Source organism: Dicentrarchus labrax, unplaced genomic scaffold (genome assembly GCF_905237075.1).
Source record: "Dicentrarchus labrax unplaced genomic scaffold, dlabrax2021, whole genome shotgun sequence".
NCBI classification, from domain to species: Eukaryota; Metazoa; Chordata; class Actinopteri; family Moronidae; genus Dicentrarchus; species Dicentrarchus labrax.
Window position 1 is genome coordinate 2,095,588 of NW_026136701.1, and position 68,492 is coordinate 2,164,079.

The 68,492-nt window shown below is 39.5% G+C and overlaps 1 pseudogene; it reads left to right on the forward strand.

The window, feature by feature from the left end:
• The first annotated feature begins 21,812 nt into the window (after nucleotides 1–21,812).
• On the forward strand, nucleotides 21,813–26,696 carry LOC127368354 (uncharacterized; annotated as a pseudogene).
• The last annotated feature ends 41,796 nt before the right edge of the window (nucleotides 26,697–68,492 follow it).

Here is a 68,492-nt window from a genome sequence, read left to right on the forward strand (position 1 = left end):
ATTCCAGCTAGTTAATCCTTATATTTTCATAAGAATATGTTTTAAATGCCTTAGCGGAACGAATGGCTGTTAATACTCAGGCCCTCAACAAGGTCTAGTCCTAGCATCAAGATATCTCTGCAGTTTGCTGCAGAGATAGCAGACTAGCTTTTTATAACCTGTAAAATGTCTGCCGATAGTGGCAGGGCGACTATATACCAATCTAGTTCTGACTGAATTCTGAATGTACATTGCAGTTTTGGCAGAGAAGGACTTATGATACTCATAAATAGAGCCACCATAGAAAGACAAGTACTGATATGACAGCCAAGGTATCAAGCTCCTCTCTACGTTGCACATAACTTCACATATGGAGTTTCTAAAGACTCCAAAAGCGACGCTGAGTTCTGACATCTGGATTACTGTCTTCAAAAACTATGGAAAATCTCCACAATCCACAAGTCTTTTGTCAGCAGATCAGAACCACATTACATAATAATAATATTAGTAATAATAATAATAATAATAATAATAACAACTGCCACAATCATTATAATTATTATCTTAATAACCATTATAATCACCATTACATCGCAATCATCATTATCATCATTACTACCATCAACGTCATTATCATTATTTATTTTATTTATTTGTTGTTTATTTCCTTCCCCATCTATTTCTCTATTACTTCCTTAAGCCTGTCAGTATAGATTTCTTCATATGAATGTATTATTTTATTAATTGTTGAGTGAGAAACAGATTACCTGTTAGAATTTGACTCCTGAGGAAGTCAGGAATTGCTACTGCAGGGGTGCAGGAACCGAGAGTCCATTGTTGGAGCTGGGACTACAATTCCCAGAATCCTGTGGGGTGTGACGTCAGCAGGCAGCAAACAGGTTGTGCGGTCTCACAGGTAGCAGAAGATGGCCCTGGTTGTTTATATTACGGGCCGAGGAAAACGCCTTGTTTCCAGGGAATTAATTGATGACACTCGGATTCCACATCAAAGAGACAGAATGATTTGATTTCTTCCCCGGAGTTCTTGTGCTTTCTTGTCTCGCAGGTTCTTATCGATCCTGGTGGAGCCTCCTGCCATGGTCCTGCTAGATTGCCATTGCCAATGCTGTTGTTGCTGTGCACCTGTCTGTCTGTTTGTCTCTCTCTCTGTCTGTCTGTCTGTCTGTCTCTCTCTCTCTCTCTCTCTCTCTCACCCCAACTGGTCGAGACAGACGACCAACCACCTAGAGCCGGAGGATCTGTCCTAGGTTTCTGCCTTTTAACAGGCAGTTTTTCCTTGCCCCCGTCGCCAAGTGCTTGCTCATGGTGGTACTGTTGGGTCTCTGTAAATAATGTTTTAAAGAGTTCGGTCTAGACCTGCTCTATTTGAAAAGTGTCCTGAGATAACTTCTGTTATGAATTGGCGCTATACAAATAAAATTGAATTGAATTGAAAATTGGATATTAATTTCCTAATTGTACCATGCAGTGGACCTGTGTGGAAACTTCAATATATTTGTCAACTCATTTATTCAGGTTTTTGCGGTTGTCATCCACAGTGGCGGGCTCAGGCCAAAATAATAAGGGCACCAGCATGCAGAAAGTTGTGATGCATTTATGGTGAAACAGCTGAGTCACACTGTAAACCCGGATAAGTTGAGTTAACTTAAAAAATTTGAGGAAACCGGTTGCCCTAAAAAAATTAAGTAATGTTTCATGAAAATTTTAAGTTCAATGCACTAACCTCCAAGTTGATTTAACTTAAAATCATTTGTAATATAAATGTATTTGCTCATTTATTCCACTTAAAATGTAAAGCTCAATGCACTTATCTCCAAGTAGATTTAACTTAAAATCATTTGTAATATTAATTTCATTGCTCATTTATTCCACTTAAAATTGAAGCCCAGTGCACTAACCTCCAAGTTGATTTCACTTGAAATCACTTGTAATGTTAATTTACCCATTACTCCACCTAGTATCTTAAGAGTAAAAACAAAATTACATTTCAATAAACTGTTTTAAACCAGAAATTCTAAATTAAGAAAATAAAAGCAAAACACAAAGTACTTTTTTGTTTTATTTTAACTTGGGGCACAGGAAACTTTTTAAACCATATTATTTGTTCTTGGTTGACCCTCGCGGTATATAACATATTTAAGAAGGGAAAGAAGACTGCCTCTTCCTTTACTTCTGCTGCTCTCTACATGCACAAATTGGAAAGTGGAACCACAACTTTAGCTTTGATGTGCACATCCCAGTGTCTCCTGCTCCCACTATGACAGGATTGCTGGAGGACTACAAGGACCCAAAGTCCTGCTAATAATAAAACCACAATAAAACCATAAAACATGCCTAGCAATACGGATGGAACCAAACTGCTAGATCAGTACAATACCATCATCTGATCATCATCAGAAAGACACAAAGACAGTGGATACTTAAAACATATCACAAACAGTGCAAAACAGTAAACATGGTATTTTAGACGTGAACAGCACCAAACACTGATATCTGGAACAGTGGTTTTTCAGAACACTGTTTTAGACAGAGAGTTGTTTTTAGCGTTTGGTTTTTGGTGCAGCTCACCTCTGCCCAGGTTGGCATCACCTGCTGAATGAACTGGAAGGTGTTTTATGCATTTAGGGTAATCTAAGTGCAAGGCATAAATCAGTCCAAAAGATCACAGAAGGCCTGTGGTGGTTGGCCAGCTCCTCCATGACCACAACCCTCCAACACGATGCCTGCTCCGGAGGATTTTCGTCAAAGCAGAGGATTCCCACGGCATCTGACTGTACAGTCCTTCTCACTGGTCCGACAGAAAGAAACAGACAAGGAAAATAAATATAACTTCTCAAACTAACAAACACAACAAAGTTGCCATTAGAATTAGTAAACACGGCTTCCTCCGCTCCACGTCCATCGCTTTTCTTCGCTTGGCAAGTAGCGGCGTCGCTACTGGCGCGGAGATGTGCCTCCATGTAGGGGGACCCGAGGTATTGTACACATAAATGCGAAATCTGAAGTAATAAAACGTAACGACTGTTTCTAGGGTGACTATATAGCACTAACAACATAGTTATATGTATTATTTTACATTTCTGTTAATAAATCACCATAAATATTACACACTGGACCTTTAATCACTAAAACAATGCCCTTCTCATTTAACAAATGTAGTTCTTACAGGGAAGGTTTGAAGAATTCAGAGGGATCATCCCCGAAGATGACTGGCAGCCCCGAAGATAAAGGCACCTTATGTCTGTTGGCTTCGTGGTCTGCAAGATAGTGGTCATAACTAAATCCTATAGTTATTAAATACATTCATTGACTTCCCACAGTTTGTAATTACTTTTAGGGCTTTCAAAGTAACATGTTAAATTAATTATAAAATAATGCAGATTAATAAGACTGTATCCATGAGGAGAATCAGGAAACTTCAGCTCACTCTACAGCACAGTAGGTGTGAAATATCAGTTGAAAATATTTATATTTTATATTTAACTGCTGTAAACTGCAATTTCCATTAGCTTCCGAGCAAGTCTCTAGCAAGTCTAAATATCCATATTACTGGTTAAAACAACGTTTTACTGCTCACAAACAGCCACTGCAGATAAATCTCTGGACTATGGAGAGAAAATGTCTTTAACTGGTTAAAATGTTGTTTTCTCTACTCTGGAGCTAAAATGTGACGAACGTTAGCATATAATCTTAGCTGGTTAAACAATATTTTTCCCCTCAACAACCAACTGACACACAGTGGCAACTCTAAAATCAATATTAAAACACAATGTGGTCGCTCCTCACCACATTCGTCCCTGTCTCAGCCACATCGACTCCATAGGCTAACCGGGGCCAACAGGTGAACACAATGCGGGAGACGTACGGAATGCTGCATTCAAGTGCTGCCAGAATAATCGGAAAATTAATTCGAACTTCAATTAATATAACCTATACATTTTGCTTAGATATAACGTGCAATAGAATATTAACGTTAATTGCTGTCCATGTGAGTGACTATAGCACAAACCCTGATAATAAGTCATATTTTTGTGGTTTCAGGGAATGTAGGTTACTCATGCGCAACAAGTCTGGGACAAATAAAGCTTTAAACCGTCTCGCACGTTTGATAACGTGAATCTCCACTGGTATGCTATCAATGTCTTTGTAACACTCTGAAAATATTAAAATACAACACATCTGTTTTGTAGCATCCATGTTGTTCCACATTATTTACAGAGTCGGAAAATTACTCCCAACCAGGAGTGCCGAAACTTCCAATATAAATGAATGCAGCACTTATCTCAGCTTCAATTTGTTGTGCGAATAAGGGCGTGGTTGCCAAACTTGTGATTCCGCCATTAACTTAAATTATTATTATATTGTTCAATTTGGTTATTCTATTAGTGAATATACTTCATTGTAGTATGATCAACTTAATGTATTGATTCATTGCTTGATTGTTTGATTAGATAGAAGCAGGCTCTATGATTAGAAACCTAGAAGGTACTTTACCATGTTTTGTCCACTGGAATGGCACCGTAGAGGCGCACTTTATTGTGTTTTTTCCACTGGAACACTACACTAGGGGGGCACTTTATTGTGTTTTGTCTACTGGAAGGTCACCCTAGGGGGCACTCTATTGTGTTTAGTCCAGTAAAAAGGGACCTTCATTGAGTTTTGTCCACTGGAATGGCCCTTTATGATGTTTTGTCCACATTGGTTGTATCATTTCTTGTGAACTAAAACTACATTTTTTAAAATTCACATTCAGTGACTCCTCATGCCTGGAACCTCAGTCCCTCACAGGAACACATTGCTTCTGTCAGCGCTCGCCCTTGGGCATTAGAAAAGGGTTTACACAAAGGTAATTTCTGTAGTTTCAGATGTGCCATTTGGACAGAGCAAATGCTTTTAAACTTTCTAGTACTCTGCCAAGGGCATAGAATACGCTTATGCTTGTGCCCTTGCATTCTAAGAGAAAAATGGTAGTGGCACTCATTTTTTAGTGTATTGCTAAATTCAACCCTGACTTTTACGCTTTTAAAAATGTAATCTTGAATCAAATGTCCTCAAATGGCTCTCTTGGTCAACAATTTAAAGACCCAACCCATGGGGGTTGAAGGACAGAAATTATTATTTTTGCAAACTTCTAAGCCAAGTTTCCAAACAATGGATCAGCTTCAGATTAATTATTTGACTCCATGAATCCATAGAAAGCTGCATAATTGGGTTTATGGCCCATCTGATCCGACAGCTTCTGGGGCAGGATAACTTCTCTACCCAGCCAGCTATTGAGAGGGCTCATTGTACTCAAACCATTCTATTCCTAGGCCCATACTTATAAAGCTGATGGCTTTTTTAGGATAAGGTAAAGATGCTTCGACTTGCTTGTGAAAATAAAGAGCTGATTTACAATGGGAACTGCATCTTCATTGACCCAGATTACAGTGCTTAAGTTCTCACTCAGTTTTCCATGCACACTGTGTGCCACAGTGTGTTGGCTGATGGTAAAGAGAAGCTATTCATTGACCACAAAGCAGATGAAGCTATCTTCACGTCTACAATGAACTCCTCCATGAACTCTCCAGCATAAGTTTCCCACAAGTTACTAGCTATAGTCAGCTATCCATTACAAAGTTCATGAAGACTTCTCATTATGGACCATCGCGACACACTTGTACAGTTGGTGACTTATTAAATTAACTGATGTAATCACATCTTACCTAACCTGCCTTCTTGACTGTTGAGTTAAACTCAGGAAAAAGAGCTTTCTGACGGACGGAAAGTGGCTGGATGAAATGGACCTAATTTTCACATTCAGTTACTGGCGCAGCAATTAAACCAGGGCACCGTCATTCATTCAGAAAATTAAAAACACCCGTGGGAAAAGTCGGTGTCTTGGCAAAACAAAGAGAAGGCTGCACATCACGGACATTAGACGCAAGACTCAGCTCAAGGATCGAATAAAGACGCCACTGGTATGAGAATTAATGAATGACTTGCCTGGCTAGTTTCACGTTGGGAGCTGCCCGGGCTGCTGTTATCTGGGCTGGGGTCTGTCTGTGCCTGATGTGTTTTTTTTAGCAAAAAATTTGGAAATATCTCCCTTCCTCTTCATTGCTATCTGTGTATTCTGCCTTCTCTGTTTGCGTTTAAAAATCTCGCTGTTTTCGACATGACGTTCAGTGACCTGTCAATCAACTAGGGTGGCACCCAGGGTGTCCAATCAGGTTAGAGGGGTGGCCAGTGCTACCCCGGCCACCCCTCTAGCTCCACCCCTGTCGCACAGACGTATGACGGGGCTAGTTGTAATGTGTGGCACAACATCCGGCCTACAGGCCAGATTAAAGGAAACATTCCCTCACGCGCACTTTGTGCACTGCTATGCCCACCAGTTAAACCTCATCATGCAAGAGGCCTGCTCATCTCACACCCGTCAGAATATTTTTTGCCAACATTCAATATCATTAGCTGGGTTTCAACAAGTAGAGAGCCGTTGCTGTGCAAATTTATAGCAAAATATGTAGAATTCAAATACTTTGCATGAAAATTTCTAGATTTGGACCTGAAGATTTCAAGGATGGTGTGATTTTCTAGGCTGTGTCGCTGTAACTCTGAGCCAAACAGCTGATAAGCCGCGTACTACAGTAGGGCTTATACATAGGAATTCTGAAGTTTTACAGTTTAGTGCCAAAGAAAAAAGCTTTCTGACATCAAAGGAAAGCCGTAAAACATATACTGAAACTGATATAGATTTTTTGAGGTGGGGCTATCGACATGCATAAAGATGGACGACATGACAGCTCTCTAATAGTGAAGCCAAAACATATGGCTCGCCCTCTGGTGGCTGACTGCAGTATAGGTCATAAAGCCCCCTGCCTCCATGTTAAGAGAGGGGACGTGGGCCAAACTAAAATATCAACATATACATCAAATACATTTTTCCCAAAGATAGTTTCTGTCATTTGAGGTAGTTCTTATCACACTGAATGTTCATGTGTTCATTTTTCTGATATGGTTCAGTTTTAATTAGAGGCTTGTTATTTGAAGCTATAAAAAGGGTGTTTTATCTCATGATTGACAGCTGATCCCCGCTTGTGACTGAGTCGGCCAGGCGTATGGGCGAGACCTCGATACCTCGGTGCCAACACCCATGACTGGCACTCCAGATGACGTCACCAGGCATCCCCAAGATGGGGATATTTTTGCTTCTTTTTGCTGTGCACTTGAAAAACATAAGCAACCTTGTTCAGATAATGCGATCTATGGTTTGTCCATGAAGCATAGAAATACGAAATGAAAGTGAAATTAGAACATTCATTTTGTCAGGGACCATTAAAGAGGCCACTGCAGCTCGTATTCCAACCACACTGACACAGGCCTTGTGTTTTAGAAAGAGAACATTTTGTTGAATAGTTTGGAAGAGAACACAGGACACAGTCATTTCATTCTGTTTCCTTGTGGTAAAGATCTGACCTGGCTGTCTAAACAAGGCTACAACCCCTCAGACTAAAAGTAAAAAATAAAATAGAACTTACATAGATGAACAAACAACCCTGAGACAGCAAACAGGTGACTCTGCACTACCTTAACTAAGCAGACAGTTCACTGCCATTTCCATCTGGATGATAAGTTGTGTCCCATATTTTGGCTTTGACAGTTCAATTTACCACCGTTTCTTTTCGAGATTATTCCCTCCTCTGTGCGATAGTCAAAACACTGCTCTCTGAATGATTGCCCTGTGAAAGCCTCAGTATAAATCTCCCCTAAAGAAGCCTCACTGAGCGATTCATTGTGCTGCTGATATGAGGTAGAAATGTACTGTCTCGGAGTGTGATGATGGATTTCTACAGCGAAAGGCTGTTATGGAGGAGGCTGCACTGTTATTGATTATCCATATCTCTGTGATGTTGGAAAGCTCACAGATTCAATAAAACACATGCGATGTTGCCAAATAGTATTCTAGTGGTTTGTTAGGACAAATAAATATTTAATAAGAGGTTAAATGACACTCACATGTACTTCCCAGATAATTTAAAGTAAGTTTTAACAGAAATGGTTCCAAGAAATTATTTGTCACACTTTTATGAAACAATAAAAAATGAAAAATAGAATAAGTCTAAAAAACCTTACCATCTGCACAAAGTAAGTAAGTAAAATGTATTTATATAGCGCTTTTTACAGACATAAGTCACAGTGCTCAGTCAATGTACAAAAAAACATAATAACAAAGGAAGGAATGCATCATATAATAAAGCAAAGAGAAATACAACACATTAGAAATACAAACACAAAACAAGCATAAAAAATATATACATATGTAAATATATATATAATAATAATAATACATTTAACTTATAGAGTGCTTTTCAAGAAACTCAAAGACACTTCACATGAGTTAAAAAGGAAAAGGAAAAAACAACACGCTAAGAAATTATAGCTACTGTATATCTACAACACTCAACAATGAATTAGTCATTAAAAGCAGTTCTGAAAAGGTGGGTTTTGATCAGTGATTTGAAGTTGGATGGATCAGTACAGTCTCAGATTTGTATATATATATATATATATAAACACACACACATAAAGCACAAAAACAATATACCATAAAACACAAAAAGCAGACGTGATGCATATATGTTACCCAAATGGCTGTCTAAACAAGTGTCTTCAGCTGCTTTTTGAAGGAAGCTGCAGAATCCACACACTGTTGGGATGGGGGCAGAGCATACCACAGTCTAGGTGCTACTGCCTCAAAAGCACCAAGGGTCTGAAGTTGGGTGCGTGGGACTGAAAGCAAATTCAGCACATTTGACATAAGGGGGTGGGTTGATGCATATGGTGGCAGTTGTTCAGCTACAAATAAAGGAGCCTGGTTGGAAAACACAGTCCTATAGGACATGTGTTGCGAGACAGAGCGAGGGAGAGGTTAAGATGGAGTAGAGGATATGGTCAGAGTGTGTGAACCTAGACTATTTGGATGTATACTATCAGGGCGAAAAAAGACTGGATGTTTCCAGAACAGGTTAAAGCCCCAAGTCAAGGAGTCGACAGGGACAGTGGTGGCGATGACAGGCTCTGGAGGAAGAGCGACATCTGCAGCAGCTGCAGCAAGACAGGGAGCAGTAGCATGAGGTACTCAGGCACAGGCGGTGTCAGCGAGTGCTGGACCGAATGTGATGGTGTCAATGAGCATTTCTGCTTTTTTGGATCTTGTACAGCATGGAGATTCGTCTTTCTACCTCAGCAATCTTGTGGGCCAGGCGGGCACAGTTGACATTGCCGTTGGGGAGGTGAGTGGAGCCATAGATTTTAGAGGCGGTAGAAACAGAAATAAGAGGAGGCCAGTACAGGGCTCAGAGTGCCTAGAGTTTTAAACGTTTAGCGGCCTGCGACCCTGACATAGGTCCACAAGTGGACCCGCTGCGGAAATTAGGCTTCAGTTTGTAGCTGGTAGCTTGTCTTGATCTGTTGACTGCAATCCATTGTTAGCTTCCAAAAGCTAAAAACAAGCCGGTAGTCTAATCCAGGTCAGGCCAGGAGGCTTAAAACTTGACATTTGAACATGTGATGGCAAAGGACTTAAAACACATGGGATCTAAAAGTGTATCTTGAAATGAGGCTTAAAACTAGATTTAAAAAAGCCAACCATTAACAAAGCTTCTGACAAGCACACACAACGCTGACGCATGCATCCTGAAGACAAAAAGGGATTTTTCATGCAGTTTTCCTGATTGCACTATTTAGCTTACCCATTGTCATGGGCATATAATGTTAATGTTTTAGGAGTTCGGTCTAGATCTGCTCTATTTGAAAAGTGTCCTGAGATAACTTCTGTTATGAATTGGTGCTATACAAATAAAATTGAATTGAATTGAATTGTATATAAATGGCAAAATTAAGGTTGCTAGAGCGAAAGATCATTGCAGGTTGCACTGGGATATTTCTGGTCTGTCCCTGCCTTTGTGTTCTATTGTAAAAGGGGGACCTATTTTTAAGAGTGGGCTGTGGCTCAGAGGTAGAGCGGGTCGTCCCCAAATCGGAAGGTTGTTGGTTCGATCCCACATGTTGAAGTATCCTTGAGCAAGATACTGAACCCCGAATGGCTCCACATGCTGTACGAATTAATTAGTTTCTGTTCAATGGACTTTGCCATTGCTGAGTCAATGTGGCACGTAGTGTAAAAGCGCTTTGACTGGTCGGAAGACTAGAAAGGCGCTATACAAGTACAGGTCCATTTACCATTTATATGTAAAATAGCACTGAATTGAGCCAGCTGTTTCTGATGGCAATGTTGTTGATTTGATGAACTGAAACGTTAGCATGAAATTTTAGGTGTGATAGAAGCTATGTCCCCCTCAGGATGAATTGTAATAACTCGATTACAGTACTTTGATTTACGACCACATATGTGCAAAACACATGACATTTTGGCAAAAGCAAAAGGATGTGTTCTATTCTTTAATAGGGGTGGGACAGGTAACCAGACCTACATTTGCGAACCCAAAACAGTTAAGTAATTTCTTTTAAAACCAAAAACTGTTTGAAGAAACTTCACCTAAAGTAAAATGTAAACGTTGTGTTGCTTGTTGAACTTTGTTTCTGGGGAAATGCACTAGAGTGGTTTAAGATATGACACAATACAATAAATACAAAAATATGTTTTCAATTAAAAAGAAAAATAAGTTATATGTACACTATATATACACACACATGTTTTATTATTTCTTATTCTTATTATAAATAAAGTACAAATCATAAATATATGCATTTTAATAGTAACAATATATATAATAACAATACTCATGTAGGAAATAATGTCAGTGCAGACACATATACACAAATTATAATGAAGGCCAACTGCCCAGAGTGTAAGTACTAAAGGGTGTGGGGTAGCCAGGCAGGGCTGGATTATAAATTGAGTGGTTGAGGAAGATGGGGAAATTTGACTTGGAAAGTTACAATTTGATTCAAACTTATTATTATTTTGCAAAGAAATGGAACATGTTCCGCAGATTGAAGACAATTATATAAAATTGTTGAAAAGATACATAGGCACATAGGCCTAATATAATAATATATCTAAATAAAAAATATGAAAAGTTTTTTTTCATTAATCATTAAATAATAGTTAAAAATGAGATCATTGAGAACATTTTAATAATAATCACTGGAAACACAATTATCTATCTCTGCCTCATTTCCTTTATTCATTGTTTATTAAATGCTGCTGCTGAAATTCCTTTTGGACAAGAAGTTTTTCTTAAAAAAAGAACTAAAGCGTTTAATTATCAGAATAGTTGACAGTTTATTTAATAGTTGTCAACAAATCAATTAATTCAAATCAATTCGCTTTAATTAGTACTTTAGTATACTGCCAAAGCATTAAGAAATTATAGAGTAAAAAGAAGAAGACCCCCCCCCGAAACACACAAACACATTTATTAGAAAATCAAACAGACAAACTGCAAGATGATATTTACTTGGATGATGTCCCAGTGACCTCAGAGTTATGGCATTAGTCCAGGAAGCAGAAACAAAAATGTCCTTTCAAGAGATGAAATTTGACAGCTGTCAGGATTGTTCTTGTTTTAACTTTTAACAGAGTCAAAAGCAGCTGGGATTCTAACCAAAAGACTTTCAATAAGTGTCATCATGGAAACTTTTTTGCTGCAAGTGAAGCTCTCTTCTAAAATCACTCTCTCCAAGCATTTACACAAATATGGATATGATGTTTTTTTATCCACTTCACAGACTAAATAATGACAGAAGCTGGCTGTCCGAGATGAATTGTAAGATTGTGCACATCAACAGGGTCATTAAGAACCCATTTCCACCTGGAATTATCTTGCAGTCTGTATCTTAGGATAATGACAACTGGGCTTAAACGTGGTATTAATGATCATCATCTTAAGTCTGTCTGTGCTGTGATCAGACCTCAGTATGTAAATGAAGAAGCAGAGCTGGAAGATTTGTTGACAAACATCATCAGAGAAGCAATTGGGGATACTTTTGCTAGAGCATGCAAGGCAAGAGTCACGACAACTTGGCTGTAGTCTTGCTAACACAGCTAACTTGCCTTACACTGAAAGAAGGCAATCTCAGAACCTGTCGGCTATCGTCTGAAGATGGACCAGCCAGTGTGGGCAACGGCCAGTGTTTTGGGCCTTCTGGTATTAACAACAATCAAATAAGTACAGCTGACAAGTAAAGTAGAAGTGGCATAAAACTGCAACACTCAAGTAAAGTACAAATTAGAGCTTTGATGATTTGTCAATTAATCAACTAGCTGTCAATTCAATTTCAATTTCAATTCAGTTCAATTCAATTTTATTTGTATAAATCCAATTTTAGCTCTTCTAATGTGATTAGTTTTTGGCTTTAGTCCTCTATGACAGTAAATTGAGTATCTTTGTACATTTGAGGATGCTCTTGGGCTTTGGGAAACAGTGACCAACATTTTCATCATTTTCTGATATTTTATGGACAAATCTGAGAATCGAGAAAATAAACAACAAATTAATTGATAATGAAAATAATCAATAGTTGCAGCCCTATTACAAATACCTCAGAATTGTACCATGCACTTCATTATATTCCACCACTGAGTTCTCATTGGTTTCTGGATCTCAGGGTGTATAATGAAGCTGCCATGTTAAGTTTGCTGTGCTCTAGACTTGATGGCGGCAGAATACACACACAATGCACAGAGTACAGGAGGTGGGGGTTCAGCACTTCCCAGCAGTGATGGTTTTGTAAATCTTGAGCAGAATTGTCAATCTGGCCAACGTCAAGATGGAAATTATGCCAGGTGTTAGATGTCCTCTGATGAAATATCTAGAGAGCACCTGTCCCGTGAGACTTTGCTCTAATAAACGTACAAAAATAGCATGCATTCTCTCCAAATTCAAAGCATTTATAAATATTTGTCTAAAACGTATGCATGGTCTCTAAGAAATGGTCCCGTGTTGCTTGTTAAAATGCCTAGTGAAACAATCCTGGCCTGGAATCAGTGAATGTTCACGAGGAAAAGAGAACAACGGAAACAGAGCAACAAAATCATTCCAGTACACGTGCAATTCAATAACCCCAGAACAGGAGTAAAGCTGCTGGCGTTAAAAAACGCCTGCATATCTTTACCTATACTGAAGCTATTGTTTTTGCACAGGAAACCATGCAAATTAATGTTTAGTATGATTTTAAAAAACACTTCACACCAACAAGGCAGACAAGACAGGCAGAGGGTTTTCTATTCTAGTATCTCCCATCGCTCCAATTATAAAGGGACTGTAGGGCACAAGATGCAGCCTTGCTGGATTTGATTTTCAGCTGAAGCAGGTGTGTGTGTAAGCAGGGATGAAGAGGTTATTTACCCACACAGACTTCTTTTAAAGGGTTTATTTTTGCATACATTTTATAATTGCCTTGACAAAGAAAGACCATATGTGCAGGTTGTAGTTACAGCTTACGTGACACAAAAACCAAGTCCCAGTTGAAGGCCCAAAAGCCTACAAATTACATATGTGAAGTTCATTTTTTTGTAATTTTTTCCAAGCCTATAACTAAAAATAACATTTAGGTGCTATTCTTGTTTTATGTACTTATTTTAGATTTGCACATCATTCATTTAAGTAATTTAAGCAAGCTGTATTGAATAAATTGCTAGTTTTATTTAAACCTTTTCTCACAATGTTTGGATTTTAATTGTATGTGATTGTTCTGCACATGTTTACACTGTAAAGTTAACTTAAAAACATATTACAGTAGCATTTAATATACTCTTGGTTTATTGTTTTTATTTCATAAAAAGTTGTGTTTGAGTGTCATTTATCAATAATAATGTTAAAAAATATGCAGGCAATTTAAAGTTACAGTTCCTCCTTAAATGTATGTACGTGTGTGTGTGTAGTGTAGTAAGCTCTTAGACTATTCACATTATGCTGAAAGTGTTCCCATTATTTTCTTTTGAAACTCACTTTTACTTTACAAGTCCTATAATAACTTTAGTCCCTCTCAAATTGATAAACTTGTTAATAGTGCTGCAGCTCACTACAAACAACATTAGATTCTATCGCCCCTATAAGATGAAAATATTAAAACATAGGAGACTAGCACCGTGGTACAACCAAGAAACCCACCGATTAAAGCAAAAGCATGGAAATCTGAAAGGAAATGGCGCTCTTCCAAATTATCAGAATATTGCTCAATTTGGCAAGACAATCTTAAAACTTATAGAAAGGCCCTCCGTAATGCCAGAGGAGCCTATGACTCAGCACTAATAGAAGAAAATAAGAATAACCCTAGGTTCCTCTTCAGCACTGTAGCCACAACATTAATAACCAAATGCCCTCAACAGGTATCACTGTCTCTCCAAGTTCAGGAACTTTAACTAATGTAAAATCAGATATATATTTAGACTATCTGGTATCGATCTTCATCAACTAACTTCAATAATTTCTACATCGAAGCCATCAACCTGTTTAGACCTGATCCCAACTAGGCTGCTTAAAGAAGTCGTACCCTTAATTGGCACTTCTTTACTGGATATGATTAATCTTTCTTTATTATCAGGATATGTACCACAGTCCTTTAAAGTAGCTGTAATTAAACCCCTTCTTAAAAAGCCCACTATAGACCGATTTCTAACCTCCCCTTCCTCTCTAAGATTCTGGAGAAAGTAGTCGCCAAAGAGTTGTGTGACTTTCTACATAACAATAGTTTATTTGAGGATTTTCAGTCAGGATTTAGAGTTCATCACAGCACAGAGACAGCTCTGGTTAAAGTTAATAATGACCTTTTGATTGCTTCTGACAATGGACTTGTCTCTGTACTTGTATTATTAGATCTTAGTGCTGCATTTGACACCATTGACCATAATATTCTTTTACAGAGACTTGAGCATCAAATTGGCATTAAAGGAACCGCCCTAAGCTGGTTTAAGTCATATTTATCAGATCGTTCGCAGTTTGTACATGTTAACGATGAATCTTCAATAAATACTACAGTTAGTCATGGAGTTCTACAAGGTTCTGTACTTGGATCAGTTCTATTCACTTTATATATGCTTCCCTTAGGCAACATTATTAGGAATCACTCCACCTAAATAATGTTATAAAGAGTTCGGCCTAGACGTGCTCTATTTGAAAAGTGTCCTGAGATAACTTCTGTTATGAATTGGCACTATACAAATAAAATTTAATTGAATTGAAAAATTAACTTTCATTGTTATGCAGATGATACCCAGCTATATCTATTGATCAAGCCCGATTAAATTAATCAATTGTTTAAATTACAAGCATGTCTTAAGGACATAAAAACCTGGATGAGCTGCAATTTTCTGATGCTAAACTCTTGTACTTGGCCCCAAAAACCTTAGAGACTCACTGTCTAAATATATAGTTACTCTAGATGGTATTACCTTGGCCTCTATCACCACTGTCAAGAATCTTGGAGTTATCTTTGATCAGGATTTGTCATTTAATTCCCACATAAAGCAGATCTCCAGGACTGCCTTCTTTCATCTACGTAATATTACAAAAATTAGACACATCCTGTAACAGACAGATGCTGAAAAACTAATCCATGCATTTGTTACTTCAGGGCTGGATTACTGCAACTCCTTATTATCAGGTTGGCCCAATAAGTCCATTAAGATGCTATTATTGAATTATTATTATTATTATTATTATTATCTACTATTATTATTATAATACAGTTACTATTATTACTATTGTCACTGCTCATTGTCCCCCATAACTTAAAAAGAAAACAAACCCCTTTTAACCCCTAAAAAAACTTTTTTTTTTAATGCTCTAAAAATAATTAAGATAATAACCTTTAAAAAAAAAAAAACCCCCCCCCCTTAAAAAAACTCCCACCCTCTTTTCCGGGGAAACAAACCCCCCCCTTTAAGAAGAGGGACAAAAAACCCCTCCTTTAAAAAAAAAATAAAAATAAGGCTTTAATAATTAAAATTTTAAACATACCCTTAGTTAAGTTCCCTCCCACCCCACCCTTTTTTTTTTCTCCCAACCCCCAAAACCCCCCCTTTTTCCCCTTATCTCTTTCCCCCCCCCTCCCCCCTCTTTAATTTTTTTTAAAAAAAACATTAATGCATGTTACTAACTTCACTCTTCCCCGGAGTTTTGGTTTCTCGCGGTTCTCATGGATCCTGGTGGACCCTCCTGCCATGGTCCTGCTTGACTCCCATTGCTAATATCACTGAAATATTATTATTATTATTATTATTACTATTATTATTATAATACAGTTACTATTATTACTATTGTCACTGCTCATTGTCCCCCATCATTGTTGTCGTCGTCGTCATCATGTTCTTCATGTTCATCATCATCAGTCACTACTGTTAGTGTAGTTGTTGCTACTGTTGTTGCTGTGCACCTCTGTCTGTCTGTCTGTCTGTCTTCTCTCTCTCTCTCTCTCTCTCTCTCTCCTCTGTCACCCCAACTGGTCGAGACAGACGACCACCCACCTAGAGCCGAGGGGTCTTTCCTAGGTTTCTGCCTCTTAAAAGGCAGTTTTTCCTTGCCTCCATCGCCAAGTGCTTGCTCATAGAGGGAATTGTTGGGTCTCTGTAAATAATGATATAAGGAGTTCGGTCTAGACCTGCTCTATTTGAAAAGTGTCCTGAGATAACTTCTGTTATGAATTGGCGCTATATAAATAAAGTTGAATTGAATTGAATTGAAAATTGAATTGAAAAAAAGTAGCCCCCAAATATGTCAACTCGCTCTCTAAACTATCGCATAATGAATAAAATAATCCATAATAATAGTAATAATAACAATTATAAAACAAAAATAAGTGTAACTAGTGTAACCCAGTAGATAAATAGATGGATAAAACTTATAACACTATAGTTTGGTTTTTTTTATTCTTACTTTCTGTTCGCTAGAAAATGTGTCAATCAAGTAAGGTTGCTTGGCCTTGATTCTTACTGGCTGTATTAGTCAATACAGACATCTGATTGGAGAAGGGAATTAGTCCCACCCTCCAGGTTGAAGTTGGCAGCGCAGTCAGCGACAACAGGAGCAGCGGTAGTTATAAACTAGTTAAGCTGAAAAAAGAACGTGGATAAATTAAATTAAAGCAACCTTGAGACGACACATGGGAGAAGTGGAAGAGGTGATTATATGATCTGTGTGCCAGGAGTTGAATGCTTTTGGCAGAGTCTTGGTGAGTTAAGTTTTGAGTTCTGCTAATGTGGCTAACAATGGTAGCCAGTGCTGTCGGCCAACATGTGGCACCGCAGCGTGTTTTTCCTTTTCTTATTGTTATATGTTAACTTTACATTGTATATGTATTGATTTTGAGAGTTAAAGCAGTATATCTCTGTTAGGAAATATTAAAATTATGAGTTATAGCAACTTTGGTGTATAAGATTACTTTTGTACTTAACTGTTTACACTGGAAGCCTGGCTGCTAAGTTATTCACTGCTAGTGCTAATAATAATAGGTAATGTTGGATATGGAAAACTGGATATGTGCATTTAAGGTATAACCTTTTATAAGAAAATATAAGGTGTGTAAAATACCTAATGTGGTTATTTCATAATTTAAAGAGAGTTGTTATATACATAAATATGCATGTTATCATTTAAAAAAAAAAAGGCAAAGAAGTCCTATGTTAACTTGATGGTTAAAACATTAAATAATCATAATTCATGGTTAAAAAGCTACAAATAGTTCATGAATGGTGTGAGGATGATAAAGTACTCCATAGGAGAAATGCTGTACAGTTAATAATATTTCATTCATTTAATTACTATTGTGTGCAGTAGTATTTTGATGTGATTTCATATACCATTGTCATGGTGAGTGGGATGTCATTGACTCTGTAGTAATAGCCTTATTCTCATACAGGCTAGGTTTTGAGATTCCCTGGAGATACCCTTAGATTTGGATTTTGGATTCTCCTTGGCGAAGGAGATGGCGAGCCAGTACTGCCGTCCCTCCTTATCCCAAGGAGTTGGACCATCTTTGCCCAGAGGAGAAGACCATCCCAGCCTTCATTCTCCATCATTTGAGTGGTAGGACTGTGACAACTTCACACCTTACCATATGACTTCTGACAGAACTAAACGTTTTGAACTGAAACTGACCCTCTGACTTAAGCTAGCTGAACGGACGACAACTAACTAAACTGGAACTTGAGTGGATCAAGGAATCCTGGACTTTATTACTCTTGAACTCTATTCATACCAAAGCATTTCCTTGTGGAGTTGAACTGTGTTGGGTATTATATTTCTAAGGTGGTTTATGTTAATTTCTTAAAACACTGTGAAACTATTTTTGTTCCAGAGTCCTGGTTAAGAAAGGACCTTTGTTATTTTTATTATACAACTTTCAATACATTCACATTTGAAGTTAAAGTCCCTGTGGCTCCAGTTGCTTATTGTGTCGTCTCTTTTCACTCCTCCTAAGAACCTAGACACTGGTCCTAATGTTTTGGTATTCTGTTAACTCAGGTTAACAAAAAGGCAATGCAGGCACTCTTCAGGGCTTTCAACAAATATTCCGAGCACTTACACCAGGCTATGTAATTATGCAACGGTTATTTTTTTAAACAAGTTCAGCAGAGGCCAGGGAATCATTCATTTTGGTCGTAGAGAGCAGCATCCCTCGCTTCCTCGGTTTCAGCTTGCTTGTTGTAGAAGGCCACCATGCCCCCTGCTTGGTCCCCTGTTTGGTCTTTTAGTTGGTGGCTGGGAGCAAATGGAAGACATGAACTCCTTCTCTCTATCTGTGCCAGGCAGGAAGGAGAATTCTGATGGCTCTTCGATCAGGATTATGTTTTAGAAGCATTCTTCAACTTCAACATGGATAGCAGAATGTTACTTAAAGGGCAATTGAGGCACAAGACAGTGACCAATAATGGAAAAATCTGTTACTAGCCATTCAACTTTGTGGCTACTCAATATAGCTTTTATACCAATTCACTTCAGATGTTGAAAAGTTCATTAAATACAGACATAACTAATTAATAGTCATAAGTCAATTCCATATAGAATGCTGGGGTAGTCAATGTAAGGCTGCTTTAATTGTACAACATACTGTAATATAACAACACTAGCCCGACAATACCCAGCTATATGACTTGCTTTACCTTGTATTTGGTTGTTAAGTGGTAAATTGACTGTACTTTTATGGCGCCTTTCTAGTCTTTTGACCACTCAATATGTCACGCATTCAGTCACCCCATTCACACACATTCATACACTGATGGCAGTGGCTGCCATGCAAGGTGCCAACTGCTCACCAGAACGGAAACTAATCATTCATACACACAGCATCAGTATCTTGCTCAAGAACACTTCAACATGCGAGAGGAGAGGGGATCGAACCGCCAACCGTCCAATTAGTGGGAGACCCACTCTACCTCTGAGCCACAGCCGCCCTGGCAGTCACCTGAAATTATAACTTCTGGGTCTCCTTCATTATAACAAGTATAAAGATTAAGGCCTATTAGATCACAACTATAATTGTTGTTTAATGCAAGTTAGTGCATCAGGGTTTGTCACAATTGTTAGGGTGCTCATTTTTAATGTTCAAGTAATAGTTTTTTATGTGTGGGAGTACTAAATTACTTAAAATGCCCTTCAGATATTACCTTGGAGACTGAAAGCAATGTCTGCTTTCACCAGTAAATTTTTTGTCTGCATCATGCACAAATTATTAAAAAAAGGTATTGCTATGGTATCTTCAAATGCAAAGCATCAGTAATCACATTTTTTAACAAAACGTGTGCTATTGTCTAACATACCTTGGGAGTCAAGTTGCCTTGCCATTGCATTAATCATTTGAGAAAAGTTCACAATGTGAGAATGTTTTAACATAATATATTCTCTATGTACCACAAGACTAAGCATTTCACTGTTATAAAGGAGGTATTGGTGTGCATTTGCAATCTCGAATTCCCCGCCATGTTGCCACTTTATCAAGCATACCTACTGGGGCTTTAAATTTGAGTACTGTATGTGGAAGTACAGTACACTGACCGTGAAGGAGACTCCCATAGCCATGAAGGTCTGCTTTTGGCTGTCCGCTTGGCATTTGGGGTAGCAATGTGGTCGTAAGAACACAGAAGGTGTCTGCTCAATGTCATTTACCAACTGATGATGGTTGTGAGTGGATGTCCAGATTATAGCCTGGCTGAACGTCCTTTCTCAATGTCATTTATGAAATAATTCTGGTTGTCACTGCACATCCAGATAATAGCCTTTTGGACCGTTTATCAGTGGACTTCTAGAAGTTGGGCTGGAGGAGCGTCTTTCCTCATTGTCATTTATTGACTAACATCACTGGATGTCCAGATTATGGCCTGGCCACCTGGATGTGATATCAACCTGTTCTGTAAGTCCATAGATGTTACCTGCTCAGTGGGTAATTAAATATACTGAGAAGGTGTTATCCAATGACAGTATCTCTAGCCTGTTAACTTAAAGCTAACAAGCTAACTTGGGAGGTTTTCTATTTTGGTCAAGAGGACAAATATAGATCAGACTGATAGGGTCTGATATTCAGTGGACCTTCTGATTCACTCTCTTCAGAACCATATGTGGAAAAGCAACAAGAAAGTTCTGAATCAGTAGTACTTGTCTCCAAAGTATCATTAATGTTAGTACTGGTATTGTGGTGTTTTGAAAAGTGCCTTTTGTACAAACACAACACCATCAATCTCAGAAACGGCTGTAGTTAATTTGAAGGAGCTTAGTACATAGTCTTCAGTTGGAAAATCAATGTGCCTGTACTTGAAAGGACTCCCTGCATTGGCACTAACCATTAGCAAACTGTAAGGTGCAGAATTGTCCAATGTTAATGTAGTTCCTAGTTATACTGGACTGGGTGGATGGTTATTGTAATAAGTGTTTTGAATACATTCTACAGATTAATATTAATGGCACTGTATTACTTTGAACTGACGTGGATACATGGGATTTGTGTAAAAAATAATTATTTGGATGTGTCTTCCTGGTATGCTAATCAAAAGACAGAACTGATATCTAAAATAGATCTTAAAGACCAAAGCAGAGCTTCAGGATACAGAACAGATAAAGTATCTGGCTGCTGCTTTTCTTTGTGGAGTGACTAACAGCTGGTCTTGTAGGGCCTCTCCTTCATTTCTACACTTCAAGAAAGCTTCTACAGCTGAGATGGCCTGGTTTCTCCCAATTACTGCGATCACTCTGGGCTAAATTTCTAATACAATCCCCCTCAAAATGACACAAATTAAATGCATATTATTTTTGTTTAGTTCTCCCCACTAGGTTCACATAAAAGAGAAATAATGTTATAAAACAACCTTGAACACCTCTTGTCCTGCTTCTCAGTGGATGCAGTCATAGTGTTTTTATATTTTATAAATAAACCTGTTTTTATTAAACTATAGTAGCTGCACAAGAAAAATATTACAATACTTAAAATTGACTGGGTAAAATCACATTCCCACCTGGGGTCTCTTACTTTTGAGTCTCCATAGCAACAAGCATTACTGCATCTAATCATCTGTGACTGCATCAACACACGCCTGGCAAGTGTGTGTATGTGTGTGTGCTCATCTTTACATATATGTGTAGGGTACTGTTTGTGTGTGCTGGATGTGAGTAATGATGACTGGGTGAAGACTTCTGGCTGTTGCCTCTGACAGGCCTTGGCAGACTGAAGAGTAATTGTGATCAGTCCTTCAGCATCTTTCAGTGGGGCATCAGGTGAGCACAGGATGCTTTAATAGACAGGATCAGATGAGAAGTAAGTGCAACAGCTGAGGCCCTCGCCTCAGACGCCCATGCAATCAAGACTGACAGGTGGCGATGGCTGTCATGGCGTCAGAAGGAGTGGGATGGAAATGTCTTGATTGGTCCGGCTGTGTGCCAGCGCAAACGCATGTTCTGCTAAGTCCTCTCATATCACAGTTGTCTAAAGTTCGGTCTTCATGTTGATTTGTGAAGACGTTCTCATGCAAGCACTTGCTGGATGGACACATCGATGTCTGTTCAGTTAGTGTCTGCAGCTGAATTCTGCTTTGCCGTCAGGAAGTAGCAGCTATCAAGGAATTACAATGAGAACATTGTCCTTTTCTTACTAGTGTGCCCGGAAGTTGGTGCAGCAGCTCTTGGGGGAATTCAAGTTTGCACTGCTCAGACCCGCATAAGGAAAGTAATATTATGCCCTTATTCACCAAACAGGTGTCAAACAACCACATTAGTCTAGTCAAGTCAACTGCCAATTGTAAAATTAAAAGCAACTATATCAAAACACAAAGTCTATAAACTGTTTGGTGCAGTTCAATCTCTGGGGCCTGTTTAATTTGATTTATTTAGGCTGGTACAAAAGCTATCAATTGAGCTCCGCTGGAGATCAAACAACCACAAACAACACTGTGTGATAGTTGTCTCTATGTTCTCATCTCACTGTCAAGGGAGCAATTTGTATAAATTATACAATAAGATCATCTGGTAACACATATGCATGTCAGCATGTGAGTATGGGGAAGAAATAAATACATTAAAAACACTTCTGTCAGGGACTGGAATTTGACTTTCCTACATGGATCTATGCAGTGGTGATGATACAGAATGACATCACTCAAACTGTCAAATGAATGAACTTCCTGTCAATCCACATGACTACATGTCTACTCTTGGATTGTTGGTAAATATCAAAACAATGTGAAAGGAGACCTGAGAGTAGGGCTGTAGCGATACACTAATCTCACGATACGATACGATACACGATATTCAGCTCACGATACGATATATATCACGATATTCAGCCAACGATATGATTCGATATGATTCGATACAATTTCTTGAAAGATTTTAAAAGGACAGAGTAATTTTGGTGACTTGTTGTGAGTGTTCCATTGACTTGGATTGAATTAATTGAACTAAAAACTGAAATATATATTCAATATATGGCTCTGACTGGACAGAGAGTCTACAGCTTGCAAATGCTGGACAAAATGAATCAAAGATGTGGTGAGAAAATTAGTTAAATTTATTTAAAATTTTATTTAAAGTGCAGTATTACAATGAACAATGGAGAGTTAAAAAGTGCAGCAAGTGGCCTGTTCTGAACAGATTCTTTGACAGCTTTTTTAGCTTGACAGCTTTCCTAATTCTTTTTAAACCCAAAGTGCTCCCACACATCTGCTTTTAAGCATGAAGGTGCTGGATTTATATTTGCCGCCATTCTCTTGAATTTCCTCGCTCTGACTGCATAAACAGGAAGAGGAAGACGTCGGCGTCTGTGTAAAGCAGTGATCCTCACTATTTTTTTCACAAGAGCCAGATTGGCAGAGCAAAATCAAGGGGAGAGCCACTTTTACGACAACATACCAAGTCACCTTTGCAAATGTGCATTTCTACATATAAACTGGACATCCCACAAAAAAAGAAACAACACAGCCAATAGATTTTCAATTAAGAACAAATAAGAATTTGTCTGTCCACTTCTCTTGAAATTTCCTGTGCTCATCTTGTCTGCCTCGTACCTTTTGTTTCTTACTGGGAACACTTGACGTTTGCCTGCTTGTCCCCTCTCCGGCCTCTTCATGTTGATTTTCGTTTGCTGCTTCTTCAGACTCTTTTTCCTCACTATTTGTTACAACGTTGTGTGTCTGTACGTCTGGTTTTTATGCTGGTTTCTGCCCTTTTTTTAACTTGGTAACTTGCTAGAAATGCTCTACAGCGACACTAGTGGGTGGCTGACCTAATCACTCTTCCTGCAAAGCGAACGGGGTAAATGGGCAGCGAGCAGAGTGCCAGGCGGAACACAGGGGATTTGAATGGGACTTAATGTATCGATACTCGCGGCTGAAAAAATCGATACTTTCTGGGGAAACAAAATATTGATATATATCGCAGGATCGATAAAATCGCTCAGCCTTACCTGAGAGATAGAATACAAATCAAGTCCAGCATGGCCAGGCTTTCTTTGCGAAAGTTGGCTCGACAAAACCTAAAATTCCAATGTTGTTTTTTGGGCAATCTTTGACATTTTATTTAGCTAATTAAAAGGTCCAGTGTGTAACATTTAGGATTATCTATTGGCAGAAATGGAATATAATATTCATAGTTGTGTTTTCATTAGTTTTCCATCGTTATGGCTTTGTTGCCTTAGAATGAGCTGTATTTATCTCAAGAGTTATACAGAGTACGCCATGTTGAACCACCATGTTTCTACAGTGACCCAGAATGGACAAACCAAACACTGGCTCTAGATAGGGGTGTGCGTACTTTCTGCATGTTTCATATTTAAAGGGGAGGGTGAAGCGAGGGACTTGCTACTTACAACTACACCGCTAAATGCCACTAAATCCTACACACTGGCCCTTGAAAGTTAATCCACATCCTCAGGCCAAGCAAAATCCAGAAATCTAAGTGGTCATGACATTCTTTTATGACTAATCAACATGTGAAGATATTAAGATAAGTATTTGGTTGGATGGCAAGATTTCTTTATTTTTGAAATAAAGCTTATTTTATCATGTTATCGGAAAAAGAGTAGGCGTTTTTAAGTGTTTTGGATTGTTGTGATGTTGTGTACATGCATGCTGCCTCTAGTACTAATGATTTGATAGACTGGTCGTTACTAATGTAATCTCCTGACACAGACCTCCAACAGTCTACAGCTTTGTTCCACCAAGTGGTGCTCTTAACAGGTTCCAAGGGTTTTCACTGAGCTAGGGACAAAAAGCTTTCTCTTACTTTGCTCCCTAATTTGCATAACTTATTACATCTAAATTATTTAGTCTGAACTCCATGTAACTGAGAAATGCTTTATGCCTTATTTAAGCCAGGTTTAGTCCTTTCCTTGTGTGTGTGATGTTTGTTTACCTGTCGATTGTGGGATTTTTTTGCTATTTAAATTGTAACTTTGTGCTGTCTTGTCCAGGTCTCTCTTGGAAAAGAGATTTCAATTTCAAGGGACTTCCTGGTTAAATATAGGTTAAATAAAAGAAAATAAATACTTTCCAATTATATTTGGACTAGTTGCAATGCTGATTTGGCATATATTTATATATGCGGGCTATATTTGATTATTACTAGTTAAAACTCAAATTCAGTTATCTTAACATTCTGACTAGTCATTACTAAATCCCAAGGAATAAAACGGTAGCTTGCAGTGAGGAGCCCACAGAGAAATTAAAAAGCTCCTGAAGAAGGGAAAAGCTGTGTACAAGTTCCGCTTCAAGATCTCAGAGTCCACCATTCCAACACTGTTGGAAGAGCCGGTCAAGAGCTTGGGGAAGCTCTTTGACTGCAGCTTGAAGGACACAGCTGCCATCCACAAAACCTGTGGTAACCTCGGAGCCTGGCTCACCAAGGTTGACAAGTCTGGGTTGCCTGGTCGTTTCAAGGCTTGGATCTACCAGCATGCCATTCTTCCTAGGATTCTGTGGCTGCTGCTACTGTATGATGTCACAATGTCAACTGTGGAAACTCTGGAGAAGAAGATCAACAGTTACTTGCGAAGGTGGCTCGGCTTGCCGAGGAGCCTAAGCAGTGCTGCCCTGTACGAGTCCACTAACGCCCTACAGCTCCCCTACAGCGGCCTCTCAGAAGAGTTTGTGGTGACACGGACAAGAGAGGTCATGCAGTACAGGGACTCCAGGGACCCCAAGGTGGCAACAGCTGGCATCAAAGTCCGCACAGGCAGGAAGTAGAGTGCTGCCAGAGAGCTACAGGCAACGGAGGCTCGGCTATGACAGAAGGCCCTTGTTGGGACAGTGGCAAGAGGGCGATCAGGTCAGCTAAAGGGAAGGAGCAACAACATCTCCTCCAGGTGGAAGTGCGCGCAGGTGTAGAGGAGGTGAGGGCCAGCAAGATGGTGGGACTGAGTCAGCAGGGAGCCTGGACAAGGTGGGAGAAGACGCTGCAGCGGAAGATCTCATGGCCAGATCTCTGACGGGCTGACAGCTACCGCATCAGATTCCTGGTCAAAACCGTCTACGACACCTTGCCAAGCCCAGCAAACCTTCACACCTGGGGCAAGATTGAGACACCTTCCTGCCCCCTGTGTGCTGGGAGAGGATCGCTTCAGCACCTCCTCAGCAGCTGTCCCAAAGCTTTGGCCGATGGCCACTATCGCTCGCGCTGCGCCCAGGTGCTCAAGGCAGTTGCAGAAGCAGTCACCACAGCTGGAGAGAAGCCCCGCTCGCGACCACAGACCAAGTCAGGCCGGCTGTCCACAGCCCCAGATTGGCAGCTAAGAGTGGACCTGGGAAAACAACTAAAGGTCCCCGAACACATCGCCCAGACAAGACTGCGCTCTGACTTGATCATCTACTCAGATGCTACCAAGCAGGTGATCATGTGGGAGCTGACTGTGCCATGGGAAGAGGAGGAGGCACACGAGAGGAAGCAGGCGAAATACCAAGATCTGGTGGAGGAGTGCAGAAGCCGGGGCTGGCGGGCTCACTGCGAACCTATCGAGGTGGGCTGCCAGGGGTTTGCTGGGCGTTCAACCTGCAAAGCTCTGTCAGGGCTAGGAGTGACCGGAGCTGTTAAAGAGGGGAGCCATACGTTCCATAACGGAAGCCGCAGAGAAAGCCACACGATGGCTTTGGATAAAGAGGGCGAGCCCATGGATTGGTACTGCTGGGATGCAATCCGGGACTTGATCAACCCCGGATGGGTCACCTGAGTGAGGGGGTCTGATGTTGAAAGACCCGAAACCCCCGATGACCACCGGAACATCACTGATGATGCATCCCAGCGCATCCTAGAGATGTATTTAAAAACCAAACGTTAAAACTCAAATTCAGATATGTTGAACGTTCTGATTAGTCATTACTTAATCCCAAGAAATAAAATGGTAGCTTGCAGTGAGGAGCCCACAGAGAAATTAAAAAGCTTGATCGGAACATCCCTGATAGTGCAACCATGCAGGTGTTTATATTATCTTAATGCCATAATTGGCTACATCACATTTCATTATGAAGCCTGTTACAGATATTTTGAGAGCTATTACCAGGAAGAAATACCACAGCTACACCTTTAAATAAATGCAATCTCAAATTTAACTGCAGGTAGCAACTCTGTTATTTTTCCACTGTGTCAGCGGGGATCAGCTGTTTTGTTTTTTTTAAACTGGAAGGCTGTTTTATAAAGTCCTAAAATTTATTCAATTAATAATTTAAGTCAAAATTACCTTCTCTGCATCAGCTGAATTAGGCGTGTGAGTTCCTGGCATCAGAAACACCCTCTGTCAGGCCCTTAGGACTGGACAGTGAACCATTGACACAGAAACTAATGTCCATCATTTTTTCACAAATCTACAGGTGCAGAAATAAGGGGATGCAAAGTCTGGACCAGCCAATCACATTCCAAAATTCTAATGTTCTTACAACAGGAAATGAACAGTGCCTTCCCAAATAACATACATCATCAAGTATAAATGATACCCTTTTGTACAAAACCTTCTAATGAACTGAGTATAAATGAGCCAAGGTCTGTATATAGTACACAGTTGCTGCGCTTCATGCAATTAGCATGAACACACTTTCTGCTTTCACACTATCCAATGAAATTTCATGGCAGCTAAAAACCAGGGACAACATAAGTATACGATCAAACAATAAAGCTGTCTATAATATATATATATATATATATATATACTTACAACAAGCTCTTAAAGCTCCAGTGTGTAACAATTAGGAGGATCTTTTGGCATAAATCTAATATAGTATTCATAGGTATGTTTCCATCAGTGTATAATCACCTGAAAATAAGAATTGTGGTGTTTTCGTTACCTTAGAATTTTTTATCTGCAGACACCACGGGTCTAAACAGTCAACATTCCGTCAACATTCAATGAACGTATAATAGGTGTTATTACTTCCATTGTAAAATACCATGTATATCCAACGGCTTACCATCACTGCACAAGCCAATGCAAGCTACTGTAAGTTAGTTAAGGCCCACCACATGCTTCTTGCACCAGCATAACATAAGTATGGCCATCGCATGGACCAGGCATGTACCTATCGAAATGTAACATTGTGGCTTGCGTGAGTACATACACAACAACTTTTGCGGACAGTGTGCACATCTGACGGATGGTAGTAGAGTAGTATTTAATGGCCTCATATTTAGTATTTTTTACATTCTAATATTTGAGCATTTCTAATGTTTTATGTTCATTAAGTCATCCAGCAGTAGTAAGAGTAGCAGTAGTTACAAGAGGGGGGGAGCATAGAGCTGTTGAGCTACATTAGGGGCATGAATGAATTAAGGAGAACATATGGTGCTATCCATTTGTCTCGTGAACTCGGAACCCGAGTTGTTCTGCCGCGAGAACGTGATGTCATTGCCTGGCTTGTACCACTTATAGCGTTCCATTTGTCTTTGGGCATTACGAGTCGGAAAGAAGTACAGCAGCTGTGTTGTCATTGTTTGTGGCTCATCTAAACAAGCTCAATGTGAAATAATGACATGTTTTTCTACAGAAACACTAACATTTCAAGTAATTCCGTTATTGCAAGTCTTACACTTCAATAATATTTTGCCATTTTCGCCTATTTCAGTTTCAACAAGTGCTGTGGCATTTGTCTCGAGCCACCAGGGGCAGTGGCAGGCTACTGTTATTGTTAGCTACATTAGCCTATTTAGCAAACCAGCTCGAAAACAAAACTTTACATTGTATTGCACGCACAACAACACCGTGCAATGCATAAACTGGTGATCGGACTAAAGCAGCACTGTAAACAAGTGTGTTAGAGCATTTAAAATTGACATTAAAATGACCAACGTAGTACAAATACAAAGAAAATACATCTCAATATGGGCGCTGCCATCTTTGTTTTGCGGGTCGTGCGTTCTTCCTCGTTTAGCTCGGTGTACTGTGAGGTACCCCGAGCTGGACGGCTGAAATTACGACCAAAAGGGGGAGTGTCTCGGTGAAATGTCACTAGATAGCTGCAAGATTTACACTTTCCAACTCGGGTTCCGAGTTCACGAGACAAATGGATAGCACCATAAATACAGTGTTGAAGGCAGGGCTCCATTCATTCCAATAACAGTTGCCCAGTTTTTTTGAAGCCAGAAAAAGTTCAACTCTGTGTTTGGGTACAAAATGACCTGGATCTTCCACACATACTTCTGCACCATGTGGTGCATAGAGCAAGCGCACCAGAGACTTCCGGGGTTGGTTGTATTACATTTTTGTTTTTTCCATAAAGCAAGGTGGCTATTTACATGACAACATGACTAGCTAGCATTCATTTCTGCTAACCAGACTGTTGTCTTCAGGGTAGTTGTACTGTCAGAGTAAGGTACAGTAATAGTTGAAATGTGTAGCTTTTAACTTACACACATTTCTAAAAACGTTGTGTTTACTGCTACTTGAAATTGAGCTTCTATGAATAACAGTATGTAAGTGTTGTTCCGGTAACAACTAGCTATTGTTAGTTCATGAGTTACAAGTGGTATTTTTGAGAAAACTACTAAATACAGCAATTTTTCATTGGACATGTAGTTCACAATTGGCTACATGTACCAACCAGTCAGAGCTGTGGGTTAAATTAGAAATGGGGAAGCCATCTTTCTGTGCCAGATCCAGAAACTTTGCAGCAAAGTTACTGAAATAACAACTGTTACATCTGCTTTTCTTTAATCAAACACTTTCTTCTAGCAACTGGTACCTACCACAGACTGAGTTCATGTTAACCGTTTTCTGTCTGGCAAACATGAACACATGAAACATGTCAGACTAAATAATGAAATGAAAAAGGTATTTCAGGGTAGGAACTTTGAAAAGTTTATATTTTAACAGAAAAGCACCATTTGTTGGCTTTCATTTTTAGGGTAGTCTAGCGCTTGTGCAAGATGCTGCCAGCTAGAAATATTTGGACAGGCAATGAAAGAAAACATACAAGATCACCCCATTTTTCACCAAAAAGAAGACAGCCTCGTACAAGTTGTAATTTGAGCCAAAAAACAACTATACCACTCAGAGACCAAAAAAACACCACTGTTGTTGGATTTCCTTTCTGTATGTTATAAAATGACCACTGTAACTGATTATTTTTTTGTTGCTGTATCCTGTTGGTTTCTGTTGGGAGAAAACCAATTTCCCCTTCAGGAATCAATAAGTTTCATCTTATATCCCCATGTTCAATTGGAGCCCTGGCAGTAAAAGTCTTCTCTGTTCAGTCTGTGAATCCTGTGATGCCAACATGGATGTTTTAGATATCTGTTTGTACTGTAGATTTAGCAATGACAATACGTCTTCCTCTTTATCTATCTTCATCTCAAATTTCTTACATGCTCGTAAGGAGATGTCACTGGCCTGTTACTCCTTATTTGTAGAGAATGAACTGGAATGAATGGGATGAACATGCTGCTGTAATAACAGGAGTGAGTGACGACATAACAGCTATACATTTTAAAATGCAATTAATTGAACTATTTTTATGTTATAACATTGTCCTACCTACCTGTCACCAGATATCCAGAACCCATTTATGTCAGAGGGTTAATAACATCATGCTACTTCCATCGTTTCTGAGAGAGACAAGAGTCATATTAGACCTTTTTACAGCAGCCATTTTGACATGAAATAGTCGGGTAAACACAAGTCCTACCAATAATACTACTTAAAGTTCTGTTCCATTCAGGTTAAACAGAGTCAGGGAACCTCAGGGGTTAGTATCACTGGTAACACCTGTGACTATTTCATGTCAAAATGGCTGCTGAGAAAAAGGTCTTTTCACATGGCCACTAAAAGCCAGTGATTCCCAATTTGTTTCCGTTGCTCCCATTTAGAAGCTGAAATATTTTACTAACCTGACTCTTGACAGCCTTTCCATCATCAGAGCTCTCTGTTTATTCATCACTCACCAAATACTCTAGTAACATCTAGTTTAATAAAGTCTCATCTGCTGGATTTTTGCACTGCTGCCCAGCCACCAGGCCTAAAGGCGTCTTTATAGGCAATTTAACATACAGCAACTGATGTTTTTTTCTGAGAACAGTGTCAGTCTGTAAACACATTTCAGAGAAATTACTCTTACTTGATGTAAATGAGTTGTTGCCATTGCTGTAGCAATATTAGCCTGGTTTCTAGAAATGTAGTTGTTGATAAATTGTTAAAGGAAAGAGTAGTAAAACTACAAAAATAAGACCCTGTTAACCCCTCCCCCATTCTTTTAAAAGGTGCTTTGAGGGGTGCTTAGTAAACAAGAAAATGTTTTGCCACCTTGGCACTAAATGTGTTTGAACAAAAAAGGCAGGAAGGAATAGACCAGACTTTGTCTGAATGACATCGTTCTGTCCATCCATTAGCATACAGTATATCCTCTGTGCGCCTCTTGGCACTAGAATCTCTGAAAGAATTACAAGAAGAATAAAGCAGGGTTTTTAATAATAATAAAGCATAGATTCTGCTAGCATCACACTTTATCAGAACTGGAGGGTTCATTACTTGAAGAAGACCAAAAGTCTGGAAAAGACGTTTTTGCTCTTCTCCAATCTGTCCTCAGTAAGAGTTTGACTACGTTATATGGTTCATTGAGCTGATTGATTGAAGTTCACCTGTGCTACATGGTGATAGACAGGTGGTTCATCCAATCAAGAATGGCAAGAATATTTTTTAAGGGTCTGCCCTTTTCAACAGTTTTCAATGAATACATCTGCACAGTCAGGTTAGAAGAGCTGAGGAGATGATTATGTTTTAGCATTTTCAATTTTGTTGTAGCCCTAAAGCGATTCTTACATTCTCCTGAAATATGTAATGATTACATACTAAATTAAAAAAAAACTTTTTATATTTTTCAACTAAAATGTGTCAAAGTCTCAAAAAAAGACAAAATAAAATTCTGGTCAAAGTTGGCTCTTTTGATACAACCTACATTGCCAATAATCAGCAGCAGCTAGTACTTAATATAGTTTTCCAAAGTCATGTTGAGTCAAGAGTTTTAAATAATAGATGTACTGTAGGCCTATTCAAAATAACTGTAACCAATGACACCAAATTCATTCATGTATTCTATGCCATGTTGAATATGATGCAGTTAATTTAGTTGTGCTTTTGTTGCCCGTACAATGAATAGATTAAGTCTTATCAGGATAATGTAATGTCTGATATATATATGATATCCTCATCAAATGAGCTGAGTTCTTTCGTGATATTTTCGGATTAAGTTTCTGTTAGTAAACCCTTTGAATGTCAATGTTATGGCTATGATACTGATTTTAGGACCTGAAGCATGCATTGTCCTTTTAGTGAATATCACACCAACATACATTGTTGAATGACCAAAACTGTTCTTTCAGCTCCATGTCCTTTACACACACTGCCATATGTTTCAATACCCATTCATGTAAAGCTATTTACAGAGCCAGTAAAACTTTATGAAGCATTCAACCATTTAGAACTTTAAATGTGTTGTTTGTTTGGTCAGCAGGCAGGCTGCATGGCTTTCACCAGGATGGCTTTGCACTCCTCACACCCACACTGGTTGTTTTTCATTTGAAGACAACTGTCTTGTTTTCCAAATGAATCTATTTTAGACCTAGACTGAGAAAGCCTGCCTCTGTCTTCAGTTCCCTCAGGAGAAGCACAGTTTATCCCTCTGTCAAAGATGATCTTAATGCCACTTAATGACTGATAGCAAGCTGTTTAAACGAAACTATGCACACTTAGTAACAGTGATTTCAATCATATTTAGCAATTATCAATACCAATAGCTGGCTTGACATTCCTAGTGGAGCCCAGTATTCATGGTAAATGATGCTTGACCCATCATCAGGCCCTGCAGTGAGTATCAGCCTGAACTTCCTGACTTACTTTTGAGCTGCCTTTAATTCCTAGAGCAAAGAGGCGATACTTCCACATTTACATTGTCTCCTGAGGCTAAACTGCCATGGCTGGACTCACTGGCTTGATAGGCGAGCCTGTTCTCATTCCTAGGTTTTCAAAAAATGTTGCATCTGTCACACCCCTCGGCATACAAGGCTGTCAGAAAGCCCTCTCAAACTTAGTTAATGTTCTGAAAAGTTTTCAGATTAACAGACCCCTAACCAAAACTACTTGGTTAGGAGTCAATTAATGTGTAAGTTAGATAAGTTATGTTAAATTAAAATAAATCATTGTTGACTTTTGGTTTCACATGAGACACATGGGTAAAAGTCCTATGTCTGTTTGACCATCCAGTAACCCCAACCTCTTCCTTATGCCGGCTTTCTTGCTCTTAATACTACGTCACCTGACATCCTAAAGGCTTTGTGTCAGCCCAATGCATCTTATACAGATGCTAAAGGATACCTTGTTTCTGGTATTCAATGACCTGGAAATGAGAACAGGCTGGATAGGCAGTTTCATCTTAATGACGTGCCCCTTCTGTAGTCCAGCCATAAGCCCCGCTTATAACACCACTACTCTATCTAACATATCAGAAAACTTTTCACACCATTCTCTGACCCAGTGCATCAATGAAGCATCCTTAAAACCGTAACCTCATCAAAGCAAAGAGCAGAACCCTCTGAAACAGGTTATATACACTTTTGTCTGCAATATCATCCGCTAACAACATGCTAACCAACACACTAGCCAGCATGCTGGTATCATCGGGAGTGTGCTGCCCACCACGCAACAGCCAAATAATCACCCTCAGCAAGCAACAAAGCATACACTCCTATCTCCTACCTCATCATGTTACTAGCATAGATAGATAGATAGATAGATAGATAGATAGATAGATAGATAGATAGATAGATATAGTAAATAGATCAATCGATTTATCCCTGGGGAAATTCAAGTACTTAAAAAAATATAAAATATAAATACTTATTGTCTTGTCTTCTATTGTCTTCATCCATCAGTTACCCCATAATAAAGAAGAGAGATAAAGACAGGCCCATGCCGTGTGTGTTTTCCCCTCAGTGCCTGTCTTTACCACAGTCTTGCCTTGGGTCTTTTGGACCTGGCTTCCCTAATTCCCCTGTTTACAACTTGCTCTGCCTTGGACTTGGCCCAAGGTCCTGAAGACCAGACTAGGTCTTGTGCTTCATCCTCTTCCTCTTAAAGTGTCTGTGCATATTAAATCCTAAATTCAATCTCATTCGTTTACGTTCTTTGTCTGTCTCTGAGGAACCCTTCCCTTCTTGCAGGCTCACTGTTAATTGATTCTTTATATTTAGTGAACACTGACATCAGTACTTTCATACTGACAAAAAGAATGAAGTGGTTGCTACATACTACTGCATGAAGGTATTCTTTTATGGTTACAGCAAATTCAAAAGTATGAACAAAAACAAGAATTGGTGTTAATCCTATGATTCAACAAGTAATAGTGACATGACATACCTGGACACTCTTCCTCTTCTTTTTTTGTGCAATAACTTAATCCACCACTTCAGTGCAATAATTTAATTTAATTTAACTGCTAATTTCTGCTAATGTCTTTTATCCACTGTACAATAACACAATGCCATATACAGTCCTATATATTTATCTATATTTATCCCATACAGTTCTGTAAATGTATTTATCTGTTTTTATCTTCCGTGAATTTTATGTTACTTTTATTATTATCTCTACTGTATATATTAAGCTAAGAGTTTATTGTTTTACTGTTTAATTGTCTACTTTCTATAGTTAGTTAAGAGTTTATTGTTTTTACTGTTTTATTGTTTACCTTCGATATTTAGCTAAGAGTTTATTGTTTATCATATACTGTATTTTTATACCTCTTTATTTTATTTAAGTGTTTTGTAAGCTGCTGGTAATTCAGTTTCCCCGTGGGGGTCATCCCAAAAGGATCAATAAAGAGAAGTGTAAGTCTAAGTCTGGTCTATAGTAATCTATTAAATAAATTATATTTATATGTAGTTAGGCACAGTATCTGGGAAAAAAGAGTATACATATATAGTGTGGTGTAAATGATTAATTCCAAGGTCCACTAAAACATTTAAGTGTAGAAAAAGTCCTGTTTGTCCTGTCTCATGCTTTGACTTTTCAATATCTATTACCATACCATAACCAAGTGCTTTGAATTACCTACACCATAATCATGCTTTATTTATTAGGAGCAGATATTGTAGGAAAACAGTTTCCACCAAGATACGCTCGGCCTGTTAGATTGGCTCAGGGTCCTGCATGTCAGAAAATGTGTGACACTCAACAGAGATGAGAAGGCTCCCTCTTTAACTACTTACATAATCAGCTGAAATGTATTGTGGTGCATTATTTTATTTAATGTGAAAATTCCTCACCCCTCAGGAATAGATAATGTTAATAACTTTCAGCCACATCTGAAAACTGCGTGTAGCTCTAGTGTATAGCTCTGCTCTGTCAACTGAATCAAACCCTCCAACAAGGTTGTGTTCGAGGTACAAACCATACTTCCAATGATAGGAACATAAAGGTAAAGGCAATACCAATGTGACATCTGATCGTAACATCTGATTAAGTACTGATGTAGCAACCAGCAATGTGACATAATACCCTGTCATTTCCCAGGGTGTAAGTCTAACATAATTGGCACTAAGAAACATACAGTATATGACATTCAACTAGTTTACCTTATGCCTCATCATACCCAGGCGTATCAGATTGAACTTATGTAGAAGCAGATGGATGTACAAAGGTTGCGTATCTAGCTATCAGTGCATGTACAGTGTAATTAAATGACTGAATTTCCTTGCACTGCTTATTTTGCACTCTTGGTTGTTGATCATTAGTAAACCTGAGTGCCAGCTTAGCGTTTGGGGAAAGCTTGCCATTGCATGTTACTAGGCTGGCAATGTATAATTATGCTATGATGATATATGTCAGGCGGAATAGGAATCACACTGTTCTGGGTGTAGGCAGAGTAATGCTGTGTGTCAGAGTTGAAATCTGAAACTCAAAGGCGACCGGTGAAATCGGTTTATTTTCTTCTGTCACAGCACATCCAGTTCCACGCACTGCTGAGGAGAAAATACCCTGAGCACATATCACTGGTCTGAGCTGTTTTTGAAATAAACCATCTTCACATTGCCCAAGTGCGTCAGGACCGAACACGCCCCGTCTCTCCTCCAAAGTCCTTGGAGACTCGTGCCGAGGGCACTTCATGACAGACACTCTCTGCCCGCCACGTTGCTCCTGTTTGCATCACTCTCCTGCTTTCCCACACTTGTCCCCGAAAAACTGAATTAAGTGAAAACGGTTAGGAGAAAAAGATATTATTTGGATATTGCCTCATATCAAAGGCCAGCGCCGATGCCTGGAGAGCGGCTGTATGCGGTGGCGGGGCGAGTGGGTGGAAGCACAAAAATGGCTTGGACAGACATGAAAGACCAGGACCACGTAGGCCTATTCTGTTGACCAAGTTGTTTGACTGTAGCTCTTTACAAATTATACAGCTATTATTTAACACCCCCTTAACAAATGAAAAGATTCCTCTGTAGAAGATATTATACTGTTTATAAAGCTAAACAACTCTGTAAATGCAGTACAGATGTATGAATTCTTTTTACAAAAAACATATTAGAAAAAAGCTGAGACTTTTAGATCTCAGATAATCTGTATTTTGTCGTCTCCCTAAAATGATTCTAGTGCGGAACACCTACGATGGGTCCCCAGCTGTTTGGATGTATAGAAACATGGAAGGCAATGCTTTCCCCCTGACAGCGAATGCATACAAAATTCAAACGCAGTGAAGAACAATTCAAGAACGAGAGTAGGTCCTTGAATCAAAAATATCATCTTCAAAACTCATGCATAACAACGAGGTTATTATGATGCCTGTCTTACCCATCAAGGTATTGTGAATTCAACATAATCCTTTTAATCCCCGCAGCAGGCCAGAACCTTGTTAATCTCAACACTGCGGGAAGAAATGTTCTTTGAATAAGCTAAATGTTTGGGCGACAAATACATGTGGGCTTCAAAACCTTTATTCTATATCTGCAGTGTAGTTATCAAACATGTGAGTGAGGTCATATTTACAGATGAAACTATACTGTAATGTTTGTGCATAACATGGACGTTGTAGAGGTTAAGCTGAAATAGTGCCACAGGACATAATTCAAGGTTCAAAGTTATTTTATTGTCTTTTACAATGCAAGGAATGGAATTAATGAAATTTATAGTTCCCTTCATGCTACTTTAAAAAAAAAAAAAAATTGATTGTTGAGTCAGTCTCATTTGTATGATGAATTGTTGAGGAAGACTAAAAGTATTTACTCTCCAACTACTGTCAAATATTTCAACTATGGCTTCCTGTTCATTTTAAAGTGAAAAACAAGAACAAACTCTAAGCATTTTCACCGCTATTGTTGCCTGTGAGCCAATTAATCAAATGATATACTCCCCCACAGAGACAATAATAGTTCACCCAGCCTAAGGCAGATAAGTAAACAAGCTCATGGTTATATGCAACCAGAGCAAAGTGTGTTTTTTGTGTATTATTACAACATTTCATTCCCGTGTTCCTGACAATAGTGACAATGATAATAATCAACCTATAAATCCATATGACGCTCTAATTCTTTGCAGATTTTAAGTTTGCATAGATTACATTACAACATCAACTCAATCATCATTTATGACCCATTAGAAGAGTGTGTATCTGCAGAGACTCTGCGGCCCTCTGCTAGTATTTTTTTATTTTGCTGTGTGTATGATGAGTATAAATGCTAGTATAAAAAGATAAATTGTTGACTGTTTCGTATACAGCTAAATCCGTATACTATGACAATTAGTGCGTAATCTGAGTGCAGTCTACAACCATGTTTATAGCTCTGTGAAGCTCTACTATGCCTAGAACTACTGGCTCTTCTATGAGAGGTCCATGCTTATCTGAATGTAATGAGTAGATATCTGACTGTCAGCTGGCTGAGTGGTTGCTACTACACGTCGACATTGCAGTGCTATGAGCTAATTGTTAACATCAACATGCTAACATGCTCACACTGACAATGCTGTTTAGAAAGTACCATTTCAACATGTTAGCATGATAACATTGGATAATTAGCACTAAACACAAAGAATAAGGCTGATGAGAATGTCAGTATTTTACAAGTACTTGGTCTTGACCAAAGCGGTGGACCTACTGACAGTGACATCCCTAAAATCTCCCAGCAAACTGCAAAAAACTACAAAATGATGAAGTGTGAATGTTTCTCAGAGAGTAAAGGCTCTGTGAATATAGCTTGTGTGATATATCTACTGGGTTTTCTTACACCCCTAAAATCAAGAAGGCCATGCGACCTCCTGTGAAGCATTGGCGACCCCTAGTGGGGGTCCCGACCCCCAGGTTGTGAATCACTGCTTTATTCCAGTAATGGCTCAGGGATCTGGGAAATATACTACATTTGGAGAGATTGCATTACAAGCTGGCCAACAGAGATGATACCTTCTTAAAAATATGACAACCTCCCCCCCGATGAATGAATGATTACCTTCAGTAGAACTCTCTCTCAAACCACCTTAAAATAGAGGTGCCAGTGACCACACCTTGTATATGAACCATTTACTTTTCTGCGTCACCTAGATTCATTAGGGACCGAGCCAGCAACCGGCAAGGTGCTTGATTTCTTCTTCTTACCTATTATTATTTTTAGCCCCTTTTGACTGCATTTTTGCCCCCCTGAACATATACGAAAAGTCAATTTTATTTGGCAAACTTGTCAGGCCTGGTGAAAATGGGGATATTACATGTGTCGCTTTTGGGTTAGCCACTAGGTGGTGCTACTATCATAAAAAATGCGTTTAGACTAATAACTTCTGCATATTTTATCGTACATTCAAAAAACCTATATCCGCACGTTCGGTGAATAGAGCTAAATCTTCTAAACAGGCCCCGCCCACTTCCGCCTATAATTTTTTTTCGTTAGAGCACGAAATGTCCTTAAACTACACTTTTTCACCTAGCACCTGGGGATTTGAACATTTTTGAAATTTCAAACAATAAGCACGCTATAAAATTAGCATTTCCTGTTGATTTTTTGTCAAAAAAGAAAGTGGACCATTTCTCCACATTGGTATGTCCGATTGACACCAAACTTGGGTCCCTAGTTCCACGTCTTCCTTAAGCATCGTGCACAATTTCAGGCCATGGCCACTAGGTGGCGCTCTTTAAAATGTAGAAGTTTATATCTCTACAACGGTATGTGTGATTAAGATGAAACTTGGTACGATGCTTCCCCATGGCTCCCTGAGGCTCGCTAAAAAAATGTGTCAACAATCCGCCACTAGGTGGCGCTCTGGTGGCATAGTAAATCACTGTGCGGAGACCGTAATAGTTATGAATATGAAATTCACAGGGCACGTGTAGAGTTGTGCCTGAAGCTCACATACCAAAAATCGTGTTTGTCGTGTTTGTAGCGCCCCCTACAGGATAAAAAAACAGCAGCCCCGGCGCCACGTTTCACCAATATGTACAAAACTCGGTAGGCACGTGTAACATGCCCGGACATACAAAAAAGCCTCTTGGCTTACCCGAAACCCCACAGGAAGTCGGCCATTTTGATTTTGATTTTCACTTTCAGCAAACTTTTCGCGTTGTATTTGAACGAACTCCTCCTAGGGAATTTATCGGACTTGCTTCAAAATTTGTGAGTACAGTCAAAAAATTGTCCTGATTAAAAGTTGTGCTATTTGTGCATGTACGTTGAAGGGCGTGTCCGTGGAGTGCCCTCAAAGTTGGCCATAGTGAATTCCGTGCGCAATTTCGGGGAATTTTTCGCCTTGTATTTGAACAAACTCCTCCTAGGGATTTATTGGATCTACTTCAAAATTGGTCAGTACAGTCAAAAAATGGTGCTGATTAAAAGTTGTGCTATTTGAGACTGTACATTGAGCGGCGTGTCTGTGGCGTGAGGTCAAAGTTGGCCACTTTGAATTCTGTCGTCAAACTGAAAAGTTGAGCTGTGACAGTACATTAAACTGCGTGCCAGTGACAACTTGTCCATTTCAGCAGATTCGCCATAAAATAGTGCTCATAACTTCAGTGTGCAATGTCCATTCTCCAATAAACTTAAAATATTCTGAAACAGTTTTGCCCTGAACACGTCTTCATAACTTCAGCGTACGTGGTCCAATCTCAATGAAACTTCACGTCTTTGATAACACTCTCGCCTTGAACATGTCTACATGACAACATTCAGACATAGTGATAGCGCCACCTTCTGGCAACAGGAAGTAAGCGCTGCGTGGCGATTTTGAGCTGATTTACGTGACATTTTCGCGTTGTTGTTCGCACGTGTTACGACGGCACGCGACGCGGCCGCAGCACGCCCCGAGTTGCGTGGAGTGCGAGGTCCCGCTCAATGCTGCTTGCAGCTTTAATTCATTTTATCTTTCCTGTCTTTGTTAAGAACATACAGAAACTGAATGGTATTGTTACGTCCTGAGCTACTGCTGATGTATTGCAATATAAAGAAAAAGAAAAAGAATAACAACAATAAAACAAAGTTCAAACACTTCATGCTTGAACCACTAATAAGTCCTAGGTAATCCTGCTTCCAGGCGTGAGACAGAACTGTTTTCAAGGCCAAGCGCAGCATTATGAGGAATCCAGGCCACAGACGCTGTCATCCTATTATCCCCTTAACTCGTTAAAAACCTTACACCGTAAAATGTGATTTTGCCTGTTTGTTATGTCAGCGTATAATTTCAGTTTGACTAATGATTACTGAAGTTATTGTAATAACGTAAAATTTCTAGTTAAAAACGTCTCAACTACAAAATAAATGTTAAATTGAAATTGCATGTCCAGGTGAATCAGTAATGTATGTCAACCTGACTGTGGAGGTCAGTTAGGCAGCTGTGTGAATTAAAACGCTTGCGTCATCACATTTTTGCGTTACAGCCACAGCCATTTCCTTCGATGTTGAAATTATTTTTGCAACCAACTTTTTCGGTGAAATAAGGATTTATTTCAACTAAACCACAGATACTGAGTTTTGGAGCAGTGGAAAGACGAGCCAAGACATTTTGGGTGAGTTTTCCTTTGTTTTCTGTTGAGTTTAAATGTGATTTGGGCAGCTGTGGCTCAGAGGCAGAGCGGGTCATTCCTTAATCGGAAGGTTGTGGGTTCAATCCCCGGCTCCTGGTGCCACATGTCGAAGTATCCTTGAGCAAGATACTGAACCCCAAATTGCTCCTGATGCCGTGCATCGGTGTGTGAGTGTGTATGATTGTTAGTTTCTGTTCGATGGACTTGTAAAGGCGCTATACAAGTACAGGTCCATTTACCATTTGTGGTCGTGGTTTAACGAGGTGTTTAAGCTAAAGTCTTAGTGGGTCTTTGATGGTTAATGAGAAAAACTTGTGTACTGCTGTATTTTTCTGTTTAATAAAGAATATAAATGTAAGGATATTTACTTTCTTGACGTTTTGTGAGTTTATATTGATTATTTATTTGACTAATTAATAGTTGTGAATTTGCTCGGAGGGGGAGGGGGGGAGCAGGTTCGTGTGCTGCGCTGCACCTGTTCCCTCCAACAGCAAGTTCATGAGCTCTCACATGTCTGCAGACTTTTAAAATAGTAGAAAATACGAGGGGTTTGTGCTACTTTTGGACGTACTAATTAAGAAAAAAACTAACATACACATAAAGGACAGTTTCAAAGGTGAGAAGTTGTTGTACAGTATTTTACTGTTATAAAAATGTTGAATTTGAATTGTCATAAGTAATCCATATATTAAGTGGTTGTTGTGAGGGCATCACACAGGGGGTTATAAAAAAAGGGTGTTAAAATAAGTAATATGAAATGAAATTCTATCCAATCCAATCCAATCCAACTTTATTTGTTAAGCACTTTAAAAACAACCAAAGTTGACCAAAGTGCTGTACAGGAGAATAAATAAGATGGTGATGGTGATGATGAAGACCACTGTGAGGAATATAAACAGTGATGGCGACAACGCTGGAAAGTACCCGTGGCAGATAACACGGACAAAGTCCGACGGCGACGCGCTTGCTGTCCGGGCTGCAGACGCTCTTTCACACAGACGTGCTCGGTGTTACACCACCTGTTGTTTATGAGCACGGACAGTCCCCCTCCTTTCTTCTTGCCGGTCGCGGTGGTGTCCCTGTCGGCTCGAACTAGAACAATATTGTTTTAAAGAAAAAAGTCAAAACATGAAATGTGATGAAGGAAAAAAGTTGGATATTGAATATGGCTTAGCATTGCATGTGGTTGTGATAGTATTTATAACTGAGTCTTTCCTTTTCATATTTTATTCCATAGGTCTACATGATGACAACTGTAACCTTTTTTCTCCTCCCTGTTTTTTGCTTCTTTTTTTTAATGTTGAATGAAATGGACTTTGTACTTTTTTTCTGTGGAAATCGTAAGAGAACAATTGAACATTACCAGAGTAGCCACAGAATCTGCCCTCTACCCTGTATATACAAAGACTGTGCACAGTATTTCAGATCAAAAAAATCCCTACAGGTCCACTTAAGAGTTCATGGAGGTCATGTTTTACTCTTCATTGTACTTCCTGCATTAATAACTGTTTATAGGCCATCATTAGAAAATGAATTTGTTGTGAGTTTTTATAGAACATCTGCTAACACAGTCACTAATCATTAATACATGTCTGAATAGTGGATGTGCAAGTGCATGCAGAAATGTACAGTACAATGAAGAGTAAAACATTTATAACTGTGATTATAAACCACATAGTAATGACTATTTACAGCAGAATCAGGCTTTATAAATGATGAATTCAGTATTTACTAATCCATAACTAATGTGCTTATCAATGATGAATAAAACATTTTTAACTGTGTTTATAAACTACATACTAATGTGTATTCATGCGTTATAAATGATGAATTCAGTATTTATTCATGCTTAACTAATGCTTAATAGTGTGTACTCATTATAAAGTGTTACCCAAAAAATGTTATTCAAAGAAAAATTTGGTGTCATAGACCCAGTTGAATATGTTTTAGATTTGCCATTAAAGAAAACCTTTGTTTATGTTCCAGTTCTAAAAACGCTGCAGAGATTGTTAAATAGGGGTGACGTTATTGACAAAGTTTTAGAAGAAGCCAATACAGAATCCCAACCTGGCCATTACAAGCCTTTATTTGATGGATCATATTTCAGAGAGAACCCACTTCTGTCTGGGGAAGATCAGAGTGTTTCTTTGGGTCTCTATATTGATGACTTTGAAGTCTGTAACCCTTTAGGCACCTCAAGAAAAAAACATAAACTGTGTGCAATATACTATGTAATAGCAAATTTACGTGTTAAATACAGATCATCATTGTCTAGCATATACCTTGCTCTCCTGTGTAAAAGTGTTGATGCTAAGACATTTGGATATGAGAGGATTGTAGAACCACTTTTGAGAGATCTCCAACTGCTTGAAAACCAAGGGATTTACATTAGCAGGTTGGGAATCAGTATTAAGGGTACAGTTTTGTATGTATCGTCTGATAATTTGAGAGCACATTCATTTGCTGGTTTTCAGGAGTCCTTTAATGTTAACAAGTTTTGTCGTTTTTGTTTAGCCAGTCGTAGTGATATTCAGAGTTGTTCTGTGCAAAGTAACTCATTTTATTCAGAACCAAAGAGTCCTATAATGAGAAGGTTTGCAGGCTGAGGGAGAATGAGAACTTGAAAAGTGTTGACGGAGTGAAAAAAGACTGTGTATTAAACAAATGATCTTACTTTCATTGTATAACAGGGTTTGCTCCTGACTTTTTACACAACCTTTTAGAAGGTATTGTTCCTTTGGAGCTCTGTTTGTGTTTGAAAAAATTCATTGGACAGAAGTACTTTACATTGGATTATTTAAACACTGTCATACAGCGCTTCCCCTATACATTTTCTGACAGAACTAATCGTCCGCAGAAACTTTCAGAAAAAGTACTTGTGAATGCAACTATTGGAGGCAATGGTCATGAGAATTGGACTCTTTTGAGGTCGCTGCCTCTACACATAGGTGATGTTGTTCCTGAAAATGATGATGCATGGTCTGTGATTCTGGACCTTAAAGACATTGTGGAACTTTTGGCATCCTCCACCTTTTCAGATGAAAGCTCATCCAGGTCATGGTAATCCTTGAAAAGCTTAGTCGTAGGCAACTGGACTTGCCTATTGAAGTTTCACCTCTCATCCAAGAGGCTTTGTCAGTTCTGAAATGTCTTCAAGAAAATAAGCAAGTCCAGTTGCCTACTACTAAGCTTTCAAGGATTACAGTATTTTATCATTTCTAGAATTTGTTGTCGAATGGATACCATTTGCTGTTTGCAGGTTGTAATTCACATGACCAAATGGTAATATTTAGCATATTAAAATACTGGCCTAGTTCTGGTTTTTGATATTCCTTTGATTACATTTTGATGAAATGCTGAAACACAGTTTAGTAATATTTTAACTGTCTACAGGCTGATGATGTTCAATAAACAACTGGTAATTATGTTTTTTTCTTTTTAATCAGAGCTGCACAGAGAGGAAGAGGACAGTTCTTCTGCTGGGCCTTACTCACTTTCTTAAGGAGGATTCCTCATATTTTTTTAAGACTGTCGAGGTAATTCAATTCAATTCAATTCAATTTTATTTGTATAGCGCCAATTCATAACAGAAGTTATCTCAGGACACTTTTCTAATAGAGCAGGTCTAGACCAAACTCTTTAACATTAATTACAGAGACCCAACAGTACCACCATGAGCAAGACCTTGGAGACAAGGGCAAGGAAAAACTGCCTGTTAAAAGGCAGAAACCTAGGACAGATCCTCCGGCTCTAGGTGGGTGGTCGTCTGTCTCGACCAGTTGGGGTGAGAGAGAGAGGCAGAGAGAGAGAGAGCGAGAGACAGACAGACAGACAGGTGCATAGCAACAACAGTATTGGCAACGGCAATCTAGCAGGACCATGGCAGGAGGCTCCACCAGGATCGACAAGAACCTGCGAGAGGAGAAAGCACAAGGTAAGCATAGTTTAATGTCTTATTACAGTGGTCAAGAATAAGTAAGTTAATTTAAAATGGTCCAGCAAAGTCATGCCTGCTCAAACATACCTAATAAACATGTGCTGTCTGTAGATGTTAGACACAAATATGCACTCCATTCCTTGACTAAAAGCTACTTTGAAAAGCTCCATCCATCTTTGATAAAATTGATCCAAATCTGACACCAAGTTTGACCTAACAGCTGGTTTAAACAGCAAATGGAACTCACTTTGTTCTGTGGCCCTTGTAGATGCCATCATATAAACATTACTGCAAGAACAAATAAAGATGGTAAGATACTTATAACTTTCTTTGATATCTTGTGTAGGCCACAGATGATGAAAACACATTGACCCATGAAAGTTGGTGTTGTGATGGTGAAAGATGGAGTAGACATCACTGACATGTCAGTGGTCCTTGAAGAAAGAGTGACCCTACCTGATCTGAAAGACATCCTGCATGCCATTGCCTTGCTGATGGGTCTTCTTTTTGCACTCAACATAGACTATCTGAAGGAACTAAGGTACACATTTGAAGTCATTCAGAAGGTCCTGATGAATGGTGGAGGACAGTGTTCCTCACTTGTGCATGGTTTAAGAAACAGACTCCTGCGGAAAACCTTTTAAGGTTGTGTTCAGAAGTCTCATCTTGTGCTGGAGTGTTTAAAACTTCACATATTGAAGTTCAAACTCTAAAGTTTGCTGTTGAAGTTCATGCTCTCAAGTTCAAGTTTTGCACAATTTATGTAAATGCTCATTTTTGTATTTTGTACATTACTAAATAAGCACTTGTGGACATATGGAAGCCCATTTCTGAGAGTGAAAGAAAAAAGTTCCCCATGCAGTCATAATTATGAGATCAAAATTATGAGTTAAAAAAAAATAATCAAAATTATGAGATAAAAATTCAGTTGTGGGATAAAGTCTAAATTAGGAGATGGAAAAGTCAAAATTATAAGATAAAAAGTCAAAAATTCGATTTAAAAAAAAAAAGATAAATGAGATAAAAAGTTGAGGTTATGACATAATTTCAAATGTCTATTATAATATTGACCTTTTTTTTAAAGAAGCTCGTAGGGTCTTACTATGGGGATAATTTTTTTCTTATACTTCAAGAAATGAGCTTTGATACAGACTAACTGCAGACTGTATGTAAAGTCTTTGGTCCATCTTTTGCCCTCAACAATAGCCATAGCACTTGTTAAATTCCTCTGCAAAGGAATAGAGATCATACAGTGTACTGTATTCATTATGATAAAGAGAATTTGTTTTTGATTTCAAAGTGCTGTCTTTGTATTTCAAGGAGTTTGAAGTCTTGACTTTTGTTTAGATTTTGCTAAGCATGATTTTGAATGATTAGGTCAAATGGCCAATCTGAAATAGGATTTTAAGTCTGAACAACTGGAAATAGAGTGAAATAATGTGTGAATTTAAATCAGACAGGTATTACAAGAGGCCACATTACTTATGTTGAAAAAAAGAAATCTTGGATAAGTTTAATAAATTATTTAATTTTCATTAAAGTAATACATTTGCAAATTCAAACAACTATCCAAAGCAGTTGAATCAATTAACTAATCCAAGTCAACTTAGCTGAAATAAAAGGTTTAAACAACTTAGATTTGCTAGTTCAAACAACTTACTTATCAGTACAGTCAATTAACTAATCCAAGTCAACTTAACTGAAATAAAAGGTTTAAACAACTTAGATTTGCAAGTTCAAACAACTTAGTTTGTCAACTTAACTGAAACAAAAAGTTTGCATAACTCAGCATTTTAATTAAGCTAAAATAGATTTTCAAGTTCAAACAACTACCCAAAGGAGATCAATCAATTATCAATTTCAAGTCAACCAAACTAATGCAGAGGTTTACACAAGGGATATTTAGTCAGAGATAACAGAAAGTCATGTTAGAACAACAAATTATGTTTTTTCACTTAACTCAAAATTTTAAGGCAGCCCTTTCACTCGTGTTTTTAAGTTGAAACAACTAATTCGATTTTACAGTGTAAGGAAGGGACCGTTTATGCAGGCAGGCACCCAAGGCCGGACATCGGAGCATGTCCTGTGCCTTGACCTCAACACGAGCCTCTTATAAAGGTTTGAGTGTGTGTGGTGTTTGTGCATTTCGTTGTTTGTTCACTTGAGTGTGGTTTCTGAGCCTTCTGCAGCTATTCACCTCATGTTGTTGTGCTGTATAGCCTGCCTTTGATGCTCATATGCAGGAGCAGTGGTTATGAGCTTTGTAAACTAAATTTAATGTGTCATGGCAATCTAGAATTGAAATTGAATTGAATAGAATGAGACAAGGATTCAATTCTAAAATGCAACATCATTCTGATAAATAAAGAACTATCCTATGTCCTTGAATTCGAAGAATATAAAGAGCAATTTCCTTTAATATTTAAATTAATAATTACATGTGAAAATCTTGTCAATGCTAAGTGACTTACTGGAAAAGATTATTTACTTTATTCAACAAACTGCTGACTTTGGAACAGAAAGCTTTCAACTACATTGAGACTTTCTTTTTTTTTTTTTTAGACAACTATAGCCACATTTTCCTTCAGTTTTGCTGTTACAGCTTTGTTTTTCAGTTATGATGTCTCTAATCCACAAGGGAGATGTTAAAATTAAGTTGATTTGCAAAAAGTCAATATTTTAACTGATGAAATTCCACTTTTTACTGTCTGTCTTGACAGTGAGGCTTGTTTGAGATACACTTTTAGTTTCACCTGAGCACATGACCAGTGCCAAAATAACAAAAGGCTGCTGTTCAGTTGCACAATTGAGCCTTCAGTCTATACGGGATAAACATTTATCAGATCTGACCGAATAAAAAGTTACTTATTAGACAAATGTATTCAGCTTTTACCCTCTCATCGATTATAGATATAGATTTAAATCATGTTCTGGGTCTGAAAATGCTGTAAATCTGATGTTTATTCTTCCACCTTCAAGCATCTCCACATCTTACTCATTAACATCCAAATAAAGTTCTATTCTAAGCAAATTCCCCACATGAAAGCAGGAATACAAGACTAGTTCCCTTCATTGAAATGTCAGGCATACTAAAATTGACAGGTCAGTCTGAAAATATATTTTATAAATACTGCCATTCCATGTTCAACTAACAGAAAATGTTAATTGTCTATAAAACAATCCTATCCTGTTAGCCAACAAGCTCCTAGATCAGTGAAAAGTCTGGTATTCCCCATCGAGCAATGAGGTTGAGGTCAATCAAGGGTTAACCTGGCTCTGATCTTGTGAGGTTATCATTGCTGATGTCACAGTCACAATAAAGTAAGAAGAATTTAACTGGCATGCATTATGCTGTGATCACCGGTGATCAGGTAAATTAGGCAAACCTTGTACAGCTTCTTGGGACAAGAAATTTCAAGAAACTACAACCTGATCACCAGGGAACACTGGACCAGCATAATCTGTTTTGTAACTTTATTTCACCTGTGTTGCCCAGAGGCTAAGTGGTGTGATTCCTTATCTGAAAGACACTGTGGTGGGATCATGCTTAGTACTCTTTGTTGTACTTTTAGTACTGCTGTCCCCTCTAGAGTCCAGATATAGGTTAAACACCTCTTAAATTTGCACATTATACATTTAAACATGGCCAGGCCAGTATCCCGGGGCCTCTGACTGGCAGGGGTCTTCCAAGGCTTAGGCCGCATGCAGCGGGTGGCATGCTATGGCTAATAGCATGTGCTATCCACTAGGGCCCCCCAGAATCGTCAGCACTTGCAATGGTAGGGGCTCCTAGACCACTTGGTGTTTAAAATGTATGCTGACCACTTGGGCCCCTAGGTGCTTAGAGCGTGAGCTAACCACACCTGCAATATTGGTGTATGGTGTATGTATTCATAGGTATCTTTTCATTAATGTATAATCACATGAAAATCACCTGAGAATCATTGTCATTTTGTTACCTTATAATGAGATGTTTTTATCTACAGACGCGCAGTCTGCCATCTATGTAGTCAACCATGTTGAAACACCATTTTTCTACAGTAGCCAGAAGGGACAAACCAAACACTGGCTCTAGATATGGCCTTTTGCTTTTTTAGCAGCCTTTACTTCTACACACTTAACAGCCCATTCTCATTCCCAGGTTGTCAAATACAGGTGTTCAGTTAGTCGAATTCTGTAACTACACTGCTACATTCTACACACTGGTCCTTTAAAATAAAACCTTAACACTTGTTTCCAACTTTTAAAACCCATGTCTGTACAACGTACAAAGAAAAGTAAAAAATGCATGATTTGTCTTGAACGACCCAAGTGCTCTGGGGACACTGATGCACCAAATTCAGTTTCAGATGCCTCTGCCCAAAGCCACTTATGACTGATGATCAGGAGTATTTTGGGAAATGTGTCTGTGCATCACACCGGGGCGAGGGTTAGGATTAAAGAGTAGCTATACAGTGATTGAAGTGTGTCTGCTGATGTCTCACCAGGCTATAGCTATGCTAAGTAGCACACAGCCCCAGTCCCAGAATAGCTCAGGCCTCAAGCGTTTATGGAGTTGAGGCGTGGGACCTTTTCTTTGCCTGCCAGTGACACTGAGTGATATGTTGTACTCCCTCCAGGATGGAAAAAAAAAATAAGCTTCTCCTCAAAATGTCACGCTAGTTTCTTGTTCTTTGCCTTTAAATTGTATATGTAGATGCATCAGTACCATGCACGGATTTGTCATGCTTTTGTCGAAGGTGATTTGTAATATAATGAGTTCTTGCAGAGCTACACAGCCCAACTTCATGCAACATTTCCTTTCGATTAAAGAGAGCAGAAGTGGAAGTGACGTGTTAATTTGTTCTGCTCTGAATGCGGTACAGTATCTCCACAAGTTTTGTAATAAATGTAAGACGCCATGCTTTCAAAACCTGTTCAATTGCTTTGAAATAAATTTGATGTATTGATGTATTTCCGTAGGAGAGTTTAAAGAAATTGGTGCACTAACATAGGTTAAACTGTTCTTACGACTCAGAGGAACTCAACTTTCCCTGAGGGGAGGGCACAGCAGCTGTAGTCTACCTGAGAATAAAGTTCCAGCTCTTTGTTCATTAAAAAGTTTCTAGTGAAACTAAAGGACAAGGTCTTTTTTCCCAGAGGGGACAGTGAGAGCCCCCAGATCTATGTGACACTACAGCTCATTAAAAACGCTGACTGTCCCAATGCTGTTTTATTACTGGCCATTTCCTGTCTTCGACTGTTCCAGTCTGACACGTTAAAGGAATGAGAATGTGTGTAAATGCAAGTGTATGAGAGTAACGAGGGATAGAGGGAGAAGTAGAGACAGAGAGAGAGAGAGAGAGAGTGAGTAACAGTGGAAGAAAAATACAGAGATGGTCTAACAGAACCTTTGTTGACTCTGATTAATTCAACATAGTTTCCTGTTCTGCAACCATTGAAAACCTGACTGCCTGTAAAAAAGCTAACACTAAAGCAAAGAAACCTACCCTCATGGGATTAATTTAAACAAAGAAGGTAACCTTCTTCAGAAATTACATCATATTTCTCAAGTTTTCCTTTTTTTTAAAGCACACGTTCTTTTCAGTGATTAATTGTTGATTTTAGCCAAAGGGAGCACATTCTAGCATCATCACTGGACTGTTTCTAGTCAGGCAGTAAGTTGTACAGTTGTGCAGTATTGTTACCTACAGGACAGGCCAAGAACCATGCCATTAAACATATATCTGTGTAGACTATTCATATAGAAAGTAAAGAAACTAATTTTATAGCTTGTTCTTATTCATGAGTCGAGAAATACTGCAGCTTGGTCAGTGGTTCTACGCAGCAAACTAGGAACGCTGTAGGTATCATTTCTACAGGCGCCCATCTAGGAAAATGTTGTACCATCGAAATCATGTGACGTAGTATAGAGAGCAAGAAAGCAGGCATATGGAGGATGTTGGGTTGATGGATGAGTCAAACAAATACAGGACTTTACTACACCTTATTCATTCACTCCCTCCTCCACATGATTGGCGTCAGACATCAACCCTTCAGACACCGACATGTTTGAAGCTGAATGGCAAACACCCAAAATCTCTGAGTCCTCTGCTTTGCCTACCATTTCTTCTCGTCAGCCACCTCGGCTCTGCTCAACAATCCACATGCCCCAACGCTCCCAGCCCTCATCCACCCACAACTCTAACACCATCGGGCCTTCACCCCCCAACAGCTCCAGGGGAGTCTTCGGTCTTCGCCGTCCAACGAACATCCCGACTTTACCTCACTTTCTCTCCGGCTGTCCCTCGGCCGTAAACATACTCGTGTGGACGGTCCCTCACCTGAGGCACGCCCTCTCTTAGCGAAACATACCCATCCAACGTACCGATAACAAATCGCAACTTTTCCAACTTTTCACACACTTCCAGGAAAGCACCACTCTTCCTCGCCGAGCTTCACTGCCGCTTCTGGGTTCCTGTTGTCTGTCCGCGGCAACGCCAATGACCTCATGGCTCAGCCTTCCTCATCAGCCCTCTCAGAAGGCCAGGTCATATGAAAACCCAGTACCTGCCATTTCAGCTTCTCATCCATCTTCTTCTTTACCACAAACTTCACCAACAACCTGAGCACATGCATCCCTCCATCCCAACATCCTTTTCCCTTCTCTCATTTCTAACTTCCGCACCGTGTCTTCTTTGGCTGCCTCCACTCCTCCCATTCCAACATTCCAACCTTCTCAGCCGCACAGATTGTGCCAAAAACTACAATCCATGGCGATGTTACCAGCCAGGTTCTTTAAACGTAGCTGGTGTTTCTTTTTGTGTCTTCTTTTCATTACCTGAGCCTCTCACATCCCAGGTTGCAACAACACAATCGCAGATGCTTCTTGTTACAGAAATTCCGACAATTGGCACTAGCCTCCGACGCCGTTCCTACTCCAGTCCCACTGTCTTCAGCCACCATCTTCTACTGACTCCCCAGGTGGACAATCTGGTTGCTGTTTTCTTTCGCTTGACGTCCAGGCTCTTTGGCCATCGATATCCGGTTATCTCCGGAAAGGACCAAAAGAACAGTCTTCTCTCAGCAGCCATTTACTGACGTGTTTGTAGCATTTTAAATATAGCATATGATTCAACAGATTCATATTAGCTTCTCTGCAGTGGCTCCCTGTAAAATTTAGAATAGAATTTAAAATCCTCCTCCTCACCTACAAACTCTTCAAGGTCAGGCCCCTTCATATCTAAAAGAGCTCATAGTACCCTATTACCCCTCTAGAACACTACATTCTCTGAATGCTGGGCTACTTGTGGTTCCTATAGTCTCTAAAAGTAGAACAGGAGCCAGAGCCTTCAGTTACCAAGCTCCTCTCCTGTGGAACCAGCTTCCAGTTGTGGTTGGAGAGGCAGACACCCTCACCACATTCAAGAGTAGGCTTAAGACATTCCTCTTTGATAAAGCTAATAGTTAGGGCTGGCTCAGGTGATCGGGGGATTTCCCATGATGCACTGAGCTCCTCTCTTCCTCTCCCTCTCTTTCTGCACTCATTCATGTCCCATTAATGCATGTTACTAACTTCACTTCTTCCCCGGAGTTCTTGTGCTTTCTCGTCTCGCAGGTTCTCATGGATCCTGGTGGAGCCTCCTGCCATGGTCCTGCTTGACTCCCATTGCTAATATCACTGATGTTATTGTTATTATTACTATTACTATTATTATTACTACAGTTATTATTATTACTATAATCACACCCGCCGATAGGGGGGGACAAACGGGTCTGTTGTCCCGGGCCCAGGGTGGTGTGTGGGGGGGGGGGGGTGACGGTGAAGCTGGAAATAGTACAGTTAACGTAGAGCAAGGTAAGAAACAGCACAGTCAACGTTTACCAGCCTTGTAACGTAACCTAACAGGCCAGCTCTAACGTTAACATCCATCAGCTTAAAGACTGACACAACACGTTATCTGACAGAAACAGTTGAGTTTGGTAGCTCCGTCAGAGAGAATGAGACAGAGAGGAAAGAGATCCAGCTGCAGTCAGGTGACAGAGAGAGTGATGCAGGAGGGGCCCGCTGCCCCGCAACGGAGGAACAGAGTCAGGCTACCGGTGAGAGAGAGAGAGAAAGAGAGAGAGACAGTCACAGTGGAGCAGGAGGGGCCCGCTGCCCCGTCGGAGAGTCTGAGGATGGATCAGAGACTGATCACACATTTAATTTCAGTGATCCTGCATTATGGCCAACAAGGATGACCGACTCTGATAGAGTGAACGTCGTGTGATGGCGCGTTTCTCAGAGAGGACAAAGGAATTGCCAGCAGATGCAGAGGGCAGGGAATTCTCAAACTATCTGGCTTATTCCACTTCCCACAATGGAAGGGAAAAAATCGATAGGGACTGGATAGTATACAGCAGCTCAAAAAAGGCCTTATTTTGCCTACCATGCTTGCTCTTCTCCCTTGAAATAGAGAAAAAGTCAACCAGTGCACTAAATTCCACAGATGGGATGAAAATATCAAATATAAAATACAGAAAGCTTTATGAGAGATTTCCAGAACATGAAAGAAACCGTGCACACAAACATTGTTATTGGAAATGGAAGAACCTACAACATTCTGTCCTACAGACTTCTGGAATTGACAGCCAACAACAAAAATTGATGGAGACAGAAATCGAGAAAAACAAAGCACTACTGAAGCGGCTGCCGGTTGTAACACTGTACTTAGCCTTCAGGAATCTGCCATTCAGGGGCAGCACAAATACACTAGATGAGCCAGACAATGGAAATTTTCTTGGCATAATTGAGCTGTTGGCAAAGTATGACAGTATCCTAAATGACCATTTACAAAACATTAGAGAGCACCGACAACAGGGAAAGAGACTCCAAGCTCATTACCTTTCACCTGACAGCCAAAAACGAATGTATTGAACTTTGTGCTCAGCGTGTCCTAAACACTATTTTGAGGGAAAGGCAAGAAACAACATTCTATTCCATAATGTGTGATGCAACCCCAGATGCGTCAAACTAGGAGCAAAATGTACTGTTGCTGAGGTATGTCAGTCAAACTTCCCCTGAAGGTGGGTGGGAAATAAATGAATGTTTCCTTGAATGTAAGGACTTTTCAAAAAAGACAGGAGAGGAAATCACCACAATTGTGGAACAATCACTAGGTGATCATGGGATAGATATAGCTGATTGCAGGGGTCAGTGCTATGATAATGGAGCTAACATGGCAGGAAAAGTGAGAGGAGTGCAAGCTCGCATACTGAATAAAAATCCCTTGGCCACATACTCACCATGTGCATCTCACACGTTAAACCTAGTTGGTGTCCATGCAGCCCGGGCCTGGCCAGAAATAGACATATTCTTTGGCTTCATCAATCAGCTGTACAAACTATTCAGTGGCAGCCCTCACCGATGAGAAATCTAACAAAGAGTTTGTTCTCTGCACAGCTTGTCTGACACACGATGGAGTGCGCGGATAGAGGCAGGGCGCCCAGTGGCAAAACATTTGCCAGGCATTAGACACCTTTATCACTACAGGTAACCTCACCAGTGAAGCCAAAGCTGAAGCACAGAGTCTAAATACCTACTTTCAGTCCTTTATGCATTGTAACATCTTGACCCAAAAAGTGAGGAGCAAAACTGCATTAGAGGAGAGAAACCTTACCAGCCAGTCCTCAACCATCTCACTTGATGTGCAAGCTGTCAATATAAAGGAACTGGAGGAGGAGATTGCCTGCATGCATGCATCATGGGACAGTTTTCTGACAGAGGCAACTGCTGTTGCCACGTCCATGGGCATCAAATCCCAGTTAGAAATGAGACAGAGAAAGAGGAAACAGCTCTTTGATGAGTCAGAAAAGCAAGGGACAGAGGCGCAAAGCCCAGAGACCCTATTCAGAGATAGAGTGTTTCATGTTGCAATGGACAGCATAATCTCTACATGTACGGTTCTCATCAATGCAGCAGATATGTGACGACTTCTGCGTCCTGTGGAAATTCAGAGATATGCCACAGGACAGCATCAGTGCATCATGCTCAAAGCTCTCTGAGAAATATAAGAATGACCTCACAGAGTCCCTTGAAGACCAAATTCAGCACTTAAAGAAAATATATAGTGCAACTTTTGAAGACGGTCTTGGACCTCTGGACCTACTTAATGCCATATACACAATGGGACTACAGAGCTGTGTGTCCTGCTGCGTATTTTCCTGTCTCTGCCTGTGACTGTGGCTGGAGGTGAGCGGGCCTTCAGTAAAATGAAGATAATAAAATCTACTTGCGCTCTAACATGTCCCAGGAGAGGCTCAACGGTTTGGCAATGCTCATCTAAGATTATCTCGTCCCGTGTCAGCTGGCCTGACTATAATCACTGCTCATTGATCCCCATCGTTGTTGTCGTCTTCGTCATCATCTTCTTCATGTTCATCATCATCAGTCACTACTATTAGTGTAGTTGTTGCTACTGTTGTTGCTGTGCACCTCTGTCTGTCTGTCTGTCTCTCTCTCTCTCTCTCTATCTCTCTCTCACCCCAACTGGTCGAGACAGACGACCACCCACCTAGAGCCGAGGGGTCTATCCTAGGTTTCTGCCTTTTAACAAGCAGTTTTTCCTTGCCGCTGTCGCCAAGTGCTTGCTCGTGGTGGGAACTGTTAGGTGTAAAATAATGTTATAAAGAGTTCGGTCTAGACCTGCTCTATTTGAAATGTGTCCTGAGATAACTTCTGTTATGAATTGGCGCTATACAAATAAAATTGAATTGAATTTAATTGAATATGCAATATGAAGTATTCTTTTTGTTAGGTTTATAAAGCTACACATATGCATGGTTCTGTTTATTAATCTTGATTGCTGTGGAACTGCAGGTATGCGCACAAGCCTTATTTTAACTCCCCACAGTGAACTATAAATGGATGCAGAAACGCCCTTAAACATCTGTTTGCATTTAGACGCTTCTGCCTGCTCTACCACTCATTAGTTAATGAACAGAATGGCAAAGAAGAAAGGATATTTCTCTGTGCATTAGAGAGGTTCTCCAACAACATCAGAACAGCTGTCACTACGCACAACTGTTGCGCCTGCTTGTGGAAATTTAGGCTATAGAGACCATCACTGGCAGTGATATCTCACTCGTTTAATTAAATGTCAGAGAAATGATCGATTATTCATTTACAGCTCTCATATTGAAACAGACATGAAGTGCTTAACAATGGAGGATAAAATGAAAACATTATTAACACAGGGAAATAATGGCTCTGATGTGCATAAAAAGAATGATAAAGTTCATAATGAATTATTATTCATGTGTAAATTATATTGCTGTGTAGCTTGAAAGAATCATAAAAAAAATCTGTAAAATTCATACTGGTGTCACTTCCAGATTCAGCACCTTGGATAGAGCATGGCAGTCATCCACTGACAGTCTATAAGTGGACAGAGCTTCAGGGTCTGTGAAGTGAAGCCAAATTGAACTGCTTTTTTCCATTCTTCTCATTCACACATCAAATGAATGCTGGAGCAGCAGAGGTAATGATATGTGGATGTAGAGCATTTCTACATCTGTTCATGGCTAATTGTGAGGGTGGAAAGGAGGCTGGTGCACGTGCCTACACATAGTTTTAGTGGTGAATCTACAGCTGTATGCATCCGGCCGCCGATGTGTCATACAGACAGAAGTAGTCAAGGAACTGTAGCCAGGATGCACTAGTCCAGGGACTGAATGTGATAAAAAGCTGAAAACACAACACTGACATATCACAAACTTATAAATGCTGAAGTCTAATGTTCACATGCAATCTTGTTGTGATTTTAATTGTAGCAACTCTTAAAAATATGTCTTAGCTTCAAAATGTTTTTGCTAAAAACTAGCTTGGTTAGAGCAGAGAGACTATACAAAACAGTAAAGTTTCAAGATGAAAGGTCGGTGATACTTCTTTGTGGGTATGATACCTTTCACATTACACATAGTAATTTTACCCATCATTGATAAGTGTAGCGTTAAGTCTTGTTTTATTTCAAACCTTTAGTAACCCCATGTGTCACCACGTGAGTATATATCTTCACATAAATACAGTCAGAAGAACTGAAGTAACCAATGCTTCTTCCATTCATACTGTAGCTGGCCTTTACCTTTTGATTTTTGCAGTTAGATGGTGTGGACTCACCTGCAGAGTGCTGGCTGTTAGTGACTTTGCAAGTTTTGGTACTCGGTCTGCAGAAACCAATTTCCTTTTTATCCTTGGGAAAAAGTGGTGCTTTGGCTGTGCTCTGTGATAGCACTTGGAGAGGTGAGCCTTGACACAGATTCCCAGCTGCTGTCTCTTTCAAGATCCACTTTGCAAACTCAAATCAAACAAGATAAATTGATGCTGCGGGTGGAGGGAGAAGGTCAGAGGAAAGAGCGGGGAAGTTTGAGTGTGTAACAGAAACGGATTGCATTACTGCCGCTAATAGCACCACAAACTCTGCATTACTTGCAACCGCTATTTGCTCCATCTCAAGGTACAACTCTCAATATATTAACAGCGCAAACACGCTCTTAACCTTTTCCAGCGAGTCCTTAGTGCAATTTGCCCTTTTTGCATCTGGTTGTATTTATCCATGTGGCGAAGTATAACTGCTGGGTTTGCAGCTAGACACAGTAGGCAGGACAAAAATTTGACTTTCAGGCCGCTAGCTACAACCGCTTACTGGCGAGGCACAGAGGCATTCCTCAATATTTAAGGAATTTAAACATGACAGAGAAAAACTGCATTCAGGATTCAACATCCCAGTCTGCTAGTGCTGTTGGTGTTTCCAAAACACACCTTCAGACTGGAAAAGAATATGGCGTGATTTGAAGCAAAAGATGAAAGAAAAAATATCACACTGTGCCTCACAAGCTTCTCAAACGGGCTACTATGTTTTTCCTGCATACAACATGTATCATTTGTTTAACTGAGGGTAGTTTTTCTAAAAATATAACATATTTAAATGCCCCCTCCTCCTGTTCTGACACCTATCAGAACCAGCATTAACTCTTTCAGCAGTTTGAGCTACAGTAGTCTGTTGGATCGAACCACACGGGCCAGCCTTCACTCCCCACGTGCATCAATGAGCCTTGGCCGTCCATGACCCTGTCTCCGGTTCACCGCTTTTCCTTCCCTGGAGCACTTTTGTTAGGTACTGACCTCTGCAGACCGGGAACACCCCACAAGAGCTGCAGGTTTGGAGATTCTCTGACCCAAACGTCTAACCATCACAATGTGGCCCTTGTCAAAGTCGCTCAGATCCTCATACTGTCTATTTTTCCTGCTTCTAACACATCAACTTTGAGGACATAATGTTCACTTGCTGCCGAATACATCCCACCCACCAGATAATCAGTGTTCTTCACTTTACCTGTCAGTGCTCACAATGTATATACATGGACGCCGCACTTGCCGCTGGATAGTACATCAACATCAGTGCCATATTGGACGGGAAAGACTGGCTTGTAAACGAATACAAGTACCAAGTACGTTTACATTTCTCAACCCATTTCATTGAGACATTTTTAAGGTTTATGATATACATCAAGTAAAATTTTATTAATTTTATTCTACTTCACATATATCATTTACCTTGTCCAAAGTATCCCAGCAATGGGCCAAAGCACCGTCTATGTATTAAATGTCTATGCGTAAAACTGCGTCCCTGTGTAAACCCATAGCTAGCATAATGCCAAAATAATAAAAAACACCCAAAGCATTAGGATTAGGGATATGTTTCCAATTCAGGCACTGCCTCCAACTGCCTGCCTTGGTGCCCAGCCAAAATTTGGACATTCCAACCATCTGTGTGTGTGAACTATGAAGAGATTGACATACTCCTATTTTGAACAGCAACAATAAATGTCTGCACTGGAAAAATATGCTTCCAAATTAAATGGGTCTAACAGCTTAACTGAGGGCCATGTGTCAAGAACTTAGGCCAATAGCCAGTGGCTCACGTCAGCTAGTGAGAGGTCTGGCAGGCTCCAGCAGAAACATCTCCAGCTTGGCATCCCAAATGCGGGCCAGCCACAGCAAAATGATGGGGGTCAAATCGCTACTGTGCTTGAGGGCAATGCGTTGGCTGTGAGGGGTAAAAGTCAGCCCGAGTCAATGGTCTTATCAGGAGGGGCTTGCCAATCCAAAACCTCCCAAAGGCAATTACAGCAAGAGAGAGGAAAGGGAAAAATGTAACCCCAGGATTAAAGGAATGAGTGAACAGGAACACACTCAGTAGACCCAGAAGCTCTGCCTAGACAGTAGGCCTATTATCATTACTAGGCTATTGCTATAATTGGGAATTGGCACCAGACATCTGATATGAATTTATGCTTTATTATTGTTATTATTACTAGGCCTAATAGTAGGCATATCATCTGCATTTTTTACCGAAGCTTGCAGGTTGGCGACGTTAATGTGAGACCTGAGCCTGTTTTGCCTTGCAAAGATCCTCAATTCTTGGCTTGTCTGATAAACATAGCCTCAAATCATCCTCAATTTGTGCACGATTGTGGTATTTCGTTTTGAGTGCAGTCATTTTTGAGAATCCTGCCTCACACAAATATGTCGACGCGAAAGGGAGGAGAATCTTCAAGGCAACGTCACAGAGTTGAGGGTATTCCTGCATCAATGCTGCCCAGAATGACGAAAGAGGGCAGGAGGTAAAGACTTCCTTCAGCCTACTGTCACTCTTCAGCTCAATAAGCTGTTCCTGCATATTGATTGACAGCTCGTTTGCTGTGCACACAAATGGATCTCGAACCCACTCAAAAGAGCGATAATCCTCTTTAAAGTACATCGCAAATTGTTTTCTCATTGCTGACAGGTGCTCAGACGCTGATTGAAATAGAGAGGAGAAATCATGTGACGTGTCTGCATCAGTGATAAAGTCTGCAAGGCTGGGGAACATGTCGCAGTTCCCTCGACTGATGCGGCCATGCCAGAGGTCAAGTTTTTGTGTGAAGGCGTCCACTCTGTCTGCGAGGAGCAAAATATGAGTTTCGCGGCCTTGCAAAGACAGGTTGAGGCCATTCAAGTGGTCAAATATATCGACCAAATAGGACAGAGACGCAAGCCACATAGTGTCATCCAGATGCTTCGCCAGATCTGATTTGATTTCTGTCAAAAACCACTTCACCTCCTCTCGCAGCTCATACAACCGCTGTACTACCCGAAAAAGGCAGAGGGGTAGTTAGCTATGTGCACTGTCTAGCAGTTAAAAAATTACTGGCTAGGGCTGAGATGGGAATAATCTTTAAAAAGACTGTTTGTGCACTGTAAACCCAAACACTACTACTAACTCAAAAGTATTGTGAAAACAGCAATCAAAATCGGTATCAAGTCAACCCAACTTTAAGTTACTAAGTGTTCCGAACGAGGAATGTAGTTATAATTTCGTGCTACTTAAATTGTCTGAGTGATCATCATTGTCTTACTCAAAACCTTTGAATGCACGGAGGCGTGCAACGTAATGACGTCAGTGTGTCATTACATTGGCGCGACCGAAAGAGGCAAAATCAAACCAACATGGCGGTCGTGAAGCGAGGGGACTGCAGCGGTTGCTGAAGTTAAGAAAACTTGTAAGTATAAGGGTAAAGTCTTCTAAAACTCACCAGCATGTTGTTTAATTGCATAAATACCACAACGAAATCGTACTTTTTTGTTTGTCAGCGCTTTTTTACACATTCAGCGTAACACGCGGTCACAGTTACCGGTCTTTGGTGAGGACGTGTTGCGTGAACTGAGTGCAATAATCACAATGACCATAAATAATTTCAGTCGTCGGTCTTGTTATTCTTTATAAATGTGTTTCTGCTGGTAATGTTAACATTTGGTCGAAAATAAGCCGGTGTGATCCGGTAAAGCCTCCTCCCCCTCCCCCTCGAAGTAAGAAGAAGGGGGGGGGGACATATTATATTCCTTCCGTTGATTAAAAAAAACGGGAGCTTCAGACGACCTGTAAACATGCCAGGGTCAACTGTAATTTCTATTTCAGCTCCGTTTCCAAACATGCCCGCTTTCTTGAAGTAAACAAACCCCTTGATGTATGTTTGAAGCCATCTGATGTTGTCTATGTAAAAAAAATGCGGTTTTGTGGGATGGAAATGGTCTAAAATCTCCCATTATATGCTGCTGTGGTGATGCGGGGACAGACATAACCACTGCATAAGACCTAAAGTATTGGTAAACTATAGCCCCAGGTTGAATTTGCCTGGATCTGTCCTTTTAATGACACACACTTCTTCTACCTCCATACTAATTATTTGTCTTTCCCTGTAGGCTGAAGTTGGTACCCAGCACAAGGCATCCTTGGCAATCAAGGTAATGTTTATGTTCATTTTTAATTTAAAGATGTATCCATTAAATTTAATGTTGATGATAATTGTCTTTGCTTTTAACTGTATTTTTTGGTGAGGCCGATAATGCAGTTTTCTATGTTTAAAGGGATAAAAGAAATAACTATGAAGGCAAATGTCATCCCTAATTGTTAAGAGATAGATTAACTATAATAAAGGCTAGGCTATATATGTTGCACAGTTGTTAAGTCTTTTTCGTCAGAAAAATAGCTTAGTCCACAGCATTTAACAAAGATTGGAAAGGGTTCACAATCTTTTATATTAATTTATTTTTAGCTAAAATATTCTAATTAGAAATTTGGACTGCATTATTTGAGTGCTTTCAGAGTACTATTTTATGTCATCCCACTGGAAGGGTGGCAGGAGCACCGCGAGACATCCTACAGTATTATGAAATTGAGTTGAAAAAAGGTAAAATGGACTATGGACTAAATTCTATCCACATGGAACAGCTGGCTCCCAGGTTTGTCAGCATTTACTACCACCATCATTACTATATACTACTACTATACAAGGGGCAGTCCTTCACTTTTAACTCGTTCTCAATTAGTTATCCTGTAACATGTTCATATTTAGCAGAGTGAGTCATATGTCGGCAGCAAAGTGCCCCTGGTTTTTTCTCATGTGTTTTTGTTTATCCTCCCAGAATGTGCATGATATCAACATGAAACACATTGTTGCCCTTCGTGCTCTCTCAGTATACCTGCGGGAAGAGGACACACAGTTTTTCAAGACTTGGAACGTAAGTCTTAATATATTTATATAAAAGATGTCATCACTAATCACCTTTTACCATTGGAGCTATTTTGAAGTACCTTGGTGTTGTAATTAGGGCCCTAAGGCTTCTTTCTTTCTCTCACCATCATATACACACTCCTCTCTTTCTTTGTCTCTCTCAGACACACACACACACACACACACACAGGTTAAGATGGCACCCCCAGCAGAGGTCCCAGGGATTTCACAAAATTTCTGAGAGGAAATTTTCTAGTTGAGCCACTTAACCTTAATTGGAGGGGGTTACTTATCTTTACTTATCTTTGTAGTTGTTGTGTAATACTTAGTCGTATACTTAGTTGTTGAGTGGGCAGCTGTAGAAAAGTGTTCAGAAATACTTACCAGTGTACTTTTGCATTATGACTCTATTGTGAAATACCTATCCATGTTCTTGCTGAGTAATGATGACTCAACAAGAAATACTCACCTGTTGCAAAAATGCAGTTGTCTGATTCATTCAAGCTAACCATATTTGAACCCCCATTTGCATTTTCCAGAGTGAGGAATCGGAGGAACCAGACATCAGTGACACTCCTGTTGGTATTCTCACAGTGGTCCCAGAGAGAAGTACATCTCCAGTTCACTTCAGTCCTGCAAGCACAGCCATTGTGGTGGAAGAGGAGTTGGTTATGATGGACATTGCCACGTTTTCCGAAGCACATGTGTTACTGTTTGGGCTGGTTTATGCTTTGCATCTGGACTACCCAAAGAAGCTTATTAACACGTTCACCTTCATTCAGAAGGTACTCATGGGGTTGGATGATGGTGCACCACTCAAACCTTCTTTGCTCTGTTTGAAAAATGACCTGCTAACGACAATGTAGAAGTTGTGGATTTGTCCAGACACCTGTATCATGACAGCATGTTTGTTGTTGCATTGTTTCATTGTTTATTTGATTGATTGTTCTATGCAAGATGTGCCTTATTAAACAGCATTTTCATTTCTGCTTTAGGGGAAATGAAAATGGGGTTTAAAGCTCTGGAAGAGTCTGTGTGCACGTGTGCGTGTGTGCATGTGTCTTAGTAACACTCAAAATAGATACATACTAACTTCCCAAAATGCACCAGGGTGAGTGCAGGAGAAAGACGATGGACCAAAAGGGTGTGTTTGATTCGTTTACATAGAGAAAAACTGAGTTTTTGTTTGCCTCTCTTTTCAAAAGGCATAGATTTTTATATCTTTACATTTCCTTTTTGGTTATTAATTTAATTTATTTTTTATGTGCAATGATTTATCTTGATATCTTTAGATTTACTTTTTGGTTATTTAATTTATTTTTTACTCATTTAAAATTATTTATTTCCTTAAGTTATGTTTTTGAAGTAGAATGGCCATAGATGTAAAATAACTTGAAGATGCTGTTTTGAAAGGCCATACCTTTACACTGAGCACAAGTTCCCAATGCTTTTATCACTGAGATACAAACATTTAAACATTTGCGGTGTTTTACACATAACCATACAAACCTGTTTTTATATAAGGTATGTGTGGATGTATATGTGTTTACAGTTCTTTTTCATGATATGCAAGGTTTCCTCCAACCAAACGGGTTGTTTACATTTTCAGATTGTGCATTTGTTGGCCTGTCTTTACAAATGGTATAGACTGGAAGTCTTTATTTTTTGGTATCCTTATTGTTTAATCAAAATTCAAATCTTTTATCGCGTTATTTGGAAGTTGGATGGCCATGGATAAACGATTTTAAGATGCCACACGTTTTGATATTGAGCACTGAAGATCCTGGTGCTCTTGTTCTTATCTGTAATACACATGTTTGCAAAGATTTATGCACACACCCATACAGATGTTTGTATGTGTTGTTTGTATGCTTACAGTTCTGTTGCTGTGTCCAAAGTGGTTTGGAGAAAAAAACATCTGAATAAAACCACTGAAATATTCTACATTTGTTGTGTGAAGAAGTTTGAGTATTCTGTACTTTAAAAAATAGTAGTTTATGAGCTGTGTTAAATTATCTTTTTGGTTACTAACCAGTATATTTTTTGAGTTCAAAGATGTTGATCAATTAAGTACCATAGCATCAGAACAAGTCATTACAAAGGCAAGAGACTAGACTAGAGTGAATGGAGCTATGACACGTGTGCGGACGCTTATATAGTAGCACTTACGTGACGTCACGTCACAGGCTCAAAATACTACCCCCTGTATTGGTAGATTTGAAATGAAACTGTGTGGTTGATTTGTTTGTGTGTTATAATAGTCCAACCACTTGCATTTCGACATGGGGGGAATTTTCGTAATTATTTTTTTATTTTTATTTTTTTCAGATTTTTTTTTTTTACCTCCCATCCTGTAGCCTACTCGTGCCCCCACAGGAGAGTGTCTGCGCCCCGCCAGGGGGGCGGGCCCCACCGGTCGAGAACCACTGCTCTAAGTGTTATTACACTACACTGTATTACATACCATGCCACATGCATATGCTAACACACAAATGTAGTTGTAAAGACAAATATAAAACAGAGTGTTGGCATAAATATGCGGACTTTATGAGACAGAGAGATATAAATGAGGTTAGCGGTATTTTTCTGAGGAAAACGGCACATAAACCTGTAGTTTTGTCTGCAGAGGTTGTTGTTTTCTCCTCAATTTTGGATCATAAATCTGTGCTGCAGTGGTTTTTGGTTTAGAAGCAGTTATTGATGTGATATTCATAGTAGAATAGTGCAGTTAAACTCAGCTATATATATTCATATATCAGCTTAGGTCGTCTCCACAAATGTTTTTGCTGGGTTTTTTTTTACTGTATGTTAATGTACTGTATTCTATTTAGAATAAGTTCTGTTCCTATTTTCAGTGCAAAATGCAACCTTTGGAAATGCATGGCTGTACTGCCTGATTTTACAATTTGGAGCTATTTTTATCTGCAGCGCCGGTTTGGTGTGTTGTGTTTGGTCTATATATTCATGCACATATTATATGCATGCAAAAATCCACCAAGACTATATCATCAGAAATGTGGAAAGTGTTTTAGATTGAGCAGCAGTGTGTAATTGGTCCAAACAGAACCATGTGTGCGGTATATGCTGACAAAATTGGGTTAGTTTCATTTTGCAAAGATCTGAGGTGTTCTCCTACAAGTCCAGTGTGTATGGTTGTGTGAATTGTGTGTAGCATTGTGACAAAACGAGCTCTGATTTCAAAATTGTGCTTAAGCAGTTGTATAAAGACAGAAAAAAACTGGAAGCCCTGTCCTGGAGCGCTGCGGAGAACAGAGTGTGACAGCTCATTAACTTCCATCATGCCTCGCTGTTTTCTCCATATGAGAGGAGACCATGAACTTGTAACTACTTCCAAGAGGCTCCACTTTCTCTTGCTAGTTGTTACTGTTATTTTGTGATGTGAGTGCTGTGGCTTTAGAGGATGTAACTGATGTAATAAAACAGACAGAGAGACACAGAGACAAAAATGAGGAGAGAGATACATCATTATCTAAGACTCAAAATAAGGACTGATTTCTGCAACCTTTTTCTGATCACTCAGAATGAAGAGTGATATTTGCTTTATGAGGAGGACACCAACATTGACTCCTGCTCTATTGGCTTGTGGCTTGAAGAGAGTTTCTGACTAACTAGGGTCAGACCCGACTTGAAAGTGTAAACAGAGGGATGGAACAAAGGTAGCCTAGAAAAACTAGAAAAATAACAATAACCTTGTGGGACAGATTATTATATATTTTTGACAATTGGCAGTTAGAGAGCCCTGGTCTAAAGGCAAAGAAGTTAATACCTCTTCAAAATAGTTACACTCAAAAGTGGGGGAAAAGGCGCTTGTTGCCAAAGAGAGGGCCAAGTTGTGATGACAAATCGGGATGACAGAGCACACTTTTGGACGGTCTCTTCACAGATGCATTCATTGTGTTGCACTCAGTTGCACATTTGAGGAGTGACACAGGTAGTTGTGTGAGGAATAAAAAAGAAGAGCAGTGTATGTTGCAATGCCTGTTGGACACAACCCCCCTGCTGGTTCCACCAACAGAGGTATCAGATGCTGTTAGATGACTTGACAAGCACTTCCTTTGAAGCATGCTGAAGTTTTAAGGCCCTCTATCCACGTTCCACTGCGAGCGAAAACAGAAAGAGTACTTAATGCACAGGTCACGATCATTTAACACGATTACTGGTTGACTTTAATTTTAATTTAAACTATAATTTAACTGAAAAACTAGTGCTGTCAGTTAAACGCGTTATTAACGGCGTTACCGCAAACCCATTTTAACGGCGTACATTTTTTTATCGCAAGATTAACGTTCTTCTTGGCCTAGCACACATTGTAGTTTTTTCACATGCTGTTGCAACAAATAGTAACGTTAGAAAAACTACAACACCACACCGGATCTAGCTAGACCGGAAACAAAACAACAGGCACACCGTACACACTTGTTTAAGAGTAGTAGACGTTACGTTTTGAGTGGATGGCGAGCGCGAGACGCCAAAATGGATGCCAATAATATTCAGTGTTACATTGTGTGAGAGATTATTTGCGTGAAGTGTGAATGACTGCTCCAAGTGAGAATGTTAGTGTGAAATTGAACACTACAGTATATGCCAATGTTGTTTTCAATAAAAACAACATTTGCACAAAGCAAGCCGATCCACTTTTCCATGTTGATAAGAGCATTAAAATGAGAAAAAATAATGGGACAAAAAGAAATCAAGGGACATTTAGAATAGATAAAAATGTGCAATTAATTGCGAGTTAACTATGACATTAATGCAATTAATCGCGATTAAATATTTTAATGGTTTGACAGCACTAGGAAAAACAAATAAAAAAAAAAATGCAACATGTTTGATTGTCATGAATGGATCAGACATCAAACAGTGTTATATTGTAATCCTAGGTTTATGACAAGAGAGGACAGAAAGTGAGATGGGGATGAATGCAGATGACAGGGTTGTCTGATATAGTATAAGTATATGTAGTTTCATATAGTTCCAATTGCTAACGTTGGCAACACAGAAGCTAGTTAGCTAGGCATTAATAGTGTTTATTCTCTAGCTAGTTAGCTAGCATTTTCCTAACATTAGCTAACTTATGGTGTGTGTGTATATATATGTTGCTTCAACATCGATGAGCCTAGCACATAGCATATTTTAGTAAACAGTTCTGGCTTTATTTGCTCTCATCACTGAACTCAACGGGCCTGAGGTTAAAAAGGGGCGGGGCTTAGGAAAGGTCCATTGTGATACCTAACGCAGTAATGGAATCTTGGTTTGTGCTAAATACACAGACTGAAGATAATTCAAATTCAATAGTTCTACATATTGTAATGCTGTAATGTTTTAGATTATTGTGTTTGTGATGGCCCAAGCCACACAGGGTAACAGTCAGCAATGGTAATACAGTACACAAGGCTACCATGTTTCCTTCAGTACACAGGTTAGGTTCTTTTTGCAGTTAGCCACACCTCAAACAATTCATAATTTCAAATTACAGATTACATAGTTTATTTGAGTTATAATATACATTGATTTGTGTATGCTTATGTAAGAAACTCACTCTCACTTATGCCAGCATGCATGGGGGTTGATGCTAGTTGCAGAATGATGCTTCATTTTATGTCTATATGTTTCTTCTATCCATTGTCTCATTCTTTTCTGACTTCTTGTATGCTGTCCAGCTTTTCAATTAATTAAATGGTAAATGGACCTGTACTTGTATAGCGCCTTTCTAGTCTTCCGACCACTCAAAGCGCTTTTACACTACGTGCCACATTTCACACACATTCACTCAGTGATGGCAAAGTCCATCGGACAGAAACTAACATTCATACACATTCACACACCAATGGGTATCGGGAGCAATTTGGGGTTCAGTATCTTGCTCAAGGATATTTTGACATGTATCCCCAGGAGCCAGGGATCGAACCCACAACCTTCTGATTAAGGCACGACCCACTCTGCCTCTAAGCCACAGCCACCCAGGCTAAGCTATCTCAACCCAAATAGTGTAATACTGAGTAAACTTGAAGTAAAGGGAGAAAGTTCCAGACCATAGACTGTTGACATTCTTGTAATAGGAAATGGCTTGACAGAGATTTCTAATTGAACTGAATATCAAAGCAAAGTCTGTGTGAAACCAGTGGTATTTTAATTTAATGTGCAGAGACCTTGCATGAACCCTGTCTCCCAAAAAGTAAGTTACAGTAATATACTTTATTTAGCAAATTAGGTATTATGGAAACATAACACTACCTAGATTACTTCTTTTATCAATATAAAGAGAAACCGTTTATATAAAAAGTATTGTATCTGCAAATTATTCATTACCAGCTCAAAATGTAAAAATCTTTCTTCTGTTTCACACAAAATATCAAGTTCCAGTTGAAATTTCTGCATCCTCCTTAGCACCCCTACCTCTGGCATTGTATTGTATTGCCAGTAAAAACATACACTGTGCAGGCAACGCTAGCCAAAGCATGTTCACCATTAAGCACATGCCTCCTTCTTATTTTCTTGTCAGAGTTCTCT